This window comes from Abrus precatorius, unplaced genomic scaffold (genome assembly GCF_003935025.1).
Source record: "Abrus precatorius isolate BTA unplaced genomic scaffold, Abrus_2018 Scaffold3, whole genome shotgun sequence".
In the NCBI taxonomy this organism is placed as follows: Eukaryota; Viridiplantae; Streptophyta; class Magnoliopsida; order Fabales; family Fabaceae; genus Abrus; species Abrus precatorius.
This window is the reverse complement of record NW_020874373.1, coordinates 28698843-28770931: the sequence shown is the minus strand read 5'-3', so window position 1 is coordinate 28770931 and position 72089 is coordinate 28698843. Positions and strand designations below refer to the sequence as shown.

Here is a 72089-nt window from a genome sequence, read left to right as displayed (position 1 = left end):
GCTTCCAAGAGAGGAGGGAATCATGCCAGACAATTTGTTCTCTGAGAGGTCCAACTCTTCAAGATTGATCAACTTGCCCACTTCAATAGGCACAGACCCTATCAAAGCATTATGAGACAAGTCTAAGTAAATTGAAAGAGAAGACAAGGCAATGACTTGTCTTGGTATGGTTCCATTGAGCATATTATGGCTAAAATTTAACAACGACAAGCTTTGGCATTTTCCTAGACTTGTTGGTATACTTCCCTCAAAGTTGTTCTCCTCCATGAATAACATAGTTAACCTTGTCAAGTTTCCAAAGGATGAAGGGATTAACCCAAAAAAATTGTTGGCATTCAAATCCAACCTTTCTAACTTTTGAAGCATACCTATTGAATCAGGAACAGACCTACTTAGGCTGTTCTCTTCCAATCCTAGAACAGTTAAGTTTGCAAGGTTCCCAATCCCAGTAGGGATACTTCCATGAATTGCATTGGAACCTAATGTAAGTATATTTAATTGGGTTGAAAGATTAGCAATTGAGCTTGGCAATTCTCCACCAAAACTATTTTCAGCAAGGCCCAAGACTTCAAGAGCAGAACAATTAACCAAGGAAGCAAGAAAATTCAGATCACCAGCTTTCCAAGTTCCAAGTCTATTAACATCAAAATTGAGTCTTATTAAATGGGGCAATCTTCCTAAGTTCTTAGGAATTGTGCCAGTGAGATTATTTTCAGCAAAGTCAAGAATTTTTAGTCTCGATGCATTTGACAGTGACACAGGAATTGGTCCAGTGAAATAGTTGACCCCACCAGCAAATGTTTCAAGTTTAGGAAGAGTGTAACCAACATCAAATGGGATGTTACCATGAAGATGATTTTGAGAAACAGTGAAAAAGTGCAAGGAAGAAATATTAAAAATTGAAGGAGGAATTGTTCCAGACAAGTAGTTTCCATTTAGTGAATTTGGTATGCTCCCATGCAAGTTGTTCACAGCAAGGTTAACTAAAGATAAAGATGAAGAGTTTCCCATCCATGGTGGAATTGTTCCTGTGAAGTTGTTATGACCAGCAGATAATATGCTTAGTTCTTTGCAGTGACTTAGATTACTTGGAAGACTACCACCAAAAGAATTGTAACCAATGTTTAGATGCCGCAGGAATTGTAGATGTCCAACTTCTTGAGGAAACTCTCCATGGAAACTACTATTTCTAAGGTTAAGTCTTGTAAGGAATGTGAGATTTCCTATAGAAGGTGGAACAGTTCCAGCTAGTGCCTTGTTTTCTAGGATCAAATACATGACTCTTCCATTGGAGTTGTTGCAAGTAATTCCGACCCAGTTGCAGTGATGGGTGGAATCATTCCACAAACTCATAATATCATATGGATCATGAACTATCCTACTCTTGAAATCAAGTAGAGTGTGTAGATCAGTTTCATTTCCTTGCATGGTTGCTGCAGTTGCTGAGTTCTGACTTGTCTTCATGAATAAGAGAAGAATTCCACAAAGGAATTGAAATCCATAAGAGTTGCTCATTTTTTTTATTTTTATTTTCGGAAATGCAGATTTTGATGCCAACTATGACAAGTCAAAGATGGAGGCAGGTATATAGACTATAGTTCAAAAAGGATTTCGGGGTCCATGGAAATTATTGATTTTGTTGTTTTATAAATTTGACTATTCTCATAATTATGATAGATTTGATTTATGACTTGAAATTCAAACACACGTTATGTTATTAATAAATAAAGATATTCATAAATGCATATTTATGCTATTAATTTGAATATTTATAGATACGTTATTTAAAATTTAATATTTATTTATATTTTAAAAATTTAATACTCATTAAAATAAATAATATAATAATATGTTTATTATTTTTATATGATAAAATTCCATATCTTTGATCAGAAACTCACGGTGAATTTCAAACCGTTTGGCACGATATTATATTCCAATTCTGGTGCATGACTATATACTGTATGGTCTGTGCTCACATTTTATACAGCAATTAAAGCCCCATCCATGCCCCAAAGTGCTTATTTAGCCGTATCTATCATACTATCTTTTAATCATTTAAAAATTCATAATTTTTTTTTATATAGAAGTAATTTTAAAAATATGTATATTTTTATTATGATAGCTATTGCTTTTTACATGTGCAATAGTTACATATGTGTTATTTTAATTTAAAATTACTCTTTTTTGGCTCCATAGTGCACCTAAAATTTATTATGGTGGCATATATGCAACTAACAATGTTTTACAATGTTCATTAAAGATAGCTCACTTGTGGCGCTCAATTTTTTACTTATTTAAATTTGTAGTTATATTATGACTGTGTTTGGCAAAGGAAATAAACTAGTTTCTTACTTATTTAACTAATTTAAAATTTTATTTAATTAAATTAGACTTATTTAATAAAACTGCTTATTTTAATAGTTTATATTACTTGTAGCATTTTTCAAAATGCTATTTCGTGTAGCATTTGAATTTATAAGCTTGAAATTTGTTTTCTTTCTTCAATAAGTGGATCATACTATCTTATTAATTTTCTTCCATTACCCTTTTTAATTTCACAAACTCTTAGATATATTCCCCCTCTCTCTATTTCATTTTTAAATTTTTTTTATAACGTAAAATTATCAAAATTATAACATTAATCCTTTTACATTACCTTGTTTCATTTAATATAAATAGTTAAAAATTAGAATAAAAAATGATTATCCTACTTAAGATAATAAAATATTTCAAATAAATTAAAATATAAAAAGTGATAATTATTTAAAAACATATATAAATTACCAAATTTTATATTAAGACACGGTAATAAAATATATCCTTTTATATAGTTTTATGTTTATTAGCTAGTCTAAAAATAATTTTACCAAACCTTTTTATCACTTATTTATTTTCAACTTTTACCCTTCAGTAGTGTTTAAATTTTTAATTAATATATCAAATAATTTTACTAAATACATCCAAAGGTTAGCCAATTATATTTCAATCCTAAAATGTATTATCAAGAGGAATTCCTGCCTTTAGTACGACCATGGTTATGTCTCAAAATACTAATGTCTTACTTATCTAAGAGGGATTATGAGGGAAAGAAATAAAGTAAGATAAATTATATTTATACAATAATTAATAAAATTAAGAGACGGATAAAAAAAGATAAAATGTGTATTGTCAAATAAAAAATATTTTTTTATGTAATTTTATTGTTTGAGAATATGAAATATAAGAGGGATGATTGTTCACTAAAGATTATTCAATATATCACATCTCAAATGACAACTATTGGCAACCAACTTGCATTTAAAGACAGGCCCTACTAATATAGAAATTTCTGTTATCATTAAATTAAATTAATTTCTTTGAGTTTGATGCTTTATATTATGAATTGGGACCCTCTGCAGTTGAAAATGAATTAAAGGAGATCTTAGCCATTATAATTATTTTCCTACTTGACAAGAGAGAGTTTAAAACCTGCTATAAGAGCAAAAGATTTATAAAAAAAGAGCAAAAACCTGTTATATATGAGACCCTATCTTTCTCTTCTTGACCAATTCCTTGAAATTAATCATGTTATGTTTCTAAATAACAATAAATAATAAATGTTATATAATACTTTTATGCAATTAAAAACATTTAATACAAGATATTACTTTTTCTCAATCAAGGTATTATGACACTGATTCTTTGAGTAGTTGATAAGGCTAGCTTGCACATATATTGGTCAATATTTGTTATAACTTTTAACAGCTCTGTTCTTCAACTTCAATTCTTCGGTACATATTTTTACAAATTTGAAAACTTGCTTATCACTTCAGTTTCATTTAATGTGCAAGAAAAATTAACACATCAACATTTGTGATAATTCTTATATGAATTTGTAAAAGATAAATATTAATCAGTATTTTTAAATCAATAACTTAAGAATTAAAATTATTTTTTTATTAAAACTGCTCTTAACATACTTTTACTATGATTTTTAATACATTTCTAACGTGATTTCTAATAAGAAATTTTTATTTATTGATTCTTTAAGTAGTGCTATTAGAACACTAGTTTTAAAATACCACTTCATAACATCATATGAATTTTGCATATCATTATCTTATAATGATATTCATGTTGTTCATATTGCATTATGCTTTAATTCATAAACGAGCTCTTGATAGAATGTAGTTTGTTGATCACCTCAGTGATTAGCATTCGTTCACTAGGAAGAGTTGAAGAGCAAGACACTCCAATTTGCATCAATGATACAAAGCAATCTTCCACTAAACCTTTAGCCGAGGGTTCAATCTCATAGTTCCTCCTTATGGCTTTCTCTTCACCCTCAAATTCTTGACTTTCCTCATCAAAGTCTTGTTCAAATGCCAATGAAGGATCAACTATATCCATGACATGGTTAGGTAAAGCCATTGCTACAAACTGGTGAATTCCCATGCCACCTTCAAATGCTTCATATGTTGGTCTTTTTCCTGTGAAAATCTCCAATAGTAGTATCCCATAACTGTAAATATCTCCAAGTGTAGAAGGCTTGCCACCCATTCCATACTCTGTATTTCACGTATGGTGTCAATTTTTAGTTGTTTAAATAAAGGAACTGTTAGAATTATGGAAATGTTTTTTGTAAATTTGGAGAGAGACACCTTTAGGTGTCCTTTTTGTGCTTTGAGGAATATTTTTAGGAAGCATGTAAATATGTAGATAAAAAAGAATAATAGAAAACTAGAAGTAATTGTATAAAGTGTCACATATAGTGTCAATTTTTAGTTGATTCAAATCATGGAACTGTTAGCATTATTTAAATTTTGAATGGCATACCTGGAGGGATGTATCCAATAGAACCCCTTAGGCTAGCTGATATAATTGATTGTTTGGTATTGCTTGATTCTTCAAACAGAAATGTAGCTAATCCAAAGTCACCAACATGGGCCACCATATCATTGTCAAGAAGTACATTGCTTGGCTTTATGTCACAATGAACAATTGGAGTTTCACAGAAGTGATGGAGATATCCCAATGCACAAGCAACATCAGTTGCTATGTTCAGTCTTTGGATAAATGTCAGTGTCTTTGTCCGATTATGCACATTATCTATAGGATGCAACCAATCTTCTAGGCTTCCATTAGGCATGAACTCAAACACCAGAGCTTTGAAATCATTACCTTGATGATCAACACTAGAGATGGCAGTTATGATCTTGAGAAGGTTGCGGTGCCTTATACTCCTCAAAACGTGGCATTCATCAAAGAAACTCCTTGAAGCTCCTCTTTGTTGAAGATTCAATACTTTAACTGCAACACTTGATCCATCACTGGAAAGAGTTCCTTTGTACACAGAACCAAAACTTCCTGAGCCAATCAGGTTATCCTGTGAGAATCCACCAGTACACTGCATAATTTCTGAGTAAGAAATTCCCAATGCCAAATCCTTTTCAGTAGTTGATGTGGAAGTTTTCTTTCTTGCTCTTTTTACCATGGGGAAGAATGTAAGAAAGCATGATAGAAATAGTACAAATATAAGTGCACTAGCTATTGGGACAACAACCTTAGGGGCAAGAAGTTTTCTAATCAAAGAGACTTTCTTGATAGTGCATGCAGGAAAATTTAGTTCTGGGATACCACCACATAGCTTTTTGTTTCCATATAATGCAATGGAACTTGCATTTTTGAAGATTCCATTCTTTGGTATTTCACCTTCAAAATTATTGGAAGAGAGATTGAGATGTTTTAGCTCGGTAAACTCACCAAGAAATTGCGGTATCTTACCCGACAAGTTATTGCGCGAAAGATCAATATAAAGTAAGCCTCTCAAATTCTTTAAAGTTTGAGGAATGCTCCCCTCAAAAGAATTACCCTGCAACTGCAGCCTTTCCAAACTTATACAGCTACCAAGAGAAGATGGAATGACTCCAGAAAAGTTGTTCTCAGACAACACCAACTCTCCAAGATTATGTAGCCTACTCACTTCACCTGGTAGAGTCCCTGATAAAGCATTATAAGACACATCCAAGTATATTGCTAGTGAAGAGAGGCTAATTACTTCTTTTGGTATGGTGCCACTAAGCTTGTTACTATAAAGGCTAAGTACCAATAACTTCTTACATTTTCCAAGACTAGAAGGTATGCTTCCCTCAAAGTTGTTCTCCTCCAAAAAGAGTTTTATTAATAAAGATAAATTTCCTAAGGTGGATGGAATTCTACCTGAAAATTTGTTGACATTCAGATACAATTCTTGCAGATTTTGCAGCTTACCTAGTGTATCAGGAAGATTACTGGTTAGGCGGTTTCCTTCCAATCCTATAAGAGCAAGGTTAGCAAGATTGCCAATTCCAGAAGGTATATTTCCATGTATTCCAATTGAATTAATGACAAATGTGTGCAATTGTCTTGAGAAATTAGCAATTGATTGAGGCAACACTCCACCAAAACCATTTCTGCCTAGACGTAAAACTTGAAGAGCTGTGCAGTTAACCAAAGAATCAAGAAAGCTCAGGTCTTCTGTTTTCCCAGTTCCAAGTCTATTGTACTCAAAGCTAAGTCTAGTTAACCTGTTCAAGACCCCTATGTTCTTAGGCAGTGTTCCAGTGAGACTATTCAAAGAGAGGTCAAGAATTTGTAGTTTTGATGCATTCAACAATGATGCAGGAACATTCCCTGTGAGATTGTTGACAGCACCAGCAAATACTTGAAGGTTTGGAAGAGTAAATCCAATATTAGCTGGTAAGTTTCCATGAAGATGATTTTGAGTAAAAGTGAAGTAGTACAATGAAGAAATGTTATAGATTGAATAAGGAACTGTGCCAGTCAAAAAATTCCCATATAGGACAAGTGCAGTCAAGCTTGATAAAAGGCCTACCTCATGTGGTATGCTTCCATGAAAATTGTTCAAGCCAAAGGAAATTCTAGACAAAGAAGAAAGATTCCTTATCCAAGTTGGAATTGTTCCTGTAAGATTGTTAGCAGCTGCAGCCAATACCCTTAGTTCTGTGCAGTGACTAAGATTACTTGGAATGCTCCCACCAAAGTTGTTAAAGCTAAAGTTTAGATGTTGCAAGTGAAGTAACCGACCCACTTCTTGAGGAAATTCACCATGGAAGCTATTATTTAACAAGTTGAGTATGGTGAGGTATGTGAGGTTTCCAATGAATGGTGTAAGAGTGCCTCCTAATCTCAATTGTTCAAGCCTCAAGTACGTGACCCTTCCATTTGAGATGTTGCAAGTGATTCCTATCCAATTGCAATGATGGGTAGAATCATTCCAAATACTCATAATCTTGAATGGATCTTCAACTATCCTACTCTTGAAATCAAGTAAAGCTTCTAGATCAGTTTCATTTCCTGTTGGGGTTGATGCTATTGCTGAGTCCATGATTAAGATTATGCGTAGTAGAAGATATCCACAAAGGATTTGTAACAATAGACTCTTAGAGATTACACAAGGATGGTTCATATTTTAATTGCAAAGTTTTTTATTTTTTCCAACTCTAAAATGGTTGAGGTTCGATTCTATTTTAAAGGCATAATGTTATAAAAAAGAAATTGATATTTGAAAGGAAAAATATCAAAAGATTTGCGTAACAGGTGATAAGGTCCAATCTTATTTTGACAAAAGAATGCTTAGGCTCTTTACATTTATTTTCGGAAGATGACTGCGCAATCTCCTCTCCAGATACTAATTTATGATTCTGAGCTGTATTTTAGGTAAGAAAATAACTTGACGTATTCATTTTTATGTAAATTTAATTTATAATATCTAGTAGCATAGAAATATTATTTAAAATTTAGAACAGGAAAAGATATATATTAATAAATTTATATATAAAAAAATTGATGTAGTATTACATGACAGCTTACTAATTTTAACTGACTTAGCCCTTTTGGTGTAACTAAGGGTATGTTTATTTTCTATTTTTAAAAGAGTTTTTAATTTTTTTAAATATAATATAAATTTATACTATATTTAAAAAAATTGAAAACTCTTTTTAAAAGAGAAATCAAATATATCCTAAGTTTTTAATTTCTAAAACTTGATTTCTTATTTATTAAATGAGGTTTTTTTATATATAAAAAAGATATTATTAAAAGATATTTTTATGGTCCTCTTAAATTGTACATTTGTACGTGTTTTTGTGGCATTTCTTACTTGAAAGAAATTTTAAATTGGGAGCTAGTTGTTAGCTTCAATATTTAAAGAGAAGGATTTTCTGTCAAGTACATTTCAAATTAGAAAATTAACATAAATAAAAAATAAATCAATTTAAACAAGTTCAAAAAAATCATAGAAGATTTTTTTAAAAGTATCTAACTATCCTTAAAATTGCATGCTGAGTATCAAGGATAATTAATATATTTTTGCCTACTATACTTCTGAATAAGAAAATAAATATTAATTTAACATAAATAACTTAGTTAAATATAAATATATTAAGTGGATCAAGGATAAGTTCTTAAAAGGCCCAAAATAATTGTTTTAAATAAAATTACACTTGTCTCCGAAAGCCCAATCTAGTTAGTATTTGGACTGAGAAACATGAGATATGATTCCAAGGGAATGACTAGTTTTGGATTAAATAATTTAACTTGTCTACTTTTCATTCTAAGAAGTGTAAAGTTTGCAAACTTTAATCATGTTATGCCACTGTCTCACTAATGTGAGAGAAATTTTGACCAAAGTGATGGAACTCATTTTTTACTTTGAAATAAATGGGTTAAGTTTTTGTTTAGTGTGTTTACTCATAGCGTGAAATGTGATTTAATAATAGATAATAGGTAGAAGAAAAGGGGGTTACTCTTTGGAAAGAAAATAAAGAACACTATCATGTTTTTGTCAATTACTTAATGTTGCAGGTTACGTATGAATTAGAGTTAAGATCTTCATCCATGCAAGAAAATGTGTTTCTTTTCTCTTCCCTTCCCTTCCCTCTTCTGTCTCTAATTATTGATGTATATTAAAACAATGTAATTGCAGATAATTTTTATTTACAATACCAAATATTTAGCTTCAGACGAAAGAAAATTTTATTCGACGTTTATTAATTTCATTAATATATCTTTTTCTTACAAGTCATTATATATATATATATATCAAACTTTAATAATTACGTTATTAAATAATTTTTTAAAGAATTTAAAATTAACCAATCAAATCTAAAGATTTTTATCAAATAAGTTAATTTTGTAAAATTTTATTAAAAAAATAAAATTAATATATATTGTATTGTATACTATATTTTAATATATTTAATATTTGAATTGTGTGAAATTGATATACACGATCGGTGATAACATGAAATGATTTAAATATTAAATTAATCACTCTTGTATTATAAAAAATAAATTAAAAAATGTAAGTGTTCTGATTAGTGTCAATAGACTCGGTCTTTATATAGATGACTCAAGTTACTTTTTTAATAATTTTTTATGAATGTTAATTTTTACCAGTTTAATTATTAAATTAAATTTTTTCTTTTAAATAAATTAATTGTATTACAAAAGAATTTTGTTAATATAGAATTGAGAATAAAAAATTAATAATAGTAAAATTTTATTAAAAAAAGAAGTATTAAATATATATATATATATATATATATATATATATATAAATTTAACTTTGAAAACGTAAGTCAATAAAACCGTTAATTTAATTAGCTAACCTTTTAATTTTTTATTAATTTTTCGTTAATTTTTCTAAACACGACCTAATATTTAATTATACTTGTTGTGATTATTTTATATTTTTAATTTATTTAATATTATTTTTATATTAATAATAAAGATATAAAAATAGAATCATTCAATTCAACCTAAACTATGGTAAGATTGGATTATTTTTACTTAAAACTCGATCAAAATTGAACTATAATATTTTTTAAGAATATTTTTTGAGATATTTTTATTTTTGGTAAATTAATATTTTAATTGGTACATTTTTAATATAAAATAATTTAACAATTTAATTTGTAAAAAAATTGAGTAAAAAATAATAATTTAAAATTTATAGTTAAGAAATATGGACAAAAATGCTAAATCTTATGAAAATTTTAAAATAAGAAGGTTTAATTAATAAAAAAAGTGAGAAACCAAAATCATATACAATCAAAGTAATAGGATGAAAGAATATTATAAAACCAATTTTTTACAAACGTAAATAAAAACATTATATAATATTATTATTTAATAAATGGTGAATGTTTAATAATATTACATTTTTAATAAACTGCACCGCACGAAATATATAAGGCATCGTCTCTTTAATATGAATAATACGATTTGCAATAGCCTTCCTCTCTATTACTTAGGTTAGGTGCCAACAAGTTAGCGAGAAGTACGGCTGTTAAAATTAATTTTGTTTTAATTGAATTGAAATTTTAGTATAATTTTAAAAATTAAAAAATAAATTATATTTATATAAATTATATTATTTTAATATTATTTAATAATATTTTATTGAAAAATTTATTTAAAATAAACTGTTAAATTAAAAATTCATATCATACAAACTATGTTTACACAATTTTATATCAATTTAAAATGATTTAATATTTAATACCTAATACACAACATATATATAATGTAATTGCATTTCTTTTTGCTATTAATGTAATTGCATTTTTATAATTATATGTTAATGTAATTTAATTTAATTTCACCTGTTCAAGAAATAATTATATTATAATTTAAATACTTGGTTATTTCTTGTTTGGTCTTATTTTTTGAATTTGATCTTATTACTGGAATGCATGTATAAGTTTTCTAATTTTTGGATGAATTTAAAATTTGTTATTATGTTTTTATTATATAATATTTTTATTTTATGTTATAAAAATTTAACAAAAAATGTGCAAAATAGATAAATAAAATTAATTTCCTATTCTCTTATAGCTATGAAAAAGTTGAAGCAAATTCATCAAATCCAAACAACTTTATATTGGATCAGATAAAGTTTAATTTGGCAATAAAATTGAGACGGGTAACCTTTACACTAACTATATTCTATAGTTAATGCATTTTTCACATTTGTCGAAAAAAATTTGTTTGAGCAAAAATATAAAAAAATGTACTAACAGCACATAACGCAAAAAAAAAAAAAAATAGTAATAAAATTAATAGATAGATAAAATAATGATAAAATAAAATAAAATAAAAAATTACTTCTAAAACACTCTTAACTAAAACAATACGCTAAAAGTAGTGAACTTAATTTTCAAAGTTAGTGTCAAAATTTATTTTGACTTGAAGAATTGACTCGTGCTTGATGTGAGCTGGTTGTGACATTGTTAACTGGATCCATATCTATATAAACTTGAAATGATATCAAAATTAAGTACTTGATATTTAAATTTTTAACTTTATTTTTAAATTTATTCAATTATTGTTTTTTAAAACAAACATCTAATCTATTTTAAATTACAGCTAATTTGAAACATTTCAATATTTATATTAATTAAGTGTTTTAATACAAGTAATTAAATGAATTATTTAAAATTATATATATATATATATATAAGAAACATTTAAAATTAAAATGTTTATTCTACAATAATATAATTATTACTAAGCATGTAGATTAATTGATAAAAAAATTCTTTATTATATATCTTTAATTTGAATTTCAATAAATACTTGAATAAATTTCTTTTCAAATATTTGTAATTTATATAAAAAAAAAAACTATAACAATATAATTTAAAAAGTGACTCAATAGGTGAGCTAACTATTTCATAACTCGTATATGGTTAAGTTGACCTAACAATTTTCTAAGTCTAATTAATTTGGTCTGATCGAACCTAAATCTAGTTAGCGCAGAGTGAGCTGCTTATTGAGTCTATAGAATATTACATTAGCATTTCAACCAATTTATCCATATATAATAAATTTCACTTGTTATTTTCTAAAGTGAGATAATGTTTAAGTGTACGTTTATATAGTCTTGTATCTTTTTATGTTGTGACATGTCTTCTGTATATGTTTGTATATTAAGTCAAATTAATATTTTTTTCCCCTTCAATTAGTTATTCAATTAAAAGAGAGTTTCATTTTTTATAATTTCTTTACTTAATACTTAAATTTATTTTATTAAAATTATACATACTATGATAATTTCAAATCACTACTAAAATAATCTTTTATCAATTATATTGATTTCTTTGAAAAAAAATTATTAAATTAGTTTTTAATGAGATAATGCAAATTTTTTTAATCTTGTAAGAAAATTAGCTTTTTTTTTTAAGAAAAGTCAAAATTTTTCTTATACTTTTATATTTTTATAATCAATAAAATATCTTTCATTTATAAAACCAAAATTTTCTTGAATACTTTTGATATACATCTAATATCTTATCTATATTTATAAAATATCCAAACAATGCACTGTATATTTGTTAATATAAATACTTTGGACAAGACTAATACTTAGCAGAAAAGGATTTTTAAGATCTCATTTCAATGACTAATAACAACCCTATTGTTATTGGTAATACTTATGAATAATAAATTTGTCACATGCAGCATGCAATGGGAAAGTAGTGATATTTCTTACGATATGTTAATTGAATCGTAGTCTTAATGACAGAGACATCTCATCTTCCAAGATATAAGATTCATAATAATAATAATAATAATATAATTTTTTATTAAACATGCCAAAGTAGTTCCTGCTAATACCATATTTGTTAATCAACAATGCTTCTGCATCATCGGTGATTATTCAGCTGGATGCATGCTGTAATAACCGTCAAATGCAAAATTGAAGTTCACAACACTGCTTTTAATTTTTGAATAATAATATTCTCACAATAATTTATAAAAATAAGGGGAGATAAAAATATATATATAAAAGATATAAATGTAAGATAAGATAGGTAATGTGATAGAGAAATAAAAAAATGGACTTTAAAAAAGTATTGTGCACAAAAGAGATTATGAGAATGATATTACGTTATAAAAACTCTTATAATTTAGGAGAGAGATTTTTCTGATCGTAGCCAGTGATACCAAAAGCTTGGTTTCATTAAAATAATCGACAAGATTGCGATTACCTAATCTCAAAATTTATAGAACATTTTACTGCATAAAGTGTAGAAGAAATCTATATAATAAAATATAAGGCATCTCATTCATAACCCCGCGTATGTCTTTGGCGGCTATCGTGTTGGTCGAAATTTGACATTCACCTCAACACTTTGAATGCTTCAAATAAGGACCAAAACTTGATTCTGTCCACAAAATTTCACCAGCAAATAAACAAAATATTATTGTATCTATCTATCTATGTGACGTTACAATATTTATCGCATTCCATTTTATTTTTCTCTCTTTTCTTTCCAACCCAACACTCCAAAATTGAGGTGTGCATAACCTTATTCAATAATATTATTCGATCTTCAATTTGATTTGTACATTCTATGTGTACAGGACTATAGGTCCAAGTTTTCCCCAACGTGAGAGTTACACTAAAGACTTTGTTTCTTCGGTTATAAGTTCTTTCCTATTGCAATTCTCATCACAGAACAGAACTAGAACTTGAAAGAGAATGTTTGATTACAGGGTGCTTAAACGTGCCAAGATATATATTTTCTCTCTAATCACATTCTCAGCCATAATTTTTCTCATCCACTGTGATGGCATTATCTACCATGATTCCCAACACCCTTTTGCAAATAAAGGAGCACTAGAAGTGTTGCAAGCTCAAAGTCACATAAATGGAGAAGGGTTAAGGTCAACACATGCTCTTACCCGCATACCTTTACGTTCCATGCAAGAAGAGAAGGAGGGAGTTGATCAAGGAAATGATCATCGAGTACTAGTTGCTCCATTCAATGTTACTGAAGAAAAAAGAATTGCTTGGTTTAGAGGGAATCTTCATGAGTTCAAGATTCTCAAGTCAGATAAATTGAGTAGGCAATTCCATGCTCGGGTTATGGGATTTTTCAGCCAAGAATGTGAGTCTCAATTTTTCATGACTTGGTTTTCCCCTGCAAGCTCATTTGGATCAAGAGAATTGTTGTCTTTAGAGAGTCTTTTCAAGGTGCATCCTAATGCATGCTTGGTGATTCTATCAAGGACTTTGGACTCTATTCATGGCTTAAGGATCCTGAAGCCATTTCTTGATGGGGGGTTTAGGGTTCAGGGACTGACCCCAGATTTGCCATTTTTGCTCAAGGGGACTCAAGCTGAAGCATGGTTTCATGAGTTAAGGAAAGGGAAAAGGGACCCTGGTGAGATTTCTTTGTTCCAGAACCTGTCTAACTTGGTAAGACTTGCAGTTTTGTACAAGTATGGTGGTGTTTACTTAGACACAGATTTTATAGTATTGAAACCTTTAACTGGGTTGAGGAATTCTATTGGAGCACAAAGCATGGATGTGGGTAATAAGCACTGGACTAGATTGAATAATGCAGTTTTGATATTTGATATGAATCATCCACTTCTTCTCAGATTCATCAATGAATTTGCGTTGACTTTTGATGGGAACAAATGGGGGCATAATGGTCCTTACATGGTTTCTAGAGTGGTTGAGAGACTAGGGAAGAGGCCAGGTTTCAACTTTTCAATCTTGCCTCCTATGGCCTTTTATCCTACAGATTGGATTAGGATTGTTGGTTTCTTTAAGAAGCCCAAAACTCAAGGTGAATCAAAATGGGTTGAAGCCAAACTACTTCAGCTTAGTAGTGGTGAGACTCATGGGGTTCATCTATGGAACAGAGAGAGTGGAAGATTGAAGATTGAAGAAGGAAGTGTAATAGCAAGACTTGTATCTGATCATTGTGTCTTTTGCAAATCTCTGTAGTTCTTAGGTAAAATTGTAGGTTTCACCAACCAAGCCTTGAGTACCAGTGCTTTTTTTTTTCTTCTGTGTATAGGAAAACTTGGTGTAAATCACATAACATGTTGTCAAGGAATACGCTTTCATTAGTTTATCCACTTGATCATTCCTAATTTCCAATGATGTTCAAAATTCAATGCAAACTGAATGGCTCTATCTGAATATTCTACAGCAAATTCTAACTTTAAGCGTTCTAAATTTCAAAGGGAATTTAAATCTTCCGCATCTCCACAAGCCAAATCCTGGCAATCTCCTAAAAGACTTTTTCCTAGTCAATTTGCGCTTGCCACTAGTGACATTTCTATTCTGAGAGCCAAAATCTTCATCCACATAACTACCCTTTGAGGCTAACTCACTTTCTCTGCAAATTCCAACAAAATTGGTGGATTCAATTTGCTTGATCAAGGCCCAAGGGTCCTGGAATTCTCTCTCTGAGTCACTGTCCCACAAAGATATAGGCTTGATTATAGGTGAGCCACTATAAGAGTCAAAATGGGTTGCCAAACTTGTATGCTCCATGTCAAATAATCTCCTCATAGATGTGCTTCCTCCTTTCATCAACTCTAACAAACTGCATGATTTATGGGATGAGGAGAAGGATGATGAGGATGCAGCTGAAGATGATGACAAAGAAGATGCTGACTTATATAGAGATTTTTGGTATTGTATAATCTTCCTGATCTTTTTCTTCTGTTCTTCATTGTTGATAAACCAGTGGTTCTCTTCATCTGTCTCCTCAGTAATTTCAGATAACATGTTGTCTATAAGGATTTCAAGAACATGTATAATGTAAATAAATTTCCAACATAAGTTCTTTTGATTTTATGGTGAACATATGACACAAAGGACAAAACTAAGGCCAATATCATTAGAAATGAATTATGAAAAGCCGGCTAAACTTGACATTTGGTGCACCAATTGACATAGGACAAAACAAGATTGAACATGAACTCTTATTGGACCCTAAGGAATTGCTGGAAGGGATGATGCTAACAAACATTCTCTAAACCTAGGATCACTCCAGAAATGATCCAAATTCATCCACATATTATATATAAAAGTTATTTCAAGAGGACAAATGGCATAAAAATATTGCTACTTATGTGCCAAATAAATGCAGGCTACAGAGTCTTCTCCAAAAGGCTAAAAGGTACAAGATAAACCAGCATGAGTCCAGCTTAGCAGAGATTCATTAACTCAAAATAAATACCCCAACGCCACGCAGTTTTTTCTTTTCTATAAGAAAAATGATTATTAAAGTGACGTAAAGGTTTACTTTAGTTATACAAATTCTTATAAGATCGTTATCTATCGTTTTAAAATACCGAGACTAAACTAATGCTGTATTTGGATGAAATGATAAATAAATAAAAATGAAAATAGTAGAAAGAAATAGATGAAAAAGTTGATAGACAAAATGTATTATTTGGATAGATAGGAATAACTGAGAAAAAAGAGGAAAAAAAATATTTTACTCGTTCGTATGGTGATAAAGAAAATAACAAAAAGCAGTTTATATTAAAAATAATTTTATATTAACCAAAAAACCAAAAATAAAACTTTTAATACTGAGTTAAGATAGGTTGGTGAGAGAAGTGAGTCCTGTGCACCTCTGTTTTTTTTAACCATTATTTATTAAAAAATAAATTTTTCAAAAACCAATTACCAGTTAAAACTCACTCGCATAATTTTTTAAGTATATTTTTTTTTACGAAGAATTTTTTAAATTATATTTTACAGTAAAAAAAGCCATTTTAAAAAGAAAAAAAAGTCATGTACACTGGTACTAGAATTTTTGAACATTAGTTTAGAAATTAAAAATATTATTTTATTAAAATTATATTAAATTTCACTAAAAATCGAAAAAAGAAATATTATTATATTTCCTGAAAAAAATTTAATTTTATATTTTTGTATTGTACAATAGCATTTATAGAAGAGAAAGGGTGAATTCCCTCGGAATCACAACGTTGCCCCCTTCAAGTTGAACTCTCAAACTTGCAAACAGAGAAAAGAACAGAAGAAATCGTGTTACGTTGCAAACATAGAACAGAACAAATCCTACCCCCAATTGAAAAATGATACCAAAGCGCCTCCTTAGCCCTCATCGACCCCTGCATTCAGCTCCCACTAGTGTTTCCCTCTTTCACCGCACCATCCACAACCCTTCTTCACTGCCCTCAGAACCATCCTGCGACTCCCTCATAGACAACCTGCGGAAATCACGACACTACGACACCCTCTTGTCGGTTTATCGTAAGATGGTCGCTACGTGCGTTTTGCCCATGTTCACTTCTCTTAGTGCTTTAATCGAAACTTTAGTCAACACCCATCATCCAAGTTTTGCTTTTGGGGTCCTGGGCTTGATGATAAAGCGTGGTTTTGGGGTTAACGTTTATAATTCGAACCTTGTGTTAAAGGGTTTTTGTCGTAGTGGTGATTGTGACAAGGCCTTGTGTTTGTTTTCCCAGATGAAGAGGAATCCTGATTATGTTGTTCCTGATAGTGTTAGTTACAATACCCTTATAAGTGGATTATGTAAAGCTAAGAGACTAGTGGAAGCTAGGGATTTGTTTGAGGCTATGAAGGTTGGGGATTGTAGGCCCAATTTGGTGACTTTTAGTGCTTTGATTGATGGGTTTTGTAAGAATGGTGAAGTTGAGAAGGGGTTGGGTTTGTTGGAGGAGATGGAGAATGGGGGTTTGGATGCTGATGTGTTTGTGTATAGTGCTCTTGTTAGTGGATTTTGTGGCAAAGGTGATGTTGAGAGGGGGAAACTACTCCTTGATGAGATGCTAAGGAAGAAGGTTGATCCGAATGCGGTTACTTATAGCTGTTTGATGCAGGCTCTTTGCAAGGATGGGAAGTGGCGAGAAGCGTCTGATATGTTGAATGATATGACAGCTCGTGGGATTCGTCCTGATGTTATTACTTACACTGTTTTGGCTAATGGTCTTTGCAAAAGTGGGAGGGCGTCTGATGGGGTAAAAGTGTTGGATTTGATGCTGCAAAAGGGGGAAGAGCCAAGTACTTTTACGTACAATGTTATTGTTAATGGACTTTGTAGGGAAGGTCGCGTGGATGATGGGCTTGGCATTGTGGAAATGATGGCAAAGAAGGGGAAGAAGCCTGATGTGGTTACCTACAACACGTTAATGAAAGGGCTATGTGGGTCTGGCAAAATTGATGAGGCAATGAACCTGTGGAAGCTGTTGTTGAGCAAGAAGTTCCATATGAAGCCTGATGTCTATACATCAAATTTTTTAATTCAGGGACTTTGCAAGAAAGGACGTCTTCGTGATGCGAGAAGGATACATTCTTCAATGGTTGAAAAGGGACTGCTAGGTAACATGGTGACTTATAATACTTTGATCAGTGGTTATCTAAACGTTGGAAAACTTGTTAAGGCATTGGAACTCTGGAAACATGCTGTGGACAATGGATTTTCTCCTAATGCAATGACCTATAGTCTCATGATTAATGGTCTGTGCAAAATGCAGATGCTGAGTATTGCAAGAGGACTTTTTATTAAAATAAAAGCTTCTGGGATTAGACCTACAGTACTTGATTACAATGCACTAATGGCATCCTTGTGCCGGGAAGGCAGTTTGGAGCAGGCTAGGAGTCTATTTCAAGAAATGAGAAGTACGAATCTCAATGGTGATGTTGTCTCCTTTAATATATTAATTGATGGAACCCTCAGAGCAGGAGACATTGAAACTGCCAAGGAATTGCTATCGGAGATGCTTAACATGGATTTGGTCCCTGACGCTGTAACATTTTCTATATTAATAAACAGGTTCTCAAAACTTGGGCAGTTGGATGAGGCCAGCTCTCTTTATGATAGAATGATCTCCTATGGTCATGTACCCGATGCTGTCATATTTGATTCTTTGCTAAAGGGCTATGGTTTAAAGGGACAGACAAAAAAAATCATTTCCTTGCTTCATGAAATGGCCGATAAGGGTGTTGTTCTGGACTCAAAATTAACTTCTACCATCTTAGCTTGCCTTTGTAACATGTCAAGAAATCTTGACGTAGAGAAGATTCTTCCAAAATTTTCACAAAATACATTAAAAGGAACAAGCATTACATGCAATGAGCTCTTGATGAAACTGAATACTGTTCATCCAGAGCTACAATTATTTGTTACGTGATAGTGTTTGATTTCAAGAGTGTGATGTCATGGTACACTAAGTTCTTTATTGTCTTTCATTAAGTTAGTTATATTCCATTCCTTATTTGCTTTTATATCTCAGGTTAAATAGCCAAAATTATCAAGATCAATTGGTTTCATTTTGGATTGCTGTATGCATATGCTAGGAGACGATCTTGTTCAGTCTCTGATTTTGATCAGGTATCTATTTTATGCCTGCTTGGATCTGGGTTTTTTTTCCATTGACATATGAATGGTGTATATTTCTGTTAATCTTGGTGAGATGTTGTATTGTGTATATATGCAAGTATTATTCAAGGGTGTGATTTGGAGAAATTTTTCTGTCTCAATTGGATGCACATGTGAATGATGTGAATAAGGAGAGTGAGAACTGTGAGCCTACAAGCAGACATACTCCAGTATATTTAACAAACAATAACTTAAATAAATCAAATAAATGTTTTGCTAGGACAGAGATTAGTAATGCAACAATCATCGAGTTTGATGTCACTGGCATTTAGTTGTTGCCATTTTATGGTAAAGAGATGCGAGTGGAAAATTCAGCTTCATGGTAGACAATGCCCCATTTGAAACTATGGCTAGTCCATGAATGAGAACAGCAAAATGTCTTCCAGGTTTGCTTCTAACCCAAACTGTTTTACTTAGTTTGAAGCTTTCAATATCCTCACTTTGTTAATATTTTGCAGTAAAAACTGACTTTTGAAGAAGTAGGAATTGTGTCAGATTGGCTAAACCTTAATGTTGTCTTTGGATGAGAGATATTTAACGTGAGTAATTTAATTGTTGAAAAAATTTATAATTCTATCAATTAAAATATTCTGTTTGGATATTGAATTTTAAGAAATTTGATAAGGAATTCTAAAATACTACAAAATTTAAAAACTTCCATGTAAATAGTGAGAATTTGGAATTACTCACTAGCAACTTACATTCTCTCATTCCTTTGTCACCATTGCGTTCTTGTGTCTTTCTCTAGCATGTTCTCTTTCATGTTTGTGTCTCTTTCATTTGTTCTTTCTCTTGTGCGTGTTCTTTGTTCAGTTCATCTATCTCCCTCATCCTCTACATTTTCTTCTCTCTCTCAATCTCCTCTTTGTTAGATCTAGGTTTCATCTCTCTTTCCATTTTCTATTGTTTCCTTGTTAGATTTAGGATTTTATCTCTCTTGATCTTCTCTTATCTTTCTGTTAGATTTCTCATCTACCTTAATCTGATTTTTATTTCTCTAGCTTGTTTTTCAGGTAAATGCTTGAAGCCAGATCCAGTGACTTGTTTCTGTTGCTTTCTTTCTCAGGTAAATAGAAACCAAAATTATTGATTTTAATTCTGCTAACATTTTTGTTGTAGTATCAAATTTTGGCTATCAATGTTTCGGACAGTAGCATGAATTTAACTACTGCACAAAATTTTAAAACTGATCAATGATCCTTTTGTTTGAAACATGTTATCTGAACTGTTACATGAAATAAAATTCTGAGTGGTATTTCTTTTCTTTTTCTTTGTGATATCAAACTTGTAGCTTAGTTTGATAATTAGGAAGTAGTTTTTGTATTGTTGCCATTAGACAAACCCCACCAAATGAGCTAGCTTTTCATTGGGGAGAATTTCATTCTCTGTTCAAGAGCTATTAGCTCAGAGAGATTATTTGTAATCCAAATTCTTTTTAAGTAATCAATAAAACCATCATTTTTCTCCAATCGTTTCATTGATTTCACTTCTGAACCCTAACAGATATCTATATATACAAATATATATTTCATTACTTGGTAAATGATCTGAGAAATTGGTAAATTTAATTTTACAAATAATTTATATATCTATATGCAAGGTTTAGAAATAAAATTAATGCAATTTCTTTTCCTTCTCATTCTCCATTATTTGTCCTTTTTTCTTCTATCATGTATTGTTCTTTCGATACACAATGATTAGTCCCACATTGATTTTTGCTCCTAGGTAAAAAAGCTAATAATTCATATTTATGTTATTTAACCGGTTACTTTGTCTATTGATGTGGTTTATATTATTTCTTAGATTCTTACCAATTATTGATCAGGTTAACAATGTTTAAGCCATTAGCAAATTGGGTTATTAGTTTAGAATGTTAAGCATGCAAAGCCCCTCTCAATCTATTGAATGTTATTTGTTACTTGCTGCTTATAATTTAAGTGTCATTCTACATTTTTCAATTCAACAAAGGTGTCAATCAAGCACTGAGCACTGTTGCTATAAGACTGAAAATGGCAACAAGACATAAAGAAAATAGCAGTATAGTTTTTGAGATTCTCATTTAAATTTTAATTATAAAGTGCTTCCTAGGAAAGATTATATTTTTCTATTATTATATAAGTTTATTGACCTGATTTAACTATTAGTTGCTATTTGCCTATAAGTACTTTAAGATTGAGTCGTGATTTCATTTATTTAAGAACTAGCAATGGCAAATTATTTAACTTTACTATACTTTTACAGGAAACAACATTGGCGTTGAAGAGTTAAGGTGGTGCTTTTTAAGTCATATCACGAAGTGAATATTAAGTAAATAATCGATGAACATAAATATCACATTGTTAATATGGTCTGGAGATACTCTAGTCACATGAACTTGTCAGATACTTATCTTTGCAAATATTAGGTATTTGTAGGCATGTTTTTCTAGTGTCTTGAATTAACAATGTCATTTGTATCGGTGATGACAAGGATGAATACTCTAGCCATGTTGTCTCAACAATTACACATTTGAACTTGGTAACAATTTATGCAAGCAATAGTGTTTTAAAGTATGTAGGCCATACATCTACTTATTGCTAAATGATTTTAACCAATCAAAATAATTTTCAGGTGCTTACTAGATTAATATTTATTTTTACAAATTTATGTAAATTTATTAATTTATTTGGTTAATTTAATAGTTTAAGTTTTATATTTTTTTTTATTAATTTTGTAATTGACAATACCTGCAGGTATACTTGCAATAGATACACTTGCATGCACATAAAATGTATTTAAAATATAATTTTTTATCATTTTATGTTGAGATTTATTTTATTTTATATTATTCTACAATGATATTTCTAACATATTATCTGAAATCATATTAAATAATGTTAATTTATATAATTTAATATTAATATAATATGATATCATAGGATGTTATATGCTATAGTTTCTTTTTTCTAAACTCTTAAAATCAACATTGATACCATTTACGTTTCTAGAGATGTTTCCATGGTATCAAGTGAAGAAACTAATACCAGAATCAGGTCATTAGTAGGTATCATATACCACCACTCTATCATTAATATATGTGTGTATCTTCTGTGTGGGTTGTTTTTGGAAAGATCAGAATCAGTGATGTCTATGACAGCTGAGGAATATCCAAGAGAGCCAAAATCGGGTGAATCTATAAAGCTCTTGCTTATGACCACTTATTTTTCTTTAATAATGCAACAATTTTACATTTCATTATGTTAAACACTTTCTCTACTCATTTCATTTTATTGTAACCCCTTATTGTTTTCTTCAACACTGCATAAAGTGGAAATTATCTTAATTTTTTATCATTTTCTTGGTTAATTATACTGAGCGTAGGCTTAAAGTTAGTTAGAATAAAGATGTAGCCTACACTTGATGTCAAGTTAGAGTGATTTTATATAAATTCAATTACTGTAACAACTCGATCTTTTTTAAAATGAAAAAGAAAAAAATATGATGCTTAGATGAACACAAAAAATAATTAAAATTAGAATATGAAGAGCTTGTTTGTTTCTGTTTGGTTTTTAATTTTTAAAAATTATATTTTAAACAATTTAAAAAAATTAATTTTAAGAAGAAAATGAAAATAAAATTTAGATTAACAAACATATTTTATTTTGATTTTACTTTTAAAAAGAAAAACTGCTTTTAGAAACAGAAAACAAACAATTTCTAAGTATTATAGATTTTTTATAAGTAATTCAAATAATTATTTTTTATACTTAATTTTTTTTAATCGCAATTATCTTTTATTGGAAGTAATCTCGTATTAATTTTTAGAAATTTCTGACTGTATAGATAAAATAAAAATGCTCAAAACTAAAGAGTTGTTTATGCTAAAAAAATGTACTTTATCATAAAAAAATCAAAAGAAGAAATTTCATGAAACTAGTATGCCTGCACGGAGGCAAGAAGTAGACTACTTTCATTGGCAGTATCGCTGACTAAACATTACACATTATTTGAAGTGCATTGTCACAACTTACATAATCAACGAGTAAAAAGGTGGCATACCATTGTTGCATGCAAATAATCCAAACCCATAAAAGAAACGATAATTTAGTTTAACTAAATAAAGTACAAAAAAGAAACACCAAGATTCCAAACATGTTTTCAAATAACTAATGCTCCTTAAATAGGGACGAGGTTTCTTCGTACGATTGTCATATTTATTTACCTGACAATCACAATCAGTGTCGAACAACCTGAAATTTAGGAAACAACAATAGTCTTTTTGGTTAAATGAATTTTGTATCATACCATGTAATAAGAATTTACGTATAACAAATTTTTTATTAAAAATAACATAGTAATACAAGATCTAATACATTAATATTAAATGTTATAATTTTTAATAGATTATTATCATGTATTGATTTATTTATTGAGTATCCTCAGCCACACTTTAAGAAAAAACCTATTGGTTAAAGCATGTAGAAGGTCCATGTTATGTTGTTATTTAAATAGCATAAATGAGGTAGACCAACAAAATACACATGCAAATGAAATCATACTTCTATTTTAAAAAACATTATAAGAACTAATGAAATAACAGTTGAAAGTTTTCGACATGAATTCTGAAACTACAATTGTATAAATTGAAAGGGTTGGAACTGTTTTATAAAAGAGAAAGGGTTAGAACTATGATAACCTTTATTACTTTGTAGTTTTGTAATTACCTTTGATCCATCAACCATTGAAAGCATTTCTAATTATATTTAGCTCCTTGGTGACTTCTATCATATTCATTCTTTCTCCTGGTGAGTGTATTGAGCAAGCAAGACCAATCTTAAATAGTGAAAGTAAGCACTTCTCAGCTTTGGGATGCAAAATGTCTGCAATGTTGGAGAGGTTTTTTTTTTGTTTTCCTGCTATTGTAGGATATTCATTTTCCATTGAGAGAAGAAGCTTTGCATCAACAATCTCCAAGATGTTATTTGGAAATGCAGTTTTTATATAGTTATGAATGTTATACTCATCTTTAAACATTTCCTCTATTGGTCTTCTCCCAGTTAACATTTCCAGAACAAGAATACCAAAGCTATACAAGTCCCCTTTTGTTGACAATTGAGAACTTGCTCCATACTCTGAAATATGTTTTGAAACCATTAATGCTTTAATCCATATAACATTAATCTAAAAGGAAATAAAAATTAGATTAAATCATACCTGGGGGAGCATAACCTATCGTCCCTTTTATTCCACTCGTACTAGTTTGGTTGTGAAGGTCACTATCAATTGTTGAGAGAAGCCTTGCTAAGCCAAAATCACTCACATGAGCAACCATGTCATCATCAAGGAGAATATTGCTTGGTTTTAAGTCACAATGAATAATTGGTTCCTCACATTCATAGTGAAGATAATGTAGTGCTGAAGCAACTCCATCAATAATTTCCAATCTTGCCTCAAGGGATAATGTCCTTGGCCATTTAGCATTTCCATTCTCTGGATGCAACCATTCCTCTAGGCTTCCATTTGACATGTATTCAAAAACCAAAGCTTTAAAATCATTTCCATTGTAATCCATACTAGAGCAACAAGTGACAATCTTCACCAGATTTCTATGCCGAGTATTTTTTAATGCATTACATTCGGCAATGAAACTCTTATGAGCTCCTTTCTTTCCAAGGTTTAGAACCTTTATAGCAACAAATCTTTCTTCTGAATGCAGACTTCCTTTATATACAGAACCATGACTTCCTGTTCCAATCAAGTTTCTAGCTGAGAACCCTTCAGTTGCTTGGTGTAAATTTTGGTATGATACCTTAGGAAATTGATCAATTGTGGAATTGGCAGATGTTTTTCTGTACCTTTTCCTTATCAGATATATAGTAATGCTACATGAAAGTGTAAGAAAAAATACAATCAAACAAGCTATCATCACTATTAGCTTGAGATTATGGTGTTTTTTCCTTCTCATAGCTTTTAAGGGTGATGGGCAAGGTGGAAGCTTTAGTTCAAACACACCACCACAAAGTTTTCCATTGCCATACACTGATATTGCACTAGCATTTCGAAAGACACCATTTGTTGGTACCTCACCTTCCAACTTGTTGAAGGAAGCATTGAAGTATTCTAAAGTAGAAATGTTTTGTAGCCCCTCTGGAATTGATCCAGACAAATTGTTTCTTGACAGGTCTAATAGTCGAAGACCTTTCAATGAAGCCAATGAATTCGGCATGCTTCCATGGAAGAAATTCCCTTGTAAACAAAGATACTCCAAGGATATGCATCCTTCAATTGTTTCAGGAATGTCACCAGAGAAATAATTGTTAGACACATCCAAATTTTCAATGTTTTTTAGCATGCCTACCTCTGCTGGAAGACTACCACTTAATAAGTTATGTGATACATCCAATCTAATCGATAAAGAGGAAATTCCAAACACTTGTAATGGGATAGCTCCAGAAAGGTTGTTATGTGAAATGTGTAGATATTCTAAATTTCTGCAATTTCCAATTGTTGAAGGAATATTACCCACAAACATATTATATGATAAATCCAGTACATACAACTGTTTGAGATTACACATGAAAATTGGTATCTCTCCAGACAATTTGTTTGCTGCCAAAGTTAATTTTTGCATCTTTTGGAGCTTATCAAAAGTGGTTGGAATACTACCACTGATTATGTTATTCTCCATACCCAAGGCAATTAAGTCAACAAGATTTCCTAATTCCTCAGGGATTTTTCCACATATATGATTTCCACCAATAGCTAGTCCAGTAAATTTGGAAAAATTCCCCACAAAATTAGGAATAGGTCCTCCAAAATTATTGTAGCTTATATCCAATATATTTAGTTGACTACAGTTTATCAAAGACTTCAAAAACTGCTAGTCATTAGATGAATTGCTACCAAGATTGTTTGAATCAATGTTTAGAGTTGAAATATATGGTAAATTCCCTAGACTTGGGACATGCCCAGCCAAATTGTTGTCACCAATATCTAATATTTTAATCTTAGATGCATTAGTGATGGAACTTGGGATTGAACCTGAGAATTGATTCATACCCATTCCTAAAAAATTGAGATGAGGGAGGGTGTGGAACATGTTGTCTTGAAGAGGACCACTGAACTGATTGTTAACAAATGCAATGCCAGTGAGAGATGACAAATTGTAAAGAGAAGAAGGAATCTCACCAGATAGCTTATTGGCACTCACCTGGATCCTTCTCAGGCTTTTCAAATGACCTATTTCTTTTGGTAAGTGTCCCTCCAAGTTATTATAACCCATGAAAAGAAAAAAGAGGGATGATAAATTTCCTATTGAAGCTGGGATTTGTCCACTTAGATTGTTCATATGAATATTCAACTCTTCAAGCTTGCCAAGTAATTCAATATTCACTGGTAGTTCACCAATAAAATGATTGCCTTGTAAGCTCAAGACCTTTAGTTGAGAGCAATTCAACAAGTTGGTGGGAAATTCTCCTTCTAATGTGTTATTGGCGAAATCAAGTGTTTGGAGTCGAAATAACCGACTCAATTCTTGTGGCACTTCACCATATAAGTTGTTGTTCCCAAGTAAGAGGTTTCTCATAAAAGAAAGGTTCCCAACATAGGGTGATATGAACCCACTTAGGCTAGATCCTGTTAGGTCCAACTCTATAACTCTTTGATGTTTGTGACTGCATTTGACTCCATGCCAGCTGCAAAAGTGGCTAGAAGTATTCCAAGAGCTGAACACTTCAAAAGGGTGATTAGATATCGATTCTTTGAATTTGAGTAATGCTGAATGATCAATCTCATTTCCTGTGGCAAATGTAGTTCTCTTAGGTTGAAACCACACCATGTGTGAGGTGAAGAAAAGAAACAAGATGAACCAAAGTGTATGTGACATGGTTGAATCTTGAATGACAAAAGGTACGGTTGCTAAATTGTAGTTTCTTAAATCTTTAATATATAAAACTTAGGACATAGGCAATGGATATTGGGTCAAATCTCTTGCTGCTCCGGTTCTAATACGCAATGACTCTTATAGTGACTTCTCTACGTTTATATTTTTCAGATTTAAATTCGAAATTATAAGTTCAAATGATTTATTTTTTTTTCAATTCATGAGGTACACGAACACACTCTTTAAGGGCTGCAGCATATTTTTTAATATATTTTTAATTATTAATTAAAAAATATTTAAATTAAAAAAATAGTCTCACTTGTTCTATAATAATTTTTATTCCTAATTTAATGATATATTCACATATTTTATAATTTTCAAATAAAACTAACAAATAAAATATATTAAAAAAATGTGTTAAAGGTTATGTTTAACATTCTTCTTTACGCATTTAATTTTTTCTTGAGTTAATCCTCAACTTCTATGTTAAAGATATTGTTAAAATATCTAAAAATATTTAACTACATCATATATCATATTATTGTATCATATTATTTCTCCATCTTTTATTATCTTTTAAGATTATTATTATTTATTTTATAATTAATTGTAATTATTAATGTATTAATTTTAAGAAAAAAATATAATATTTTAAGTTTATTTTTTATTAAAGTTAAATTATATTAGTCGTTAAGAAATAAAAAATATGCCTTAAGAAAAATGAAGTTACAAATGTTTAATAATAAAGGATAAATATATAAACATAAATAAATATTTTAAAATTTTATAAAGTCTTATATTAAAAAATATAAGAATTCTTTTTAAAAGAAAACTCTTAGAATCTTACTCATATTTCGCGTGAGTAAAAGGCAAATCTTATGCAGAGTGGACTTACTGTAAGTGAATGTGTAGTTTTTTATTTTGAATTTAACTTTTTTAAAGTAAAAAAGTATTTGTTATTGATTTAAATTTAAATATATTTTATAAATATAATTAAGTTTATATTTTTTTTCTTACTACGTCTCTCTGCTTCAGAAAAACTATTTTTTATTTATCATTTTGCTTGGTCGATGTAGATTCCTTGCGATTTCTGTATGCAAGATAATCAGTCATGAATCTGTATTGGAAGGTGTATTAGTCATATTTTTAATTATTAATTTGTATAATTTTGTTGTACGTACTACCAGATAAACAAATATGTTCTTAGTTTTATTACATAGTATTTGAATGTAAAATTCCATTGCTAGTCATAGTTTTGTGATTAATTTTTTTTATCTATGCAATATTAAACATGATAGAAATTTAATAATAATAATAATAATTTTATTAAAAGTATAATATTTAATGATATTAATATATTACATTTAGTAGCTTTTAATAAAAAAATTACTGAAAATAAAATTTTATTACGTATAATATTTCATAAATTAAAAATTAATTTTATAATAAGTAAATAAACATATAAATTATTCTATATATTTAGCCAAGTTAGGCTAAAATAAGTGAACAAAATCTTTGAAAGCCTCACCATGGTCTTCATAAATAAATAATAGCTAGCCGTAAAATGAGATTGCTTATTAGTTTGATATTTTTTTTTAATTGTAAAAATGTTACATATTATTTATTTAAATTTTTTTGTGTAAAAATAATAAAAAGTAGAATTTTTTTTACCATATAAATCTTTAAGCAAATAAAATTAAATACCTTCAATTAGTCAAGTCAAGCTTTTTTTTTAAGTCAATGTTTTCTTCTAATAGTCACGGAACAATAAAAATTTAGCGACAAGTAATGAGAAAATGCCATAGAATAACCCCACATATATTAATAAAACGCGTTACCGTTGAAAGATTGAAGTAAATCACACTCCTTGTATTTTTTTTTCAAATAAAATAATCATAATTATTAATATTATGTTAAATATGTATAATAAATAATAAGAATTCATGGCTTATTTTAAAAGAATATAAATATTTTTAAAATTTTAAAATATTAAAGCAATCATAATTGTCAATTTAAAAAAGTATAAAATTTTATTTTAAATTTATAAAAATCATAACAAATATTTTTTTTTTCAAACGAGGAAGACTAGTCACTACAAATATATTATCATTCTTTTTAATGGATATGGATTCCTTTTTCTTAAGCAAATATGAAAAAATAAACCATAGATAACATTTAGATAAAATTGATTTAATTAAATAAAAAATAATTTGCTTATATAAATTTCTTGTTTAAGAAAATTATATAGAAGGATTGAAACTTAAAAATAGGAGTAGAAAGATTGAATTCTTAATTTTACATTTTTTTCCAAAAGATGAGATATCATTTGCCTTTGTTATATAGTCCTTTGATAATTTATTGTTATATACTAAGGTTTTACCATTACCTTATATTGTTTGTTACTATGATTATCACAATTCAACTTATTAATGGTAGATCTTCTACTTACACCTATATAAATTAATTATCAAGACTATTCAAAATTTGTTGACTATGAGTGCTAATCAGAATATTTAATTCATTTTTCTTAATGATTCTCCTCCTAAGATTTTTTTTTTTTATTAATGATTTTTTTGTTATTACTTATTTAAGATTGTTGTCTTTTCTTGTTTTTTCTTCTTGTATAAAAAATTAAATTTATTACTTTATATATCATGAAAATTAAATTTAGATTGAGTTGGCCTTGAGACACTGAACTTAGATACATATGCATGTGGAAAGGACTTTGGAGTGAGTTTTTTTTTTTTTTACACCTCATTAATATTTTTTTTTATAGTATCCTTAACAATAATTTAATTTACTATATTTATTTATTTTTCGTCGAATAGTCTTCTTCTTCTTTAAAATTTTACTCTTTGTCTCTATTACTATTTCATTTTTAAAAGTTATTTTAAAGAGAAAAAATTACAAATATTTTTAATAGAAGTATAAAAAGAAAAAAATGGTGCAAAAACTAACCCTAACAGGTGTTGTGGATTCTTGGGTTCGTGTTCAGCTCAAAAACCCAACGCTAATTTTGGGCTTGGCTTTTGTGGATCGAGCTGATTAAATGCATATAAACTTGACTAGCGGATGCTTGTTTGTCGGCTTCACGTGCCTTACCCACTTGGTTAAATAAAAATTGATGTCCCTGTTACATAAAAAAAGAAACTAATAAATAAATTATGGAACGATTTTAAAATTTAATAAATTTTTATAAATTTTAAAATCAATATTTTAGTTATTAATAACAATAATTTATTATATTAAATAAGAATATAATTAGGAAATATTTTTAATTATAAAAAAATATGAACATTTTTAATAAAAATATTATATGAACATTTTAAAAAAATATTTTACCCATTTTATAAAAAATTTAAAATTTTATTATTTTTACTTTATTTTGTTTTACTTATAGTTTAATAATATAATTTTAATATTATATATATACAATTTTTTTATTTTTTAATGTATATTTATTAAAAGTAAAAAATTTATATACAAAATGTTTTTAAAAAATTATATTAATTTTAATAAAAGACAATTTTTATCATTTAAATATAATTTTTACTTTTTTTTACCTCAAACATTAAAAGACATGATATTATCTATATTTTATCTTTATCTAGCGTTATATCTTATCATTTTCTAATGTATCATGTTAACCAAATAACCCACCTAGTATTTATAGTGCTCTAATTTAAGAAAATATTTTTCAATATTTTCATTTAAGAATTATGACTCATATCTTTATATATAAAGGTATATTATTATTATTATTATTATTATTATATTTGAGACACATAATTATGTATATAAATTATAAAATTTAATACATAATAATATTAAATAATATAATTTTTAATAAAAATTTATTGCGTGTCTTTTAAATTAACGTTAAAAAAAAATATTATTATTATTATTTGCTTTTGGACTAGGTTGCCACAAAACCAAGGAAAGAACTTCCACACTGTTATCTTGGCTGCAAAAAAAGAGTGGGAGAAAACAATGGAGGATGCTGTCACTGCAGGCCAACAGAACGAAAGAAAAAGAAGCAGTGACAACAATGCTTTTGCCAAGTTTGTTCCTTATTCTCCACCATTTGGCAACGAAACAGATTCACAAGAGGCTACATTTGATCATGGCCACAAGAGACTCAAACCATATTCTGAAGCTTCCTTATCAGAAACCACCACCACCACTTTCTCCCCTTCTCATATTCCCAAACAAAACATTAGCACTAAAGAAACACTAGACTTTTTCTCTCCATCCACTTCCATTAAGCATTCATCTAATAGTCCATCATCACCACAATCCTTTGGTACCAAGTCATCACATATTGAGTATGTCGATAATGATGTGAAAGTTGGCAAGACAGTCTCATATAGTGAGTTCTAACCTCTCCCTTTTTCTCTATATGAATCATTAACACATCATTTACCATCATTAACAGTACTCCATTTTCTCCATATAGAAAACATTAATAGATATCATATAACACCACCAAATAATTAAACATCAATTATTGGTTGCATTTTTCTGTGCAGGCTGTTATTGGAAAGAAGAACAGAATCAAAGTGAGCTAGAATCAGTTATGTCTATGGCAGCTAAGGAACTATCCAGGAGGCCTAAATCCGGGGGGATCTACAAAGAAGTTGCATCTCAACGTGAGTGTACCGTGAAACGTTTGAAAGATTTGTTAAATAAAGAGCCTACAATAGATGTTGGACTTGAGATGGCTGATGCAACACATCTTTTGAAGCTAATGAGCCTCTCAAGCAATGAGATTGAGATGGCAGGGCAAAAGGGTCACAAAGGAGCTTTGTTGTTGCTTCAAGCAGAGTTCCTACGCAAGAAAGGACTGGAACTCATTGCTGAGTGCCAGAACTTGCTGCGAAATACGTTATAATTTGTGGCATTTGGAGCTTAACATAGGTTCCATGTGGGTTGTTTCGTTCACATCTCTCTGCCATCATACTAGACCTTTCTTCTATTTGGTTTGTGCTGAAATGGATGCTTTGCATCTCTCTTAACATTTTCTCACTTCTTTCATGTTTACTGGTATATTTTTTAAAAAATAATGTTACAATAAATGTAATCAATTTTAACACAATTAAAAAGGTTATGAAGTAAAATTAAAAGAACGGTTTTTTGTCAGTGTGTGTGTGTGTGTACTCCTGTGATATTATGTGCTTTTAATAAAAAGTTACTGTATATAAAAATTTCTATTTTGTGGCTTTGAAAGAAAAAGGGTATAACGGTACACAAATTCGCTCCAATAATTGAAACTTAACTCAATGCCGCTTCAAAAAATAGAAACAATGATATTACTGTATTTTGGTGTGAAAGGATGAAAGCTCTTCCCTTTTCAGTCTACTATACATGTCTGAACTCTGAAGTATCTACTAGCTATATGGCCACCAAATTTTGTCGTTGAAACTTTTGATGGCCTAATCTACTGTCTATCTTTATGCATGTGCTATCCAATTACTACTGCACTAACACTAGTTGCACAAACCGATCTCGATAATTGAATATAAATAAAAGAAAGTTGATTTCGCTTCCTTTCACTTTTGAGACTTGGTACAGTATTTCTGGTCTACCATGAATTATGGTTATAGTTACTCAATAACAAAATTTACTCAACCACGGGCTGAATAATAGGTTTGCATAATGGTAAGAGTAAGTAACACTGCAGCTACCACAATTCCTATCAATTTCCACACATTTGGGATATGATCCCTAATCAATATTCTATAGCTGTGTTTGCAAGAGTATCTGATGCATTCTACACAAAGGTTGCAACAATGCCACATCAATATAGGGAACTTCTTCAAAGGGTTCACTGCTGAGTAAGCATTCAAGTCCTCACAAAGTTTACTATAACTAGAGTCCATTTGGTCCACTCCCTTTGTGATTGTGCCAAATAAAGTGAGCAAATCTTCGTTGCTAATCTTATTATCTTTAACCAAAACACCACTGTCCACAAGCAGCTCAATATCTTGTAGAGAACATATCAACCCTCTCAGAAACAAAGCATAAGAAGTGAATTGCCTATTGATTCCAATTCTACTTTGCTCCCAAGCAATGAAGTTCCTCAAATAGGCCTCAGTTGTTTCAACTACATGCAGTGGTGGAATTTCAAGCAACCCTTTGGTGAATCTTATGTCAAAACCAAACCAATTAACCAACTTGCTCTGCCTGTTCACTGGTCTAATTGTTACCCCTGCAGCTCTAAGCCTTGTAGCACAACGCTTTAGTTCTTGCTGAGCTTGTTTCACCTTTTGCCCCTCATCAACAATGGACGACAAGTGCATAAGATGAAGAAAATGTGCCACACTAGGACACCTAATCAAAGGGTAGCTGAAGAGCGACAGTGTAAGATCAGCAACAAGGTGATCATCTGCACTTGTGAAGACATGTGGAAGAAGTATCCTAGCCAATGTCTTGAGAACAAAGAAGGGTATTTGGTTCTCTAGTAGAGTGAAATCAGTTAGAATAGATGAGAACATTTCTGTGTGTCCTAGTATGGGATCAGAAGAACCATTATTATGGTTATCTTCTTTTGGAATTTGAGGTACCATATTTGGTGGAGCACACTTAAGTAAGAGTTCTAACAAGAAAGATCCATCAAGTAACATTATTTTTGCAAGCTCATGAGGGTCATATTTTATGTTACCTCCATAGCTTGCACGAACTGCATCATCCAAGCCTAGAATGACTGTGCCACATTCATCCAAGGTTGAAACTGGATTTTGGGTTCTGTGAAGAAGTGCCAGCATGTAACGCCATTTGTGCTCTTCCATGGCCAGAAGGTGGCTACTAGTTCCTCTATGTATAGGTCCAATACTGACAAGCTTTGGTGAATAAGCTTCTTCATTGGATTTTCTTAGCTTGCTTGAAACACTGGTTATGCTGCTTATGAAGGATTTAACCTCTCTGTGATCTAGAGACCCTAGTGTCACTTTGATAGAATGCATCCAACAAGATTCATTTTGAGTTTGGTCCATGATTGGTAAGATTAGTGTTGAAATGAAGGGTATAAATATGGAAAGAAAATGCAAATTTTAAATACTCAAACCAGGGAAGGAGCAGAAACGAGTACCACCTAACAGTCAATTCGTATGGGATAACTTGGATTCTGTTTGAGCATTGCTTAAAGCCTTAAAGTAACAAGTCACCCTTTAACATGTAAAAGACTGAAATGCAACGTCATTTATTCAAACTTGAAAGGATCCAAGAACAGTGAAAATATATTTTAATTGGGCTTGTAGCCTGAAGTCATAAAGAGACTTCAGATTTGGGAACAATTCTTACTTTAACATGATTTTTCAGGTTCCGTTTTAGAACAATAAATTATTATTTGAAATGAATAAAAATATTTTTAAAATAAATGTATTTTAATTACAACTCGCATAACTTATACATGTTATATAAGAACTTGCCATGTAAGAATCACCCATTGTAAAAGGGGATAGGATAGTTATTGCAACTAGAATTACAAATTGGTCATTTCTACTTCATGTATTGGCTGTCCACCACTATCTGTCTTTTCTTTTGACGTGTTTTTTTCTGAAGAAAAAATAAATTTCACTTACTTATATGCCCGTTTGTCTTTAGCACCCGCTCAATAATTTAAGGAATGAAATTGTAATTATTCTAGATGTCATAATGAGCATTGAGGGAAGCTCCCCACACATATTATTGATAGTTATTCCTAAATTTCTGAGATAATTTCATTGGTGAAATTATGATCATGTGTGGTACATGAGGCAGTTCTATGATAAGATACATTATATCTTAATCAGTAATCCATATTCTGGAATCACCGAATCAAGAAGGTTAGATAAATAAACTAAAAAATGTGTATGCCACTGTAGTAGGAAAGAAAAAGTAAGGGTAACAAGAATAAAGGTGGGGCTCGAGAAAGTGAATAAAGTTGTGGCACATTGAAAACTTTTGCAGTTGGACTGATAAAAGTCCCTTGATTGATGGTAGATGAAACTTACAATATTTCCTATTCTTACATAATTTATACTTTATCTAAAAAGTTACGTGCTTATACTAGACAAGAAAAGTGGAATAAGAAGAAATTATATATGTACATACCACATACACATAAACCTTAATTCTCCTTATCATATTACCACCATTGTTGTCAAGAAGGCCTCTAAATTCATATACACAATCATAAATCGAAAATTTGTGATCTCATCTTGAAGCATGGAAGATCATGGACCCAACCAAAAGAAAAGACACAATGCTTTTGGTGTGTTCGTGGACAAACCACTTGGTAACCCAACTTCTGGCGCGTATGATCAAGACCACAAGAAGCTGAAACCCAATTCTGAAGCCCCCTTATCAACCTTAGAGCAACAAATTCCTGCCTTACCTCTCCCCAATCTTCTGGTTTCTGCTTTTAAGGAGAATCCCACACGTGGTGTCAAATTTCAGCTATTTATGAGCAGATCTTTTACCACACCAACTTCCACTTCCCCTCCACCAGGTCAGTTTTCACCTTAATCAATTTTGTCTTGGAGAATTGCATAGCCAAAAAGTCATATGCTAATATGTTAAACTTTTCACATAACTATACTAGTTATGCATCCCATCATAGATGTAATATAGGTATTGTTTGTTTTGAAGTTGCAAAATCAATTCTCTCACTTTTAAACCAAAAACATACATTTTAATAAAAAGATGTTCAAATTAATTTTATCATGCAAACTCAACTCCCAATCATATATATTTAGCATTTCAAAATCAATTCATTCAAAATTAATTTTGTACAACTTTAAACCAAAAGAGCATGAAACCATTTCCAAGGTAAACATTGGCCCACACTTTAAGGTAGTTGATTCTTGACACCACTTAATTCGCTATTTTTCTTGAATTCAATTGAACACTTTTAACTTTAGCTTAATGTTTCATGAAATCTCCATTTTTCTGTAGCATAATAAGTTTGTGATGGAAGTGTATTTTTCTATTGGTGATGCAGTATACACATTGAAAGTCACGAGTTCTTCAAACTCCACCGGGGAAGTTGAACCTGCAGGGATCATAGTTGATGGTGGAGCAACAGCAGTGTTAAGAGAAACGAGGCTAGTAGCCGAGGGCCAATTTGTTCTACGCTCTCGGCTCTAATAGAAGCATGTCATGATTGTTATTGTTATCAGACTGAATTATTGAAGAGACAGAAAATATTATAAATTAGATAATTTATTTTATATTTATTTATCACACGAACATATAATCTGTGCATGTTGCAATACTTTTGCAATCCAATCCAACCATCATAATTTTCAATTTTTTCTTTAATTTGAAAAAGTAATATGGGCTTGGTATTGTGCTGTTATCTCATCAGTTTCGGCAACATGAAAGAGTTCATTGATATGCATTATTAGAATCATTATTAAGGTTATTGCCAATCAACTGAAATATCTCTTATAGCTCCTAATCAATCAATGTATTCATTCACACACTTCATATGATATGAACCACGGACTCCAACTTGGATATCACTACTACATTCCGAGGCTAATATTTGTAATATAGGAAATCATGACATAGTAATAATAATAATAATAATAATAAATTAAAAGGTATTATTTTTTTTATATTTTACATTATAACTTAAGTTAACTTCTCTAAAAATAAAAATAAAATTATTAATAATATTTGTATATTGATCTATTATAAAGTGTTAATTCAAGCATTCGAATCTATGAAGATGTCTAATTAAAAATATATAATATATATGGAAGGTAGAATGGATTGAGAAAACAAAAGTGTATCTGATCAATTTTATCTCCTTTATTTTTTTTAATGTATTTTTAAAATGTGTGTATACCAAATAATGAAAATCATTCAAATAAATTTGTTTAAAAAAAGTACATATCACAAATAAAAGTTGTTCTGAGAAGCAAGCAACTCAATATACTTTAAACAAGGTCTGTGATTCGAGTATTTGTGTATAATATTTAAATGCGCGATTCGGATTGGATCTAGATTAAACTGGATGGAAAAGAAAAAAAAAAGGTGCATATCACATATTTTCTATAGTTTATTTTGTGATATATTTGGAAATTAAAAATAAATAAAAAAGAGGAGGGAAATTTTTTTATTTTTAACATATTTTTGTAATCTCATAATTTTTAAAATAAAATTAATAAATTAATGTATTAATCTTTTTATTTATTTTTGTAAATATTATAATTTTCTTAATTTAAAAATAAAAAATTAAAATTTTGCTTTTACATTAAAAAAACAAAAATGTTGAATGAAAGGTTTTGTAGTGTTTGATTTGGACCGCGCCACCTACTGTTCCTTTATGAATTGCAGGTGATCAGATTCAGCGTGATATATGATTTGAAGTTTGGTTCAGCTACAATTTTTGTATTTGGTGTTCAAAGTGTACATCACTGTGCTATATGCAAGTAAGTACCCTTCACGGGTAATTAGACAGAAATACAGTGGTAAATATATGTACTTTGTAAGAAAGACCAATAGTACTTGTGTTCATTTCAATGAGCACGAGGGGGTGTTGGTGCTAGAGTGGGTGGTGTTGAGGGCTTACATTGGTAGCACTTTGCAAATAGCCCAAATGTGTTAATTTGTTTCAAGATGTTGGTTATGCTAGCATATCCTCCAAACCCAAATCCCACCACCAAAACCCATATCACAACAAACCCATTCAAGATATACATTGCAGTCCAACTTCCTATGAAGAATGGCAGCTTCTCAGCAGCATTCTGCAAAATAAAGCATAGTATCATTGGACTATTGCCCCTACTACACTAATATTCTATTACTCAATAAAAATCCTAAGGTAGCAGTGGTAACGATGATAAATACTTCAACAATAACTAATTAATTAAGACTAATAAAAAGTAATTATACGCAATAAATTTTAAGTTAATTTCAACAATATTCATAATAATAAATGGTTAAATTGATGGCTCATACATTAAATAAATGATATAGGTACTGAATGAGTGTCTCAAAATAAATAAAAATATAGAATTAATACACATGGAAATGAGTCATTATTTCTTATATTTTAGATTAAAAAAATAGTTGTAGTTGCTTTATATATGAAAGACTGGAAGGAGTATGATACTGTATAGGAATCAAACAAGATTGTCAACAATTTTACTGATAGATCTTTAGTAACTAACAAATATTTGGCCAATCCATGGAAAAAGTACTAAAATAACTCCGAATCAACATCTAATTTAGAACTTGAAACATCTGATGATTCTTCATAAGAACATAACATGAAAAGTGATGTTTTGAGAAATGGCTAAGTGTTAGGAGGATTTACCTGTCTTGTAGAGGCTTTTCTGTAAGTGAGCATATGGGCTAAGGTGGGGATGATGTAGACAGTGAAACTAACCAATAGAGCTCCAACTGCAGAGTTTATGGGTCCAAAGAAGGGAAAGAGTATTGCTAAAAACCAAATGGGTATCACCACTGGCATCCTTGCTAGTGCTCTAAGACAAATGTTTCTTGTGCTATGCATCCCAATTAACTTCTCCCACACAAAGTATAGTGGAGTACACGCAAACCCAAATGTGATGAACTGCATCCATAAGTTAGGTGAAATTTACTTTAGACACAGTATTTAGTGTTTATTGTTTCTTTGAATGTATTTTCCTTTAAATTATTTTAGTGTGGCTAAATATTTAACTAGCAAGCGAGCAGCCAAATATAAGGAATAAAAAAGCAAAGGTAAGCGATAAAACTTTAATTAGTAATAAAAATATTCTATGAATTATTAAATTTTATATGTAGTAATGTGCAAAATATTTTATGCTTGTCGAGATTATTTAAGAAATATTAAATACATCATATTAAATGTTTTATGTTATAAAAAAATGATCAATAACTTTTGTATATAGAATATAATATTTTTAATAAAAAAAATATTTTGCTTTCTTCACTAATATTCTAATTATGTATTTGGTTTGAGAAAAATGAAAGAAAAAGATTAATAATTTTAATTAAGTTTATTTCGTTTCATTTAAAAATAACGTAGGAGAAGGGAGGAAAACAATTTTACTTGCCTTGTTTGGTTCAAAAATAAAGTAAAGAAAGGGAAAGATTATAATCATTTTCTACATTTGGTTCAAATAAAAGAAATTTGGAGGGAAGGAGAGTAGAGGCACCTCCCACTTCCTTCATTAATTAAAATAATTGTCTTTCTTTTCCCTCTTTTATTAAAATCTTTCATCTCTCTTTTCTTTAATTGAATAAATATTCTTGAAAGATATTAATTTTTATTTACTAATATTTTATTTTATCATAATCATACATAGGTTTAATGGCCTCAATAACATGATAATCATGGATTGTTTGGGGCAGTAAAGGAGCGTGCATTGCAGATTGAGGCGATCATGGGATTAAAAATTCATAGTATGATTCTCTAAGCTGAACACATTTCTAAAATGATTAAGTGGTGTCTTTTAAATTTTAGTGTATTGGGATTATTATTTTTAATATTTTAAAAATTATAATATTGATGCCTTTATCTTAATATTGAACAATAATATCGTTTAGGAGTATTTGTTATTATCGGTTATCTAAGGATTCTTATTTTATTTTACTCAAGTGTAGAATTTGATTATCTTGCTATTAAGGCGTTTAGTCGTGTTGTATATAAATAGACGGTTAGTATTAATAATGGGGGCACATTCTGCATGGCAAAAAGGTCTAAATTTCCATAAATGTGTCTAAAATCCTATTGAAAACTCACTCTTGGATGACAATTTTTTGTTATGTTCATTATTCTACTCTAAATTAGTTCTAGAGTTAAACCAAATCAAGGGCTGGATAATGACCATGGTTATGATATTATTCATGGACTCAAGCCATATTAAGAATGAGCACAAAGCTTGAAAGATGACAAATCATTGATCTTTCAAGCTTAATGTGAACACTGTTTCAAGGGAAGTTGACTAGTGAGGATAACATGGTTAGAGCCATGTCTAGAAATTTTGGATTTTAAGCAAAATTTTTGTCTCAGGTCTAGTATTTGAATTACTTTGGTCAATAATATGATAATATCAGAATGCTTTTCAAAAGGTATATTGTAAAAGTTGTGTGAGGCAAAAGCTTACCTGGTGAATGAGCATGAGGGATACAGCGAGGTCACGGAAGCCAGTTTTGGGAAGGAGAGAGAAAGCATTGGAATGGTTTAGTAGTTCATCCCCAAAAGCCCAGTAAACGGCACTTGCAGAAGGAATTGTTAGTGTGAAAACGTACAAAGTTGCAAACAAATATGTGTATTTGAACTTTTTTGGCTCCCACATCGCATGCATAACCTCTCTGCACCATTTCTCACCATTAATTGTTTACATGTACATAATAATAATAATATGATCTAATACAAAATAAGAACTGTTTAATCCATTTAAATGTCTTCTTTTATAAGAAACGTAACGATTAAAGAATGATATCTAACTTTTAAAATAATAACAAAGTTTAATTATATTTTATCTTATAACTGCATATGCAATAGTATTAAACTAATTATTTAGATGAAATTATGATAATTAAATACTTTGTAATCAATTTAATCTACATGATTTGCGTAAACCTAGGATATACACAAGTCTATCATTTAAACCATGATGTGGGAGAGACCTACACAGTTACTGCATGCCCCCCAAAAGCAAATAAAATGTTGGTGGCTCCGGTGAAGTATAGGACTAGCTTTGTTGGACCCGAGTGCGTCACATTTTCTACCTGCAACAAACAATTTAATTGCAAATATATGGATATATGGTTTAATTAATTTCAACCTCAAGGAATATGTATATTAATATAAACTGTAATTTAGATGCTGATTTACCTGGCCATGAATAATGGATGCAATAGTCATGTACCATGCAGTGTAAGTGGTCATTCCAAGACCCAAAAATGAACAGATACGATAATTGTGAAAGGAGGGTATGAACACAGTGGTGGCACAGCAAGCTCCAAAAATATAGGTCCAAGTCCTTTTGTCCAATTTATCGTTTATGTAGTAGATGTTACTGTTCTTACAGAAACCACAAGATTTGTTGTGGTGAAAAAAAGCTATGTTAAATGTCAATCAGATTATTCCAAACTGGAATTCTAGAAATGAAAGAAGAACTTAACCTTCCACATGCTATAAGCTGTATCACAGCTGCAAAAAAAAGCATTGTACAGTTGAAGCCTAGCCCAAGTGCCTTCCAAAATGGACCCAATAACCCATCAAGCACCTCGAACCACTGAAAATGATTGACCATAAACAAAAGTGGAATCCCATAACGTTGCAATTTAGTTTCCGTCCAATGAATTAATTAGAGATAAATACCGATTAGTACCCTTAAGATATTCATTAAAACATTAAAAACAATTTTTATTAAATATATTAACATATTTTTTAATAAAAACTTTTTTATTTATAGTAGACATAGAAGCCAGTGGTGGGATAGGGATGGCCATATCATCAAGATACTAATGAGATTAATTCTTATAAATTTAAATTTTATAAATAAAAAATGGGATGAGATTAGCAACACACATATTGTCTTTGTATTAGGAATTTTGATTTTTGATTTTATACTATTCATTAGAAAAGATATTTCAATAAAATCTTATTTAAATAAAGAATTTTCAATAAATAAATAAATCTTATACTATTGAGCAGTGATTGCAAAAGAACAAACCTGAATGACATGGTTCTTGAAACTAGCATTTTCCTTTTCCTTTCGGGTGCGGTACTCCACATAAAGGACACTGATTAGATACGCTGTCCAGCTTCCAATGAGCCCATAAAACACCTGAAACAAGATCCCTGATACCATGCCCAATTGAGAGAAAGAATATGGCAGTGTTAACAGCACTTGAGCCACCTAAAAAAATCCCATAAATTAATTCAACTATTAATTTTGAACCAAAATGGACTACAGAGAAAAAAAGACGATATTTTTTAGGTAATTGAATAGGGTTATGAATTATTTTACTTGATTTGAGGCAGAGCTAAACCATGCATCCCACACAGAGCCACCATGCCAGAGGAGGCTCTTCACACTGAACATGGACTTGTTTTGCAATTTCTCTTCCTCCTTGCAAATTTCATCATCTATGTTTGTGACTATTGCTTCCTTTGCATGCTTCTCAGAAGCCATTACCTCCTTTATCCAGGAATCTTCAAATAAATTTTTCTACCTCATTCCATGTTCTCAATATGAAACATATATAGGACAATAAGTCTATAACCCAAAGCAAAAATACAAAAACAGAAAGGGAAGCTTCATGACACTTTATAAGTGCGTAATTAGTAATTATTTGACTAGAGTAAAGTAAAAGATGGATACCAGACTCATTTTTGGAGTTCAGTGAAAAATATAATACATGAGATATAAAGTAATTCTTAGAGTCAACTAAATACAGAATCATTACATGAAAAATAGCTGGAAAATATTCATTTTAATATATTTTTATTGTTAATTTTACAGAGTGATCTACTTACAATAACTTGGCCATTTGTAAATTAAATAAATAATTTTAAAAATGTGTTGATATCATTATTCTAGGTGGCTTGCCACAACTATACATGCATTTGGATTCAATTCAAATAATATATAAAAACGATGGAAAACTGTTTGATTGGGATTTTTTTTTTCCAAGCTAGAGAATATAAAAAGATGGTACAGGATAGGTAATCAGTAAGTGACCCTCCATCATAGGTTCCCATCCCCAATACAATCTCTAGTGGAGAATCCGTTATTTATGGGTGCTAAGTGAAAAATATAAATAAATAAATATGAGACATAATTTTTTATATTAATTTAAATATAAAAATTCTTATACTTAATATAAATTTTTTATTTAATTTATATCTAACGAGTTATATATATAATTTGATATAATGTTATGAATTCACAAAGGTAAAAGTTAAGTTAAATTAATGTTGCTGCTTTAATTTATGGATATTATTTACTTAAAACTCTTTTATTTAGCTAAATTTTTTAATTAAAAAATAATGTGTACAAATTAGTTTTAACTTATAAGGTTATGTACCTGTGTTTTTTAGGGTGAAGAATTCCTTAGCACCAAAAGTCACTTGAACGAAAGTTGCCGACAATTTTGAATGTGTACACATTGATTGAACAAAAATGAGAAGGCTTACATGCATGGTGTTTTTACGCACACGGTTCAGAAACTATATACTATAATAAATGTACTTCAAAACGAAGAAATTTGGGTAAGTAATTACTCATTTTTGTTTAGGGATAAAATAAATTTTTATATCATAATACAAGTTTTACTATATAATTTATGATTAAAATTAGTTTATAAATAAATCACTTCTCAATTATATTATACAATTCAAGATCAACTCTATCAAAATTATTTTTAACAAAATTCAAAACAACCAGTCGAAATCAAATTTACTCTTTTTATGGTAAAGCTATTTTTCAATATAATATTTTTTACTAAACTCTCTCCCTATAGAGAGAGAGAAAAAGATAAAAACAAATGTTTTAAATTCCCGTACGTTAAATAATATTACAATATTTTATTTACTTTATCATCTTCACTTCAGTTGTAAAATATGATTCCCAAAACATAAATCATTTTTAACCTCGTTTATTTTAAAATCAATTCTTTCAGTACGAAATATTTTTAAATTAATTATTAAAAAACTGAATCAAGCAAGTTCCTGCTAGTTTATCATGCAATTAGTTTCTAAATTAAACAAAAAGATTCAAGAAGGGAAGATGCCAGTTGGGTAAGTAAGTACGTCATCTTTTCTATTTGTTGAAATAAAAAATATTATTGCACTGTAAAAAAAAAATCTTTTTTTACTCTTTAAAAGTGTATAAATACCTTATAGAAAGCAAGATAAAAATAAATAAATAAAAGATTAAGTTTGATGTAAAATTACTGAATAAATCGTATTGTTAAACCAGTGTGAAGAATTGAAAACAAATCTATGGGTTTATATATATATATTATGTGTGTTTTTTTTTCAGCATACTACTTTGGGTTATGATATTTTTTATTACAAACTATTAATAGAGTGTGAAATAAATAGTTTTTATTATGATAATAGACGAGAATAATTTTTATCACTTGATATTCTTTAATTAATAAATATGATTTTGGAATTTTTTATTTAATAAATATTTTTTTATTTTTTCTTTAATTAATGGCTTGAGAACGTTAAATTTAGTTCATATTTATTTATATGTGTGCAGGTATGTGGAGAAAGAGATATTTTTATATAAGAGTAAAAAACAATGTTTAGCCAGATAACATCTTTGGACGTGAAGATGATAGATAACTTAAGGTTATATAATTTAAATTATACGATTTTTATTTTTAATAGTAATTATTTATAGTATGATATAACAAGAATTATTTATTAATATTATAAAAAAATTCTATATACACTTTTTTTTTATAAAATATACAATATGTAAATATCAGTATAATAAAATGATGAAAAGTAAGTTAAGAAACTTTATTGATGTTCCTTAAAGTCACCTACCTTGCTAATATAAATGGAAACAATTTTATAAATTACGTTAGGAGTGATTACAGGTTAAATATTTTTTAATTTTGATTTAAAATAAAATTTAGGCTAATTAAAAATATGAAGTCAATTTGAATTATATTTAGAAAATTATTTTAAGTAATTCAACTCAAATCAACCTAACTATTTTATATTTAATATGATCCAATACAATATATCACGACATGGCAAATAAAGGAATAAAGGCAGGCAAGATAACGGTGAGTGCCAATTACATTTTAGTCCAAATTTTTTTAAAAATATTATTAATTAATGGGAATTTTAAGAGGTATTAATAAAATATAATTAAAATTTTATTAAATACCCTTAATTGTTTTTGAACTGAATTATATTTTTTTAACTTTTATTACCATGTTCAATGTGTTATGTTAATGTTTTTTAAGGCAAAAGATGTCATTATCGAATTAATAAAAACAGGAATTTACATTAGCATTTGAAAAAATCTCATGTGAGAAATCATTTCACCAAATAGTATCCATGTATAAAAGAAGCAATATAAGCTAGCTTATCACTAATAGTGTGCACTTGTCTCTTGGTGAGCAGAAAGCAAATGGCATGGAACTGAATTGTCAAATTTTTATAGTTGATTGTGACTATGATGTGTGATATTTCTCGATGACAATTGTCCTTTGCGATAGCCTTATGTAATAGCAAGGCATTTGTCTCTTTCAATGTGATCTATACTCTATGTTTGTGCCAATCTAAGACTCCATCTTAATACTAAAAATTTCAGCCACTGTTGGGTCTATATGGTTTTGAATAAAATTGCAAGTTGCTATCTGAACCAAGCCATTAAAATCACGAACAACTTGTCCAAAATCAGTACTATGACTTCCACTCCTACAAGATTTCAGTTGATGTTGCAATAACCTTTTTTCATCTCTAGGAACTTTGGAAAAGATAATGTCATTTTTGTGTTTTCGAATCGCCCATGCAGTCATAATGAACTTCTGTAAGCTTTCATTTGTGCTGATCTCAATAAAGTACAATCCTGGTTCCGATCTTGCTTCCATGCAATCCATTGTGACAATAAAGGTTTACACAGAAGAATGGAGATTGTTAATACGAATGAGTCTCTTAGCCCTAACTAATAACTCATTCACATAATACTAAAAAGGTAATCAAAACATAAGAGTTATATACATGAGATAATTTTATAATTTTATTTATTAATGGGTAATTTTATCACGTATATTTCACTTTAACGAGGGCAAATATTTTCACCATCTCTACTCAAAAACTAATTTATTTAATATTCACAATGTTAGTATTAATATAAAAGTTTATTTCGATTAAAAAAATTTAAAAAAAAGGGCAATTGGAACTGTAATCTTGGCTTTGGAGCGTTAGCATGACCCGCGTCTTCATGCTTTACGGCTGAAGCGAAATACCCTGAAAATCGTCAACCCGTGCGAAAATAAAAGGCGCTGTCAGTGGGATCCAGCGCTTCAACATTATTACATCAGTTTTTAAATTTGCTTAAAAGCACTTACATTAGACGACAAAACTTATAGCAGAATCAGATGATACTTTCTTTTCTGCTATTATTATAAAAATTAACTATTATATTTTTTAAAATTTTAAAAATAAATACATTTTTAAATAAATTAATTATTATTTTTAATATATTTATTTATCGTAAGAATTAAATTAATAAGACATACTTATTAAATATATATATATATATATAATAGTAGATAGATTCATTTATTTATTATATTATCAATTTAGTCATTTATCATTGTTAGTATTTTAAATATATAATATAAATCTATGAAATAATTTTGTTATTAATTTTAATAAATTATTTATTTATTTATTTTTTTATAAAAAAGATTAGAGAGAGTGTCATATTTTTTAATATACTTTAAAAAATATATATAAATCATTAAATTAGAAAGTAAAATTTATTAAATTTAGTGTTAAATTTACATAATTTTTGTGATTTTTTAAAAAAGTAATCAATGAGTAAAAGTTTATTAAAAAATTATTTTAAAAAGTGTATCATTAACATTTCACTTTAATAAAAAAAAGTATCAAAAAAGTATATGAAAAGAATGAAAAATTCAAAAAGAATAAATACACAGTGGTCATTCTTATCTTGGAAGAAAGCTCAGACTGCTAAAGAAATAAATTCTTTTTTTTTTTCTCCTTTTGTTTTCATGCAATTGACTCTGCCATTACTGTAATCATGAAAACAATATTTGAATAATATAGAGTAGAGCCATTTCTCTAAACAATTTGTTATACTTTTATATATTTAACAAATTTACTATTTAAAAAACAAATATCAACAAAAATTATACATATTTGTTATTTTAAAAAATAAAATTCATTTAATAATTAAAAATATTTATACCATAAAAAAAAGATAAAATAATTCTTTCTACAAACAAAGAAAGATTGCAAAAAGCGAAACACATTGAACAACGAAAAGTCCTTAACAACCATGACTATGAACAGTAGTTTCACTTCACAGCCACAATATTAGTTTCCATTAAATACTAGTAGTGAGTAGGCAAGTGGAGTTCTAAAGTAACCATTAAAAAATTGATTATTTTCCACAAGAAAAATTTCAACTGAATATAAGAGATAAGGCCCTTGTGAAACTCAAAGTTGAATTATATAATAATAAAGTGTACTGTATGATCTATTGCTCGACTTTGCGTCGCCATGCTTTATGCTATAACACATTATATTGTTAGACCAAAGGAAAATTTATATTGGAATCTTGAACTTGAACCCATATCAAACCGAAAAGCACTAGCTAAGTGGTGGACCAGCACCGAAATTCATATATATATATATATATATATATATATTTATATATATAGTCTGAATTATTATAAATATGTTGTAGAAATAAAATTACCTTGAGGAAGATATATTAGGTTTGTTAAATTGAAATCTTAAATTAGATAGAAAATAAGATGAGTTATATTATATATTATTAAATTAATCATTTCTCAATTTGCATTAAGACTCAAAATTTTCTAAGTAAATCATGAAGACCTTTAAACGATTCATAATTCCTTGAATCACTGATTAGAATATCATAAGTTTGAAATAATTTTAAATCTTCTATGTTTATTACTTTTGAAAGTTTAGTGAATATTTCTTAATCACTTGTCTTAATAGTATCTGATAGATAAGCTATGTTGATAGTGTCAATGGTGTGAGAAACAATAAAAGAAAGATATCATCATATAAATTTTTCTTTTTTAAAAGATTTGATTGTTTAATCAAACATGATGTAGATTCATATGTATCACACGATGATACCTCATTTAGCAAAAGATCATCATTCTCTTGTTTATCTCAAATGTAATTGTGTAATTACAATAAGCATTGATAATTTATACTTACGTTTTGACTTAATGATAATAATGTACACATATTCTTTTCTTAAAAAAATTGAATAGTTAAATTACATCTAAGTTTTTAAATTAAAAAATGATTGTGTTCGTAGTATGGCCTATCACTTCTTCAATAAGTCACATGTCTTCTCTATGACATTTCTTGCTGAAGAATGACAAAGGTTGAATAACTCCTTACATGTTCTTGGACTATTAATATATCTTGACCATTTATTTAAATGGTGGCAAATAGAACAATAAGGTGTCAAAAATTCAAGACTATTGGTATATCCTACACCTACTAAATAATATTTTTCTAGAAAAATAAAAATTAATGTTAACTATTGAATGATTAATAATTTAATATAATTATATGTTTTGAAATAGAAAAATAAAAATTAATGTTAACTATTGAATGATTAATAATTTAATATAATTATATGTTTTGAAATTATCATCATTTGATATTATAAATGGATTAGATATTGTCATGGCAGTATGCAAAACTCTAGAGTCTGATGTTGAACCTTTCCATGCAGATAAGACATAAATAAACTTCATATTTCGATCATGCACTCCCAACACATTTGTAGTGATTTGTTATTTTCTGTTCCTATATTTACCTTGGTCTTTAAACGAAACAATAACTAAGACATGTGTTCCATCTAAGGCTCCAAAAATCTTGTCAATATATGATCAATATCAAATTTAGTGTATAATGTTCTTAAACTATTTAATCTAATTAGCATAGATCTTACTGAAAACTATTTTCACTTGTTATCTTTTACAACTTCATTTGTAAATGGTGAGTATTGATGTATTATTTGGTTAGGTCAATAATTGTTGCTACAACTTCACCAAAGCGTCTACAAATAATCTCTACGAAACGAATATAAGTTCCTTTGAGAACTCTCATTTTGAAACCATGAGGTAAAATAGGTAAAATATTGCAAAACTCAAAAAAAGTTTGTTATTGATTATAGTAATTTTCATCAGTCTCATAATATAATTGTCTCAAAAGTTTTTTTTTTTTTTGTCTTTATCACTTTCCTTTATTAGCTCTCTAGGTAAATTTCTTTGTTTATACCATAAAGTTATTGTGACCACTATAATAACAATTAGATTTAGCACTAGTTTTCTCTTTTTTTTTCTCTTGTACTTTTAATAGTTCTTTAATTAATTTCTAATATTTCTTCTGACATCTAACAATTCAAAAAAAATATTAAACAATTAACATAAACAATATAATTTGCATCAAGTGCAAAACAACAATACAATTTAGTTTACAATAAGTATAGAAAGTGCAGAATAGCAATACAGTATAGTTTGCAGTAAGTACATAATAGTAATATAATATAGTAACGTAAACATATTAAATATTTAACAAATATAAAAAGAAAGAAGACATAAAAGAAGAATATGAAGAACAAGAGAAAGAGGAATATAAAAAAAATTACTTTTATTATAATCAATAGAAAGAAAAGAATAGAGAAAAATAAGAAAATATAGGAAAAAAAGTATTAATAATCAACATAAAAATAGAGTTAAAAAGAGAAAAAAATATAGAAAAATAGGAAAACACAAGAAGAGAAAGAAAGAACAAAGAAAAAGGGAGAGGATGAAAGTACTTGAGAAAGAACAAGAACTACAAAAATGAGAAACTACATATACGAGTAAACATGATACGTGAAAGTGCATTATGAATTATGATATTAAAAATTTAAATTCTTATAATTCAAGTTACAAATTGAAGTGAGTCAAATTTAGTTGTTATACAATTTCATATATTTAGTCTATGAAATTATAATTCCAATTCCAAATTAACATCCAAACATATGATAATTAAAATTTTAAAATCTAATTCCAATTTCAATATCCAATTCCATACTCAATATCGTGTACCAAATAGGTACGAACGTTAATTCGACAAGCACCGGAAACATCATCTAGCAAGCCAAACCCATGATTTAACTGCCAACATGAATATCTCCTAACTATCTTCTAAGGTATCAATATCACAACAAAGCAAACACATTAACCATGAGAAATTCCTGAGAGCACATTAACTAATTTTCTCAAGGAATTAGCAATCTTTAAGTCAAAGCAAAAGGCTTTAATGGACTTAATAGAAGCATTTGCATCCTTAGAAACATCAAACCAAGCAAGGGATAGAGAAATCCAAAATAGGACCCCAGAAAGCGAATTTAATTGACTTTTCCTCAAAAAGCAATGATATTGCAACTTCATCAACACCATCACAACATTAATGAGAAAAAGCTCGAACACAATTGAAGAGAACGACAACGTTTAAGTGACGTAGGTGGTAAAGGTGTGAGAGCCGGTTGATGCCCTTGGCGTCCACATGAAAGTTCCTATCGAATTTGTTATGACTTCTATTGAACTTCAAATTGAACAAGTCTCCGTTAAGAGAAACTTCGAGTGCATCATATTCATAAACAACAATAGATAAGGACCTAAACTTTAACTTTAGCACTTGCTGCATTTATTGCTGAACAGAAGCATAGACCCTATTGTTAATGTTGTCATTTTCTTTAATGAAAAACTCTAATTTTTGCATATTGTGAACGAGACTAATAATATTCAATGACCCTAAAGATAGAAAGGAGGTTGAAGAACATGGTAGTGAACAAATAAAGTGTTTTGAGAACTTTGCAAATACTATCTAAAAATAACAATAACAATAATAAACTGAACTTTTGTTATCTAATTTATCACTCAATAAAAAATAATTGACTATAAAAATTAATTCTGAACATTTTAAAAATGTTTTAGAGCTAAATCTTAATAATTTTTTTAAGAACAAGTTTTAAAAAGTAGAGATAAAAACATGATTAAGTTTAACTAATTTCATTGACTAACAACACAAACATCTCTAACACAACCTCACACTTATATCTTTCATCAAAATAGGAACTACTGTTTTAGAATTAATTATGATACAATTAATTTAAAATTATTGAACAAAATTAAAATATTTATTTAAATTAATCTCAATCGTAAACTATACATTAAAGTATGGCACTAAGTAAAATAAATTGATAAACAAATAGACATGTTAGTAGAATTTGCAAACAAGATCCACAAAATCCTCCCTTTCATATTACTAAATAACACAATATTAAAAGATAATTTTGATAAAAAAAAACATCATAATTAACTATAAAATCTACTAATTAAATTAAAACTTTTCTTTCTTTATCTAATATGATCATATCAAGTTATTAATTCAAATTCTCAAATATATTTTTGGCTCAAGTCGTTTATGAGCCCACTTAACACTAGAAAAGTTTTACAATACAAGAGACAGGACAGATCCCACGACATGAAATATGGGTGTTTATTTGCTAAGGTAGAGGTTCATGCATTATGAGATTCATGCATTATTAATTATTAACATACACTTCTTTTATAAATAATATCGAACTCAAGATTGGCACATGAAGAGGCAGTGGAACAGAAAAAGGCACATGCAACCCATGTGAATGTGCAAAGGGTCCACTCTATTACATTCACTATGAATAAAATTGAAAGGCGAGGAATCTAAAAGCTTGAAGTGCGCAATTAAACAAGAAAGGGTAAACAATAGCCTACAAACCTATCCCTCCACAAAGTGGCATATTTTGGAAACATGCAAAGTAATAATGAAACTGAATCTACAAGCACAAAAATAAATTGGAAACAAAATCTCATACTATCTCCAAACAAAAATTAAAAAAGGGGGGAAAAGATCCCAAACATAGTAATTTAATTAGCCTATGCATTTATAGCAAAGGAATCATACCCATTGGTCACACTATTTTAAAATTTTAATTGACTAATCTCAAAGGGTAAAAGAAAACCTATATAGTATAACAAGAAAAAGAGAAAAATGAAAATTGCAAAACACAACCAACACACATCAAATTAAGGGGGAGTATTACTACGATCCCCCATGTATGATACAAAATATTGATGGAACTGTAGTTTCAGCTGAACTCTATTATGTTGGGGTGGTTAATCAGTGATGATGGGCACGTGGGGGTGGTGCTGCTGCCATGGCTGGTGGAGTTGGGGGCTTGCATTGGTAGCACTTTGCAAAGAGCCCAAATGTGTCAATTTGCTTGATGAAGTTGGACATGCTGGCCCATCCTCCAAACCCAAACCCAACCACCAAAACCCACACCACAATGAATGCATTAAATACATACATTGCAGTCCAGCTTGGCATAAAGAAAGGGGGTTTCTCTGCAGCATTCTACAAAATAAAATCACAATATTAAGTTAGATAATTGAGGAGTGAGGAGGTCTCTATACACTATATTTGCATTATTCAGAAAATTCCTTAAACAGGAGCAATAATGATGTCAAATAGAATATATATAGTATAATGGGAATTAAAAAATGCAGCAAAAGACCAACATCAACATCAGGTTCCTATGCATGATTTTTGTTCCAAAATTTCCATTAATGTAGTCCTAATTTGAATTATTCGGGAAATATATTACCAATCAATAAGGCCAGCTCAACAGAGGCACAGTACTATACTGTTAACTGTAGCAAATAACTAAATGAAAATGACCTCCCACCAGTCTTCCATTCTTCTCCTAATGTTTCCAAACTCAAGCCTTAAATGCTTTTGTACATTTTCTGCTCTCTCTCACCCTTTCCGTATGTTTCTCTCTCTCAGACTGTGCGTTCACTGGTCACTACTTTAATAGTGGGATATGGAAAATAGTCCCCATCAAAACACGGATGTTGGCATGGAATGCAGAATCACACACATACCCTCATTCCATTCAGATATTTTCAATAATGCCTCCACTCACTTAAGGCAATTCAATGTATTTACAATTTCTTTTTGGCATGATAACATGTAAAAAAGTTCATGCTAGTTAAAGAGTTGTCATTATATCTAATTAAATACATTTTTTTAATATGCACATTTTACCTATTTTACCCCTGTTTTCTAATCAAGTGTCCTTTGATCAAATTATTCAGTTACTATAATACTATTAGCTTTCTTGGCATAATTTTAAAAATTAGTTTACCCTCGTGTAGCTCATAAATTTCATCAAAAACAAGCCTATGCAAGTGTCACTATTACTCTAACCCATCTAATTCAAAACATTAAACTAGAAAATACAACATGAAAAAAATCTTATCCTATGATGTAGGGTGAGTTATAAGGACCAAAAGATCCCATAAAAGCTCTAAAAAACATTGAATGACATTTACCTGTCTTGCGGAGGCTTTTCTGTAAGTAAGCATATGGGCTGTGGAGGGGATGATGTAGACGGTGAAACTAACAAGTAGAGCTCCAACGGCAGAATTTATGGGCCCAAAGAAAGGGAAGATTATGGCCAAGAACCAAATGGGTATAACCACTGGCAACCTTGCTAGTGCTCTCATACAAATGCTTCTTGTGTCATGCATCCCAATTACCTTCTCCCAGACAAAGTACAGTGGAGTACACGCAAAACCAAATGTGATGAACTGCACCCATTTAATATTGTAGTAAGATTTCTCTATTCATTCATAGTCAACACTTCAATCACTTAACAGAAGCATCACTAAGGGAACCAAGGTACTTATTTGATGTGCTTAATTTTGTTGGAGCACTAGTGTTTTACCATTTTTAACAAGTAATTTCAGCCGTGTAGTTATTTTGGTGGTTAAAAAAAAAGAAAAAGAAAAGAGGGAAAATTTAAAGTGAAGTATGATATAATTTAGGTGAATTATTAAAAAAAATATTTAAAAAATGGTATATGGATTTTAAAATGCAAAAGATTATTAATTCCAATGTACTGTATATAGCTAACATCACCCAAAAATCAGGGGGAAACTAATCATGGGTTAAAAAACACTTTCAAAATGAAAACTTTGACTTCCGTGGGCAAATTAAATATTCATTCATGACAAACTATAATTGTTTTCTTAATTACATGTTTTATAGATGAAGCTATATAGTTTACTTATTAAAATACATTTTAATTGCTTTACTTGAAGGGGGAATAAAAACAGTTGTCACTAGTTTATTTTAAAATTGAATTACGGGATTTCTTTAATCAGTCTATGATCCAGTTCCTGACATGTTGACCGAAAATAAATAAACCTTACTACCATTTAAAGGAACATTTATTGCAACAAGGGTTTAAATGACAAGTTTTATACGTATCTGTGATGACCCAGACAAATATTTAATGCTAACATTTTCTAATATATAATATAACGATCCAACACAGAATAAAAACGTAGAAAAAGCGGATTTATTTAGAATTTCACTTATTAGTACATTATTTTACCCTTTTAGTTTAGACAAAAACTCATGAATGGTTACATTTTGTGCCAAATTACAAAAAATTGCGTGTACAATAAAAACTTACCTGGTGAATGAGCATAAGGATTACAGCAGCGTCACGAAATCCATTTTTGGGTAGGAGAGAGAAGGCGTTGGAATGATTGAGAAGCTCATCACCAAAAGCCCAGTAAACAGCAGCTGCTGAAGGAAGAGTTAGTGTGAAAACGTACAAAGTGGCCAGCAAGTATATGTACTTGAACTTCTGTGGCTTCCACATGGCATGCATAATCTCTCTGCAACATTTGTCAACAGTGTTCACTTTACACTCAGAGATCAAGGAATAATCATAATAATGGACATTGGAATTTCTAAAATGGGTATATAAAATAAAAGTGAATTCCATGACCCTCTTGGCTCCATTGCCAGTTTGTTTCACCACATTGCAATGCAGACAAAAATACAATGGAAGCCAACCTTCAAATAAACTGTTATTTTATTTTTTGAGATAAAAAAAATTAGCTTTAAAGGAAAGAGAACCAACAGAGAAAAAGTCATTTGTTTAACTGTAGGATTTTCTTGGAGGGTAACACTATTTAATTATATCTTAGTATGATTATGTTCTAAACCCTCTGTCTCATTAGTTATATAGGACACCATTGTCTTTTATTAACCATTCAGTAACAATGATTAATAATAAAACAAATGTTATGATTAAAGACAATGATGACATGCAGCTTAGAATCTACAATGGTTCTTAGGCCTAACGACACATGTAGCTAACATTAAACATTTTTAAATGTAAATTTTATCATCTAGTACTTGTGGTAGAGTCTCCTCGTTTCCAAGAACCTACGATGGTTCTCAGACCCTAGTGACACATGGAGCTAAAATTAACACATTTTTTAATATAAATTTTATTGTCTAGTACTTGTGGTGGTAAGCGTGACCAGTGTCTCTTAACAATCTATCTTCCTATAGATATATATATAAAGGGGATGGGAAAAACTTTCCAAGAAACAAAAGTGATTATGCATGATTTTGTGACAGGGTCTCGAAAACCAAGACTACTGGCAAAAGCTGCTGCTAGGTGAAGCTGTGCAGAAAATGAAGAAGAATGGTAACTTACACAGTAACTGCATGTCCACCAAACGTGTACAATATGTTGGTGGCTCCGGTGAAGTACAGCACTAGCTTTGATGGACCCGTGTGTGTCACATTTTCTGCCTGCCATATCATATGTCAAGAATAAGAAACTTGCCTAAGCATACAATAACAATAATAATATTTTCGAAGACTAAAAAATTATTACTTAGAATTACTAACTTACCTGTCCATGGATAAGAGATGCTATAGCCAAGTACCAAGCAGTGTAAGTGGTCATTCCAAGTCCCAGAAATGACCAAATACGGTAATTGTGAAAGGAGGGTATGAACACAGAGGTAGCACAGCAAGCTCCAAAAATATAAGTCCAAGTCCGTTTATCCAATTTGTCATTTATGTAGTAGATGTTACTGTTTTTGCATCAACAACAAAATGTAAGAAAACTTTGTGCAGACCCATATTAGATTATCCCCATTTTTTTTGCAGAAACTAAGAAAATATCTTACCTTGCACATGCTATAAGCTGTATCACAGATCCAAAGAGAAGGAAAGTACAGTTGAAGGCTAACCCCACCGCTTTCCAATATGGACCCAGTAACCCATCAAGCACTTCAAACCACTGAAATCCAGTGCAGTTAGTTTCAATTTAGTCAATGTGATCTAGAACATATAGTGATATCAATAAAAGTTGTACCAAAGTCTTATCAGAGAAAGAGATTAGAAACCAGTGGATGTAGAATTAGAATACCTGAATGACATGGTTCTTGAAACTGACATTTTCCTTTTCCTTTCTAGTACGGTACTCCACATAGAGAACACTGATTAGATAGGCTGTCCAACTTCCAACGATTCCATAGAATATCTGAAGTAAGATCCCTGATAGCATACCCAGTTGAGAGAAAGAATATGGCAGTGTCAACAGCACTTGAGCTACCTAAATTAGACCAATTAATTAGATATGGTTAATGATGAGCTAAAATGGGTAAGAGAAAAATAAGAAAAAACAAAGTGATTGTTTTTTCGTGAAAGTTTTAGTAATGGGGTGTGGATTGATTTTACTTGATTTGAAGCACAGCTGAACCAAGCGTCCCAAACAGAACCACCGTGCCAAAGGAGGTTTTTGATACTGAACGCAGATTGGTCTTGCTCCTCCTCTTCATCTCTTCCACCACCCACTTCATTCTCTGCCTCATTTAAGCTAGTTACTATTGCTTCCTCTGCTTGCTTTGTTTCCATTTATTCAAGAACTAGAAAAAGCAGTGTCTTGAACCTGATGGATCTGAAAACACATAAAAGCACACTAAATGAGACAAATACCATCATCGAACCAAAGCCAAGAACAAAATGAAAAAAATATAAAACAAAAAGACCTCAAAAAACATGAACAAAAGAAAAGAAAAGAAAAGAAAAAGCACCCTAGATCCAAATAACTGGAAATTCCTTGCACTTTTCACAAAAAAACAACTTGAATTCCACCACACCAGCCCAGTTAAAACAAAAAATGGGCACATGATTTTTACATTTCATGTTTTACACACCAAAGTAGCAGTCGAAAATCCAATGCAGATCACTTTCCACCAACCTTAGTGGCAAGTGGTGATGTCTCTTTATTTAAAAAGGTGAAAAATGAAGCAACCAGAAGAAGATCTATCTCCCTATCTCTCTCTACTCTCTGTATATCTCCCAAAAACCAAAAAAGCCTTCACTGCTATCTGTTTAGTAAAGTCAGCGACAGAGAAGAAAGGTTAAAAATGCCTAAGAATTCTTCACAGAATTGTCATTGAAAGCATTAAATGCAATGAGATATACATGGAGATTCACACTTGATGTTGTTGCGGAGAGAAGCTTGAAAACTGAGCAAAATGTAATAAAAGCGCGCCACCAATTGGCACAGAAAAAGCAGAACCGAACGGCAAAGGCGGCGAGAAGCCGCAAAAGCAGAGGGAACAGAACGAAAGAGAAAGAGAGAACTCTCTCTGACGTTTTCGAAGTTGGCTTTGGTTTTCTTGTTCAGACTTCACAAACTGAAACTATATATAAATAAAATGACCCTTTTCGTTACTGTTCAACAGGATTGCATATATCAGTGAACGTGGACCGTTTTCTTTTGTTTAATATTAAAAAATATGTAGGAAAAGGTGAAGGAAAACAGAGAGATTATTGAAGCAACAGAGCCAAGGCTTGTGGTTGTGGTGTGAGGGAGTGAGAGATGAAAGATTGAAACCCAATTGTGATTCGATTATTGGGTCACAGCACAATTTGAAGATCAATGTGAATGAGGCTTTTTGTGTTGTGATTAGTAAGAAGTGAAGAGAACCAAAGGCACTCTGTTTTTATAGGCCTAAAAGGTGTTTATACAACCTTAACGGCTATCATTATTATACGTTAATATAAAGAGTAAAACCAAGTTTTGGTTGTCCTAAGTCATATTCAGATCTTTTTTAAAATATTAAACTTAATGAATAAAAATAAAAATATTTTGTAAGAAGATAAACAATCTATTCATTTCTATGTTTTTTATTTTTTAATAAAAATATATTATTTATATTTTTTTATAACCCATCTTTTTTTACATTACTACATTTTTATCACTTTTAAAATGTTTTAAAAATACTAATATATTTTTAACTTCTCTTTGTCTCCGACTATTTTAAGTAGAATGATAAAAAGAATAAACAAAAATAAGTTAAGAAGTTACAATTTTTGTGTTAGACTTGTTTGAAAGTTTAGAATTAAAAAAACTGAGAGTAAGGTAAAAATCAAAGAGAGAATTAAAAAAAGTTAATTTAAAAATTTTTAAAATATAAAATTATAAAATTAACTCGAAGCTGCCTCATATATCCTCCAGTTCCGTACATTTAGTTGGTGACTTTTTGTAGCCCATGCACCACTCCAATTAGGGTCTAACCGTAGAATTATTATTCTAATATAATATCCAAGACATTACATATTCTACAACTCAATAAATATGAATTATTTATTAAGAATTATATTTTTATTTAAATTATTAAATTATTTATTTTTTAATAAAATTTATTAAATATAAATTTGTATCGTGTATAAACAAATTTAAAAAATTATTTTACTAAATATATTTGTAGTTATTTTAAAATAATTTGAGATTACTATGATTTATTTTTTTTATTTAGACTAAGTTGTGATTTATTATGTGATATAATATTTTTTATTAATTTTTTATAATCGTTATATATTTACTTTTTCTATTTAAAATTTCTTAAATAAAAAATAGCTACTATTTTGACTCTAATCATACATTAATTAATAAATTTGTATTTATGTGTTAGAAAAATTAAAATTGTACCCTTTAAAAATTAAAAATATTTAAAAAATTCAATCTAAATTACAAAATATTTGTTTAAATTAGTTAGATTTTAGTATTACTTTTATCTCAAAACCAATCAAACTAAACCGCAAATGCCCTCAAACAAATTCAAAGTAGCATGATCAAAAACCAAATTAAATGTTTTTTTTTTTAATTTGTGTTTCATTATTATTACTTCACTTTTTTATTTATTAAATTTGTTGTTCTACTTTATTTTAGCTTTTAGAGTAAATTATGGTTTTATGCATTGTTTTAATAATTTGTAAATACTAAAAAGTAATTTTAATAGTTTATATTAATCTTTTAAGAAAATTAGGATCACATTAATTCCTACTCTTTTTCAATTGTACACTTGTAGAAAAACAGAAGAGAGAGAGAATAATAAAATTTAAAATAATTTAAAACAATAAGTAAGAGAACTAATAATATATTTAAAATTATATCTAATTTTAATAAAAACGAGAAATTATATTTTTTCCTAAGTTGAATTCTACTTAAGAGTCGTGACTGAAAGAATGAGAAAGTAATTAAATTTTTTAAACTTTATTTAAGAGTTAATTATAAAAAGGGAACAGAAAAAAGAAAAATATTTATTTAATCTTAAGGTCATAACTCATAAATAATTTAATTATTTGTAAATACATATATGTTTAATGGAATGCGGTGTTTAAACATGTTTATGAATTTATTAATCTCTATGCTTAAAAGAAAATAATCTTTAACTGTTAGTTTGGAAATATCTACGTTAAAAATATTCATGTACTCATTTACTATATTATTCGTTCCTTATTTATTATTGAATTTATATTTTTAATGAAACACTTAAAGTGGATTTATGCATAAAATACACAAGTAAAACTTATAATTTAACTTAGGATAAAGATAGAAAAAATTTACATATTAAAATGAACTCATTTATGAGTATAAATAACTAAATTTTGAGATAAAAAATAAATGTTAATGAAAATCAACATTAAAAGTCATTATTTAGAAAATTAAAAATGAAATAAATATTTTAAAATTAATGAATAATTTAAGAATGCTTACAACTATAACAATGAACCTGTATTATAGATTTGTTAGTTTTAATTTTTGATGAAGCACGTTTTGTAAATTTAATTTTGTTTTAGTTAATATTTCACGAAAAGTGATAGTCCGTAAGTTGATTAAATTTTTATATTCTATCATGGATGATAATATATTTATTTAATATAAAATTTTATCTTTTTAATTTATTCTAATTTAATATAATAAAATATTTATTAGTTATAATAAAAAAATTTAGGTTTTTGTTTTTTAATTCAATTTTAATTTACTTTTTTAGTTTTAAATTTTAAATTGTTCATAATTTATTTTTTAATTTTAAAATCATATCTTTTTATTTGATTCTATTTAGTATTATACAATATTTATTATTAAAAATAAAATATTTACTCTTTTTAAATTTATAAATTTAATAAATTTAAAAATATTTATACATAGGAATTATAATTAATTATAATAATATCAATAATAATAACAGTACTAATAGTAACAACAATAAAAATATTATTTTACTCAAATAGTTCTAAAGTTACTTATCTTAAAAGAAAAAAATTGTCCTATTTTTAATTGTGATAACTTATATGAACGTGTTTATACATTTTAACTGTATAATTCCTTTAAATTGTCGTGTAATGACAATTTGTCCCTTAATGAAAAATCATTAATGATTGTAATAATTAAATTTAATTTAAATATATAAAAAATGATTTTTACGTTATTACTTAATCACAAATTATCATAGTAATAATAATTCATTAATTTTTATGATAATTAATATAAAAATATATAAAATTATATTTTAATTAGTTGACACTATAAATTTTTTTATATTTACAATGCGCTAAAATCAAATTTATAATAATTATTTTAAAAATTATATTTAAGGTTATTTTTAATTATTTAATATTGTAAATTTGTTTTCATATTAATAATATTTTGTGTTACTATATTCTTTAATTTCTAGCTTTACATTCAGAATATATTAAAATTAAATTTTATTTATTATTATTTTATTTATTTTGTTTAGATTTTGATTCTTCCAACGTACTAAGCATTGGAGCAAGTGGTTGTACCTCACAAGACACTTGTTTTGACGTATTGCTTACAGTAAGAAACTAAACCAAGACTTTAAGACAGAGATAAAAAATTTACGATTTTTAATTTGTAGAGACCAAAACTAAAATTAAAATATTTATAAATAATTACCACAAAAAATTGTGAGAAGCATGCGGTGTCTAGTTTCTCCAATGTGATCATAGATGTTACTTAATTTTTAATAATTTATGCTATTTCTTAATTGTTATTTACTTATTCTTAATTTATTAACATTTAAAAATCATAAAATGTGATTATTAGATAAAAAAAAATTGACTTGAAAAAGTTTGTTTAAAGTAAGAAACTATTTCCTCTATTTGTTTTTCACTTATAAAATTTTTCAATAAATTATTCTATATTTCTCATGCAAAACTCATTATCTTCTTCGTTAAGGAGAGGGTGAAATTTTAAATTAGAGCAATAGTAAAAATACATTCTTTGTAACATATTTTTTATTATTAGTTAAAAATTATATGAATCTCACTCTTTCTTACTCAAGTTTATTTTTTATATTTTTAAATTTTTAATAAACTTTGTCAATAATAAAAAAATGTATTTTCAACATTTCTTCTTTAAATTATATTCACGTAATTCTTTCTGAATTAGGAAAATCTAAAATTTCTCCTTTTAATACATCTCATTGATTTTATGAACTTTAAAATATTATTTATTTAGAAAGTATGATTTAAACTATTTTATCAAATTTAGTCTAAAGCACCTAAATATATTAATAAAATGCAGAGAAACTATCCTTCATGTCTTAATCAGTGGAATATAAGTCAAAAGTTGTATGGTGTTGTGCAGAAGCAGAATTGTGGAAGAAAGTTTAACTCATTCTAGGTAAAAATTCGAAAGACAAGATAAACCATAATTTTATTCTCACAACAAGAAGATTTTGTGGAATGATATATAGTCCTATATATTAAAGATACATTTTGCATGACACTGAAAGGACGAGGTAATTCATGATTACATCTTTGTACCATTTTAATAAAAAGTTTTGGTGTGGTATAACTTTCTAACGCAATTCCTACTAGAAAGAATTGCATCTCTATGTGACTCCTCTTTCAACATTCAAGGTAATTAACCATTGTTACTTATTTAAATCTTTTTTTTCTTTTTTTCTTTTTTTATCTTTTCTATGTGAGGTAAATATAATTTTTTAAATACTCTTTAAATTTAATGTGACTTTCTATCCTTTAAAATGAAACATTATACCCTCTTTCTAAAACTTTAATTAAAAATCAACACCCGAATTTAGGTTTGCCACCTAGATGCCAACAAGAAAGCATTTCAGGATCCCAAGACAAATTAGTGACCAAGAAATAGAAACGGTCCCCTTCACCTCTTAACTCATCTAAAATTAATGTTAATTAATCTAATTATCTAGCTAGGCATGTGTAGGTAGAGGTGGTAAGGGTACAATGGTTAAGGTTTTTATTATAATTATATGCTGCAACTTCAAAACCTTGTCTAAAGGTTTGGGCATGGGAAGAGTCTATGCATGTGATAGAAGAGTTAAGATTTGGGAATGCTACATATTTTCGATGATGTTTATATTAGTTATAGTTCGACGTACAACCATAGATTTGTGGCAATTTCCTGCTTTGCTTTTAGACATACTTTTAAAGGGGTGATTAATTGACTTTCTATGAGGTTATTGTTAACTCCATTTCTTAATTTTGTTTTTGTTATATGATTTATGTAGAAAAAGGGAGAAATATCTGCGATTACAAAATAAATAATAATAATAAGTGTGATGGGCAATAATATATAAAATAAAATACTATTTTTTCCAAATAAATAGAGTATAAGTGTAATTAGCTAGCAAAGGTCAATGTAATTAGCGTTCATATTTTAAAATTACTATTTGTATTCCTTATGAGGACACTTCATTGCTCCCCTTGACCTTGCTTGGTAGTCGACTCTAAGACTACTGATGAAAGGGTTAAAACTTATGTACTGAAGTTTCAAACTTGCTTCTTCTTTTTTGCTTGCTTTTTAGATTAATTAGCTTAACTAAAAACGTATGTTTAAAGGAAGGAAATTAACAAAATTAAATAAATTAAAAAAGATACCTATTGAATCACATTACTTGCAATTTGAAGAGATATTGTAGAACATCTAGGTGTATCCAAAAGGCAAAAGTGGTGGTGCTCACCGTGGAGCCACCCCACAACCCACAATCCCCAAAGCCATTTGGTTCTTGGCTAAGGCGAATCCATGTTAAATGGAAAAGTGTGTTACACATAAATTGAACACTAACTCAACGCTGTCCCGTTCAAACAGGGATTTGTCTGCTGGGTGTGATGGTTCCCCACTTGATCTTTCTTTTTCTTTTTCTTTTTTCTTAACTTCTGATTTGCAAAAGTAGAGAGGTATAGAGTGATGGTTTTGCTTAGGCAAAAGTTTAGTTCAAGTAACATCAAGTCTCTTTAAAAATTGTGACTTAGTTTCAATTAAGGTAAATTTTATTAGGATGCATTAGTTGATCAAGTTGTATTAAATCCCTCTAAATTATTTGATATGGGTGCAATCTTTTTTCACTTGAAAGAGATAGAGGTGGTTTTGGCGAATGAAAATTAGGCCGAAGATTTGGTGAAACCTAGAAATACGTTAGTAGGTGTATTCACTAATGGAGTTTAATTCTAATTAGGTTTGGGGCTTAGTGGGGGAAGCAATGATTAGATAATGGATTTTGACGCCAATAAAGTCGTTTTCCATGAGGATCAAAACTCGGAGTATGTTCCACTGGTGCCCTCCAAATGGGTCCTCTTTCATCTCCATTTTCGTCACTCCTTTTAAATCGCACATACGTGTGTTTTAAAGACCCACGGGGATGAGGTGGAAAGACTATCTTCGCTTTCTTTCTTTTCTTTTTTATTTCCTTCTTATCTTATTCTTTATTTCATTACATGCTTCGTAAATTACACTTTTCTTTCGTTTTTTTTCTTAATAATTTTTACTTTATTTTATATAGATTTACTTGGCTTTAATAGGGCCTTTAATTGACAGAAAACCAAGAATTAAGCAAATACTTAGTAGATTATGAAAAGAGTAGAATAAATATGAAGTAAAAGAAAACCACGCATGTGTTCAGTATCATATGATCCTGAAGATGTAAATACTAAATAGGACGTGTAGTTTCATCTTTCTTTTTCTTTTTTTTTTCTCTTGATTATCTTATGTTGAGATTTCAATGCATAGAGTAGATTGTAACGATTAGCTCATGGATTGTGTTTGGGTCCTCACGAGTATCTCAATCTTCTTGTTTAGTATCTCAATTTGACATGTCAGGAGTGTAGTTTAATCATTTTAAACCAGTTGATCCTGAGTAGTGATGGATCCTTAAGGTAAAAATTCCACCTAATCATTCACTTTGTTTGTAAACTGTGTTGGATAGCCTTAAAATTTGTTTAATATATAAGATAGGATTAAGAGTGTTCTCCCGAATTTCAATGAGTTTTGGATCATAATGATTAATGGTGGCTCAGATCAAAATTGTTAGTTTCGACGACGGGGTTAACTATTCTTTGCCAGACTATTTAGGAGTTTTTACAATATAACTAATAATGTTCCTTTACCAATGTGGTCTTTTCTAAATTTATCTTCTTAATCTCCTAACGCTTCTTTCTATATATATAGATTGATAGAAAATGTGAGAAAGAAAGTTAGTTATCTCGAGCATCACATGCTAAAATTTTTTAATACTAAAATGAAATGTAAAAATATTCGACTTTTAACTGTTGGTTTGTTATGAAATTTTTTTATAAATATTTATTGGTGTAAAAAAATAATAAATCAAAATTTTTCTATAAATTAAAATTAATTTATGTTTTTCTATTTTTTAAGAAACTTCTTTATTTAACTGTTTTAAAACATGAGGAGATAAGTTTTTTTTCTAACTTGTCAAAGATATTTTATTATTTTCTATATTAAAATCATATATGAATGAACTTTTAGAGAAATTCTTATAGAAGAAAAAAATTAATATAAATAATAAATAAAATTTTTATAAGTTGAAAATAATTTATTTTTTCAAATTTTAAAAAAGCTAAATAAAAGAATTTATCAGAACTTCTGAAAAAAATAGAAAAGAATAAATTATTTCTAACTGAAAAATTTTATTATTTTTATACTAATTTTTTCTTCTTACAAAAATTCTTCTAAAAGTTTATTTAAATAGAGTCTAATTTTTTTATAAGAATTTTTCTAGTAATTTATTGAGTCTAAATACTGAGTCTAATAATTTAGAGGTGATATGGTTAAATGGATAAGACAATCTTCTTATAAATTATTTCCATTCTTATAAATCATTTCCACCTCTTAATCTTTTAATAAAAGAGAGAATTTTTTTTTTTTTATAGATCCTTCAAGAAAATGTATCTTTTTAAAATTGTTTGAAGACCAAAACAGATATAAACAGCCTCTAAGTATTTCTAACTTTAAAAGCTTAAGATTTTTTTCTCACACATCGTGATTGTTATTTTTCTAAAAAGCATGATATATAGTAAAATTTGAACAAGATATCAGTTAATTGAAATTCTTATATTTTTACATAATTTTTTTATTTTTATTACATAATGAATAATTTATTTGTTTGTGTGTTACCTTCGTTTATTCTGCACCTAAAATACAAGTATCATCTAATAGCTATTCTTTAATGTATTGGTGGTTACAAAATAGAATTGAGGCTTTATGTCAAATCAAAGATATGTATATGGGTGGTGACAGGGGCGAATTAAAAATAGTAAAAACGAAAGTAGTGGAGCATTTTGTGTTAACTTTGCATGATCATGGTTTGTGGCTGAAACACATAATTAATATTCACATTAAAATCTTGAACACATCGAAAACTGAAAAGCATTGTTATGAGTGGGGGCAGTACAACAATCCAAAGACGGAAAATATCTTTTCGTGAGTTTTTAGGGTTCCGTGGCCTGTGGAGCACTTCATTATCGATATCTCTCTCCACTTTCTCTATCTAATTGTTTTGTTTTAAGCCATGTAATTCCCTTTAAGACCCGGTTGCTTTATTTTAAGAATTATTTTTTATATTATGTCTAAATTTCAATATAACATTTATCATTAAAAATAATTTATTTATTTATTATTTAATGAGACTAAAAGTTCAAAAAAATATCAAAACCTCACTCAATAGATTTAAGAGACCACTTGCTACAAGCATTTAGATTTAAAAAAGGAAAATAGAGGTGAGGATCTGCCTCAAACTAAGAATGAAGAGATAAGGAATCAAGCTCTAGTTTAACTAAAGTATTAGCACACTGGTTTACTTATTTACAAATGTGCACAATTTTAACAAACTTAATATATTTTAAAATATCTCTAATATTACAAATTAATAGAAATAAAGGATGAGAATTATGATGAACATTAAGAATTAAAGCAACTACTTCTTTAAAATCATTTTCAATTCAAATTATAAGTATAATCAAGAAGAACAACTTTATTTTTAACTTAATTTCATTCCCCCTTAATAAAAACTAAGCTACTAGGATATCCAAATTCATATCAGAGACAAGACACATAATAACTAGACAGTTGATTAATATTATAAATTCACTTATTATTCTAAAATTTAATAAATATGTAATCCCTAACAAAGCAACCAAACTCCTTGTAACATCTTTATTTTCATCTTTAGTGTATACAATATATTTTGTGAGAGACAGAGAAATAAATGAATTTGTTATTCATGTGGTATAAAAATGTAAAAATAAAAAAAATCAAAACATTCTTTGCATGATTTAGTTCACAAAAGAATTAGGTAATGGTATTCAAAAAGACAACAAAAGAAAATTTTTATTAAAATAAACTAAGTTCTAAAAGTAATCAATATCTACACACAAAACACTGAGGATCTGGTCCTAATCTTCATCAATGAACCAGATCCAAAACATCACAAAATATGGCACTTTTGAGAAAATAGAAAACGAAAAGAAAAGAATAGATATTAGAAAACTAAGTTATGAGAAACTTACTTGGAGTCAATTAGATTGAATGTCCAAGTTCATATTCAAATAATGATTAGGGTTTAAAAGAAGTTTCTTTGAGGAAAGAAGGTGAGAGATTAGAGAGAAAAGGTAACTTAGATTGTAATGCAAGTTTTCAGGTTAAAAATCCTTTAAATATTTCTCAAATCTGCTCGCTCTTGCTTGAGCGAGCTAACTCTTGCCTGAGCGGGGTACCACATCGCCTAGGAGAAAACATTAGAAAGTGATTTTCTAGGATTTTTTTTATATTCTCACTTGAGCAAGAAGGGATCCAGAGAGCTACTCATTTTTCATGCAATTCCTCTCTTGAGCGGGCCCATCTTGCTTGGGCAAGAGAACAGTTGGAGTAACTTTATCCTATCTCATCTGAGCGATACTCATCTTGCTTAAGCTAAAGTGCTCTAAAATCACCTGATCCAAAACGTTCAGTCTTGCTTGAGCGAGACCCCTACAACAAACATTATTAGAAAAATTTCAAATTAAAATACAATTCAACCATAATTAATAACTAACAAACAATTAAGAAAAAGAAGTTGTTACACTTATGAGAAAATTAAAGCCAAATAGAAATAAAACTTTTATAAAGATAAGAAACATTTTGGCTATTCCTTGACCCCAGATTTTGGCCAAAGTTAAATTTGTATCTGTGACTAAGATTTTGAGCCCAAAGATCAAAAGGGAGGTAACCAACCTTCAGCACAGTTTCATCAAATAAGCTTTATTAAGCATTTGAAAATCCTTAAAATCTAGACCACTTTTACAAATTTTCTACCACCCAATAAGATAACATTTCTTACCTCCCAAAGAACCCCATATAAACTACTTACAAATATTGTTAATTTCATTAAAAACATATGAGGGAATTAAAAAAAGATTGCATATCATAGGATGAGATATTCATTATATAGGATTGAGCTAAAGTTACTTTACCAACTAGAGATAAAGAATTCATTTTTCAAAGGTACAACTTTTTCATAATTTAATCAATAAAGAAGGAAAAGTATTGTTTAGAGGGTTTATGGTGATCAATAGGAATACCTAGATAACTATTAAGTCATTAACAAGCTTATCAATAAGGAATTTATAAAGCATCCTTATGATCACGAGAACTAATCAAATTGGTTTTCAGTTGCTATAAGTCAACAAGGTGCCTAGATGCCTCTGTATTTGGATTATTGACCAAATCTATATCCATAGGAGGAGCCCTATTAGGGAGCCTATTAATAAGTATATTCTTTAGAGTGTTTTCATATACTTGACCTTTATTTGATAAAGATTTTGTCTAGCTGACTTTTGGAATTGTTTGAGGTTAGAGATCATTACTAAAGAGGTAGGATATCTTCCTAAAGTCTAAGTAACTGATCGAGAATGTTTTTTAGAGACAAGAACTTTTCTCATCCCAATTACCTTACGATTTTTTTAGTTTGCATTTTCTTTCTGGATGATTATAGGTTTCCTTGCAGTTGTTTTTCCTTCTAATTTCGTTATGAGTAGCTAAATCTATAATTAGGATTATGATAGACCCTTTACACGTTTTATATGATCTTTATATTTAATGACAATTGTGATTTTCTTTTTAGATTGGTTTTACTCTAGTGTTTTTATATTTATATGTTTGGAATTGACTACTTTTAATATATTATAATTGATTCATTGTAAGCAATTGCCTCACATGTAATTAATTAAACTATAGGATAAAATGAGACAAAAAATTAAGTTTATCAAACTTAGTTTTTCTCTTTCAATCAGTTATTAATTAATAAAGTTCCAAGCTCTTTATATTTTTACTCTCTTTTTGCCTTACATGACCATTAGAGGTAATAATTTAGGAAAAAAATGATTTTGAACAAAATGTTTGAGATTGCACCATGTGTCATATTTATTCTCAACCGTTTCAATTTGAATTTTTTTTAAATATTGTCTGGTCTTTGATACAAACAAAATTTAATAAGATTTTGACATGTCTTAATCTCCTACTTTCACTTCTTCTATAAATAAAACTTAATTAAAAAAATAAAAAATATAGTTTTGTCTCTTATATAAATAAAATTGATGATGATGTGGCAAAATGCTAGATAGGGAAAATTGTTTTAATTTTGTTTCATTTTGATAAAATGAGTTTTTTTAAAATATTAAAAAATCAATTAGCCAAAGTTCTATGCAATTAGTTGTCTCATCTCCTATTAATTATCTCTTGTAGTAGTATGAAACTAGAGATTAAAGAATGAAAAAAAATTCAAACCAAAACTATAAATTATAAAATTGAAATAATGTCTTTTATACTTTTTTTTAACACAATTGAAGATAGTTTGAATCTTCTCCTTATCTTAATCCATTTTCTCAAAAATGAAATTCATAAATGGCTTATCTTTTAAATCCATGAAATGGAACACTCTAATTAAGGGATAAAAACTTCTTAAATAATTTAAGATATCTTTCCAAAACTCTATATATGCTACTGGTTTTTTAAACAAAAATTCATCCTTAGTCTTTAAGAACTTACCATCTTTCTCTTCTTTGATGTAAACATTCTCATGATGATCCTCTATTATCATTTAAGCATCCAAAGTTAAGTAAAAAGATGCAAGCTGTGAATAACAATTTTTTCTCTTTCTCCCCAACACAAAAAAAAATGTATTTCTTGATTTCATTTTACCAAAAAGGAAAACAAAATAAGTTTGCTTTTCAAAAAATAAAAACAAATCTAAATAAATAAGGAAAACTCATATTTGAACTCCAAAAATGAAAAATAAAACATGATAAAAAATAAAACTCATAAATCAATGTCTGCTCCATAAATAAGAACAGGAAAAACTCAAAAATTTGGTGTTTTGTAAAGACACTAAAAGCACAAAATGAGGACCATATAAAGACACAAGTAAGAAATTTAGGAGGGGTCTTTTTTTTTTGGAGAAAAAATTTTAGAGAAAGGAGCAAAAATTTTTTTGAGAAAGGCAACTAGTTTTTGAGGAGAAAGCAAAAAATTTTAGGAGACAAACAGTTTTTGAGAGGAGATTTGAGAAAAGAAGGAGAAAATAGAGCATACCTTTTTTGGATGAGAAAGATAAAAATGAAAAACTAGAACTTTAGAGGGAAAGAAAAAATACCAAGAAGAAGAAAAGAATAGAGAAAGAAATCAAGACAAAAGAGAGGAAAGATACCACACCTTTCAAGCCATCCATCATCCTACATTGTCGCTCAGATATAAAAAATTCCTTAACCTTCTAATGTATAGTCATTACTCGTAAACTCAAGTTTATATTACCGTGTCTCAAGCCTTTCTAAAATGAAAGAGATAAAGTAAAAATTGAATAATAGATTAAGAGTCACGGACCATATGATTAAGTTTGTTTTTTTAATATATTATTATTATTATTTTAAAATAAAAAAAAAAGTTTGATGCAATTTTAATAGACTCACACTAAAGGCATTTATGAAGCACAATCAATTTTATGCAATTTATTTGATAAAGTTATATTTTTATAGTATTATTTTATTACTTTACGCAATCAATAGGATTTATGTAAAAGAATAGAGGGGCAAGAAGCGCAGGTGCTCAGAGTTATAGCCTGCAGCAATTGAATCATTCCGTTCCTTTCTCTTTTTTTTTTTCTTCTTCATTGCTTTTTAATTTTTTATTTTATGGTGCAACCAAATGTAATTAAACTCCGAAAAAAAAAGAATTTAGGCTAAGATTAGCACTGAGTTAGGTTTGAACTTTTTTTACTTTTAATTTATTTATTTATATACTTATTTTTTCATTATTATTATTTTGAAGATATTAAGTTCAACCAACTAAAGCTAAAAACAAAAAAGTAAATAAATAATTTATGTAAATAAATAAATAAAATAATATAAAAATAAAAATTCTCATAATAATAATTATTGTATTATTGGTTATATTCAGTATATTTATGTATTTGTGAGTTATTTATTATTATTATTATTATTATTTACTTTATTATTTACTTTATTGTATTAATTTTAGAAAGATTGATGTAATTCGATTTTATATTCATGTCTTGACCTTTTATTTCATGATTAATAAATTATATTTTAAATAAATAAATAGTATAACATTTATTTTATTAATGTCATGTATTATAAATTGATAAATTTTACGTATACTTAAGTTATTTAAGCTCTATACAATATTAATTTATCATATCTTGTGTTTAATTAATTAGACAATTATTTTAATAATTAATTAAGACATGTTTCTTCTCTGATTACTAACTTACTAATTAATCAACTAATTTAAATCAAAATTATTTTATTAACGCAATAATTTATAATACTAATGTGTAGTAACTCTACTTTTATGCATTATAAATTGTCAAAACCTATATGTATCAATGTTATCTTATGTTTTATATATCATCAATATAATAAAAAAATTAAGTCTAACTTTTAAAATTTATCAATTATATGATTTTTATTTTATTTATTTAAAATTTATCATCTAGAATATTCTTTTATTTAAATTGGTAAAACTCAATCATATTCATTTTTAATTAATTAATCATATATATAGCACTAATTTAAAGTATACTTCATGTACTTTTTATTTTTATTTCTATAATTAATTAATAAATATCCTCTCAAATATTTTTTATTCTCTATAATAAAAAATATTTCATTTATATACTCATTAATTAATTAAAATATTTTCATTATGTTAATGCAATGATTTTATAGTGTTATTATTTAGCATATCTACCTTTATACACTTTAAATCGTTCAGAATTTTGTGTAACAACTTTACCTTAGGTCATATGCAATATAAATTTACCAAATAAAGTTTTAATCTTTTTATTAAATAATTATCTTCATTAACCAATTCAAATATATTTATTCTTTTTATTAAATGAAATCAATTTCATATTTTAGAATTTCTTAAGTCATATGCAATATAAATATTTGACTACTTAATTTTATTTTTTCATTTTATTATACATTTTTTTGTAACATTGGTGTATAATTTACATTATCTTTGACTGTCTAATAAATTATAAGCGATTTATGTATAACTTACACTATCTTAAATTCTTTTTCAATATGAATTTTCAAATTCAAATATTTTATTTACAAATAAAAACCCTTTTAACAATTTACAATGTAGTTTTGTAATCTCCCTTCACTTTTATATTATTTATCATAAGATTTATGAATAACCATGTTATCTTGTATTTAT

General features: G+C 28.8%; 8 protein-coding genes and 1 pseudogene across 17 annotated transcripts in view; 3 read left to right on the top strand and 6 right to left on the bottom strand.

The window, feature by feature from the left end:
* The window catches only part of LOC113862431 (probable LRR receptor-like serine/threonine-protein kinase At3g47570), a 10685-nt gene extending 9170 nt beyond the window's left edge, over positions 1 to 1515 (bottom strand). Inside the window, exon 1 of the mRNA XM_027495518.1 lies at positions 1 to 1515. This exon is cut by the window's left edge and continues 783 nt beyond it. Coding sequence (XP_027351319.1) covers positions 1 to 1515 — 1515 coding nt within the window.
* Positions 1516 to 3916: 2401 nt separating this feature from the next.
* On the bottom strand, positions 3917 to 7529 carry LOC113861294 (putative receptor-like protein kinase At3g47110). The gene is made up of 2 exons (XM_027494020.1): positions 4819 to 7529; positions 3917 to 4550 (listed from the first exon to the last, which is right to left on the bottom strand). Exons 1-2 carry the CDS (start codon positions 7448 to 7450, stop codon positions 4141 to 4143), a joined length of 3042 nt encoding a protein of 1013 aa, XP_027349821.1. The 5' UTR covers positions 7451 to 7529; the 3' UTR covers positions 3917 to 4140.
* Positions 7530 to 13531: 6002 nt separating this feature from the next.
* LOC113862429 (uncharacterized protein At4g19900-like) lies at positions 13532 to 14788 on the top strand. Its single transcript, XM_027495517.1, has one exon. It carries the CDS (start codon positions 13532 to 13534, stop codon positions 14786 to 14788), a length of 1257 nt encoding a protein of 418 aa, XP_027351318.1.
* Positions 14789 to 16782: 1994 nt separating this feature from the next.
* LOC113861295 (pentatricopeptide repeat-containing protein At4g28010) lies at positions 16783 to 21824 on the top strand. Of its 6 annotated transcripts, none has more exons than XM_027494023.1 (6): positions 16783 to 19012; positions 19084 to 19181; positions 19450 to 19615; positions 19688 to 19768; positions 20231 to 20295; positions 21471 to 21779. In XM_027494023.1, exon 1 carries the CDS (start codon positions 16903 to 16905, stop codon positions 18979 to 18981), a length of 2079 nt encoding a protein of 692 aa, XP_027349824.1. In that variant the 5' UTR covers positions 16783 to 16902; the 3' UTR covers positions 18982 to 19012; positions 19084 to 19181; positions 19450 to 19615; positions 19688 to 19768; positions 20231 to 20295; positions 21471 to 21779. The 6 variants fall into 6 exon arrangements, with proteins under 6 accessions (XP_027349824.1, XP_027349826.1, XP_027349825.1 ...); XM_027494026.1 differs by having other exon boundaries at positions 16790 to 19012; positions 20243 to 20295; positions 21471 to 21775; XM_027494025.1 differs by having other exon boundaries at positions 16783 to 19181; positions 19455 to 19615; positions 21471 to 21773.
* Positions 21825 to 23137: 1313 nt separating this feature from the next.
* Positions 23138 to 27045, bottom strand: LOC113863620 (annotated as a pseudogene).
* A 5669-nt stretch (positions 27046 to 32714) lies between these two features.
* LOC113862428 (putative UPF0481 protein At3g02645) lies at positions 32715 to 34082 on the bottom strand. Its single transcript, XM_027495516.1, has one exon. The coding sequence runs from the start codon at positions 34080 to 34082 to the stop codon at positions 32715 to 32717; it is 1368 nt and encodes a 455-aa protein (XP_027351317.1).
* Positions 34083 to 35295: 1213 nt separating this feature from the next.
* LOC113863958 lies at positions 35296 to 36216 on the top strand. Its single transcript, XM_027497765.1, has 2 exons — positions 35296 to 35578; positions 36071 to 36216. The coding sequence occupies exons 1-2, from the start codon at positions 35296 to 35298 to the stop codon at positions 36214 to 36216; spliced, it is 429 nt and encodes a 142-aa protein (XP_027353566.1).
* Positions 36217 to 37595: 1379 nt separating this feature from the next.
* Positions 37596 to 42246, bottom strand: LOC113861290 (auxin transporter-like protein 4). The gene is made up of 8 exons (XM_027494015.1): positions 42066 to 42246; positions 41769 to 41954; positions 41215 to 41327; positions 40925 to 41108; positions 40721 to 40818; positions 40191 to 40398; positions 38396 to 38653; positions 37596 to 37823 (listed from the first exon to the last, which is right to left on the bottom strand). Exons 1-8 carry the CDS (start codon positions 42228 to 42230, stop codon positions 37596 to 37598), a joined length of 1440 nt encoding a protein of 479 aa, XP_027349816.1. The 5' UTR covers positions 42231 to 42246.
* Positions 42247 to 51525: 9279 nt separating this feature from the next.
* On the bottom strand, positions 51526 to 57684 carry LOC113860903 (auxin transporter-like protein 2). 5 transcript variants are annotated; one of them, XM_027493453.1, is made up of 10 exons: positions 57209 to 57681; positions 56982 to 57111; positions 56459 to 56678; positions 56148 to 56333; positions 55906 to 56018; positions 55626 to 55809; positions 55425 to 55522; positions 54384 to 54591; positions 53236 to 53493; positions 51526 to 52255 (listed from the first exon to the last, which is right to left on the bottom strand). In XM_027493453.1, exons 3-10 carry the CDS (start codon positions 56633 to 56635, stop codon positions 52019 to 52021), a joined length of 1461 nt encoding a protein of 486 aa, XP_027349254.1. In that variant the 5' UTR covers positions 56636 to 56678; positions 56982 to 57111; positions 57209 to 57681; the 3' UTR covers positions 51526 to 52018. The 5 variants fall into 5 exon arrangements, with proteins under 5 accessions (XP_027349254.1, XP_027349257.1, XP_027349256.1 ...); XM_027493456.1 differs by lacking the exon at positions 56982 to 57111 and having other exon boundaries at positions 57624 to 57684; XM_027493455.1 differs by lacking the exon at positions 56982 to 57111.
* Positions 57685 to 72089: the final 14405 nt, after the last annotated feature.

What these genes read in the sequence shown, in the direction of transcription:
- LOC113861294 (XM_027494020.1), bottom strand. Translation starts at nt 7,450, where the DNA reads ATGAACCATCCTTGTGTAATCTCTAAGAGTCTATTGTTACAAATCCTT. An exon ending in TATTGGATACATCCCTCCAG is followed by an intron (nt 4,551 to 4,818) that starts GTATGCCATTCA and finishes CGTGAAATACAG; the next exon opens with AGTATGGAATGGGTGGCAAG.
- LOC113862429 (XM_027495517.1), top strand. Translation starts at nt 13,532, where the DNA reads ATGTTTGATTACAGGGTGCTTAAACGTGCCAAGATATATATTTTCTCT.
- LOC113861295 (XM_027494024.1), top strand. Translation starts at nt 16,903, where the DNA reads ATGATACCAAAGCGCCTCCTTAGCCCTCATCGACCCCTGCATTCAGCT.
- LOC113862428 (XM_027495516.1), bottom strand. Translation starts at nt 34,082, where the DNA reads ATGGACCAAACTCAAAATGAATCTTGTTGGATGCATTCTATCAAAGTG.
- LOC113863958 (XM_027497765.1), top strand. Translation starts at nt 35,296, where the DNA reads ATGGAAGATCATGGACCCAACCAAAAGAAAAGACACAATGCTTTTGGT. An exon ending in TTCCACTTCCCCTCCACCAG is followed by an intron (nt 35,579 to 36,070) that starts GTCAGTTTTCAC and finishes TTGGTGATGCAG; the next exon opens with TATACACATTGAAAGTCACG.
- LOC113861290 (XM_027494015.1), bottom strand. Translation starts at nt 42,230, where the DNA reads ATGGCTTCTGAGAAGCATGCAAAGGAAGCAATAGTCACAAACATAGAT. An exon ending in TTAGCTCTGCCTCAAATCAA is followed by an intron (nt 41,955 to 42,065) that starts GTAAAATAATTC and finishes GGATTTTTTTAG; the next exon opens with GTGGCTCAAGTGCTGTTAAC. An exon ending in CCCTCATGCTCATTCACCAG is followed by an intron (nt 38,654 to 40,190) that starts GTAAGCTTTTGC and finishes TTATGGATGCAG; the next exon opens with TTCATCACATTTGGGTTTGC.
- LOC113860903 (XM_027493456.1), bottom strand. Translation starts at nt 56,635, where the DNA reads ATGGAAACAAAGCAAGCAGAGGAAGCAATAGTAACTAGCTTAAATGAG. An exon ending in TCAAGAACCATGTCATTCAG is followed by an intron (nt 56,019 to 56,147) that starts GTATTCTAATTC and finishes ACTGGATTTCAG; the next exon opens with TGGTTTGAAGTGCTTGATGG. An exon ending in TCCTTATGCTCATTCACCAG is followed by an intron (nt 53,494 to 54,383) that starts GTAAGTTTTTAT and finishes AAATGGGTGCAG; the next exon opens with TTCATCACATTTGGTTTTGC.